This window comes from Hyla sarda, chromosome 9, assembly GCF_029499605.1.
Source record: "Hyla sarda isolate aHylSar1 chromosome 9, aHylSar1.hap1, whole genome shotgun sequence".
Taxonomy (NCBI): Eukaryota; Metazoa; Chordata; class Amphibia; order Anura; family Hylidae; genus Hyla; species Hyla sarda.
The window spans coordinates 8,456,878-8,528,966 of NC_079197.1; the positions used below are offsets into that span (position 1 = coordinate 8,456,878).

The 72,089-nt window shown below is 44.2% G+C and overlaps 1 protein-coding gene across 7 annotated transcripts; it reads right to left on the minus strand.

Annotated features, from left to right (window-relative positions):
- Positions 1 to 11,025: 11,025 nt before the first annotated feature.
- Positions 11,026 to 57,085, minus strand: SLC34A3 (solute carrier family 34 member 3). Of its 7 annotated transcripts, none has more exons than XM_056538466.1 (13): positions 57,063 to 57,085; positions 28,611 to 28,754; positions 23,367 to 23,474; positions 23,156 to 23,284; positions 22,224 to 22,367; positions 21,752 to 21,863; positions 20,288 to 20,483; positions 19,130 to 19,225; positions 17,842 to 17,959; positions 17,283 to 17,450; positions 14,461 to 14,577; positions 14,261 to 14,385; positions 11,026 to 11,762 (listed from the first exon to the last, which is right to left on the minus strand). In XM_056538466.1, exons 2-13 carry the CDS (start codon positions 28,708 to 28,710, stop codon positions 11,253 to 11,255), a joined length of 1,923 nt encoding a protein of 640 aa, XP_056394441.1. In that variant the 5' UTR covers positions 28,711 to 28,754; positions 57,063 to 57,085; the 3' UTR covers positions 11,026 to 11,252. The 7 variants fall into 7 exon arrangements, with proteins under 7 accessions (XP_056394441.1, XP_056394437.1, XP_056394440.1 ...); XM_056538462.1 differs by lacking the exon at positions 57,063 to 57,085 and adding an exon at positions 34,481 to 34,593; XM_056538465.1 differs by lacking the exon at positions 57,063 to 57,085 and adding an exon at positions 33,928 to 33,999.
- Positions 57,086 to 72,089: the final 15,004 nt, after the last annotated feature.

Sequence of the window (72,089 nt, forward strand, 5' to 3'; positions counted from 1 at the left end):
CCTCCTGTATCCCCTTATATACAGCCCTCTGCAACAGCTGGAGGCACCCTGGATGGAAACCACTGCTGTAAGAGGTTGGTTACAGATAATATGGTTCCTCAGTGTTATCCTATAAGCAGCGGTCGGGATTACATTTAATCCCCAGCGCTTTCAGGTAATCAGCGTTAGTTATGGCGGATGTGGTTATGTAATACCTGTTATCAGCTTGTAATGAAACATCCCGGTGCTTTACCAGCAGCAGATTGGCATCACCGTTATCTCGTTGTCATATAAAGGATTGCCCAATGCTTCCCGCACGGTAATGTGCTACCAGTTCAGTAGCTCCAGGCATTTGGCCTTCACTTCCAATTTCTGCTTTTTTTGGTCCCCCCCCCCCCCCCAATTTCTCAATAGACATCATTAAACGTTCCCGTCAGATCCAACAATATAAATCTATCACTCAGTACCTAATCCTGACCATGTACATCTAATTGTTATGTGTCTAGCACCTTTATTTATTTTTTTATTACACTTTTAATTTAGCTCACTAGTCTGAATTATTCTCAAAGGGAGGGGGCGTGGCCTCACTGTGCAGGTCTCCGCCCCCTCCCTCAGTATACTGTCTGCTCACATCTCCCCTAGCATTAGCAAAACTACAACTCCCAGCTTGTCCTCACTGACAGTAGCGGGACACAAGCCGACAGTGGGAGGAGCCCTGCGCTCACAGCTGTCAATCAAGGAAGTGTGTCCATGACATAGGTGATGATGCATGGACACAGCAGGACTAGTATGTATCCCAGGGGGGGCAGTTGTTTGACTGGCTTTTCCAGAATCAAATGCAAAATTTTCTAATGAAAGCAATTGCAAAACCTATTGGTTATCCATGCTTTACAACATATCAGAAGTTTTTATATCTGACAGCGCCCATTTAAATCACATGATGAATAAATCATATGACTTGTAATAAAAATAAAAACACAAAAAACTTGTGAAATAACTATGAAAAGAATTTAGCGTTTCATGGGGCTGGATGTCAGATGGAAACCGAGGCCTCCAAAATCGTCTGCTCCCCCTTGTGTGTTGTATAAAGGACGCAACAATTTGTAGCTCGCTGTTATTATTGGTGTGTATTATCCTGCATTTACACAAAGTGTCCAGTAGATGGCGGACTGCGCAAGCAAATAAACTGAGCAGCGATTAAAGTGGGAAAGGAGGAGTTTTTGTGAACATGTGCTTGTGGCCATCTTGGATTTTCTTCATTTCCAGCAGAGCAAGCAGAGAGAGAGAGAGAGAAAAGACGCAGAGGAACAGCCTGTGAGGGTCTCGGCTCAAAGAGTCTTGGAGCAGCTGAGAGGAATCTGCAATCAGCAGGTTAAACAAGATCCAGAGCTGGTAGCAGGAAAGTCTCTGTGAGCAGCGAAGAGAACTTAAAGGGGTACTCTGCCCCTAGACATCTTATCCCCTATCCAAAGCATAGGGGATAAGAGGTCAGATCGCGGGGATCCCGCTTTTCGGGATCCCACGCAATCTCGGCTGCGGCACCCCAGACATCCAGTGCACAGAGCAAACTTCATTCCGTGCTGTATGACTGACGATGCTGGGTGGCGGCTCATGACGTCATGGCCATGCCCCCTCAATGCAAGTCTATAGGAGGGGGCGTGGCCATGATGTCACGAGAGAATAATAGGACTCATAGATTTATTACAAATAATAGATTTATTGAGCGGTGCATAGCAACCAATCAGTTTGCAGATTCCATTTTTAAAAAGGCCGATGGAAAATGAAAGTTGGAGTCTGGTTTCTATGGGCAACTGCAAAATAGGCAGCTGCCTAGAGCGCACTCTGGATGGGGGCTCCGCTCTGTTCGCTGCAATAAAGTTATCCAGCATCCGAATCACCCGCCCATCAGGCAAAACCCCCACCCCACCCGTACTATAATAATAATGCGCATTTTTCAGTCTGCTGGAGGAGCACAGCGCCACCTCAAGGGCGATCACTAAGGTCAGGTCCGTCCAACATCCTGACATCGCCCGCACCTCTATACATCGGGAGGAGCCAATGGGCGGGGTCAAGGGGCGGCAAAATTTGCTTTCGCCTAGGGTGGCAAGAATCCTTGCCCGAGCCCTGCAGATACCAGCTTTCATTTTTTAAAAAGGCCCATGGGAAATAAAGCTAATTGGTTGTTATGGGCGACTGCACATCTGCACAAGGTTTGATCAATCTCCGGCACAGTGCAGACCGGCCCATCGGTACAGTGGGATCTGATACGTGGCCCCGGGCCAGCGTCTGCGTGGGCAGCTAAGACTGTAAATGAACCTTGACCTCTCCTGCAGCTGAGCTGGGGAAAGTCCAAAGGATGACGGCATGAACCCGCTGACATCTCCGCTTCGCCAGATAAAGGTACAGTGCCGGCACCACACACGTCCCGATGGAACACGGCCCATAAATCTGTCCCAAAGGTCGGCAAAAAAACCCTCTACAAATACACAATGGAAGAATTGTGCAAAAGTCTGAAAGGTTCTTTTGTAACCCAAAGTCATATATAATTATGCAAACACCTTTTCCAGGTACCTTTCCCTTAAAGTCAGTGTTTAACTAAAATTAAGAGCCTTAGAACATGACTGGGAATGTATGCCAAACCAGAGATCTCTTGGAAAGTAAAATCCCACTTACCTTCCCTCTGCTCTCGTGCAGACACCAGGGCCTCCTCTTCCTTCTGGGGGTGACGCAGGACTTATCTGCTGCGCTCTGCTTACCCTGCAAGCCGCCCATGATGACATCATCTCATAGCGCGGTGTAGAGGGTAAGCAGAGCAGAGTGCCGCATGGGGACAGTACTGGAGCAGGGATTCATGCAGCCTTATAGTAGTGCTGGGCCTGCTGGCTTGGCATGCATTCCCAGTCACGTTCTATGACTCCTAGTTGAAGTCTGATCCCCCAGATATCTAGTCATGTGACTGACCGCGCGGTTGGTGTATCACCACAGCGATGTGTCAGTGTCTTGTGACCGTACGTAGCGCGGGACCTAGAAGGAAGAACTTTTATTATTATTACAGTCATTATAGTGACAAATAAAACTTACAAAACAGATAAAGTTTTCAACCCCCAGTCCCCCCCCCCCCCAAAAAAAAGGTGAATAGATAAACAGTTAAATCTTTATACAGGGTAGAAGCTTTAGGACAGTGGTTTCCAAACTGCGGCCCTCCAGATGTTGCAAAACTACAACTCCCAGCATGCCCGGACAGCCGAAGGCTGTCCGGGCATGCTGGGAGTTGTAGTTTTGCAACATCTGGAGGGCCGCAGTTTGGAGACCACCACTATAAAGGGTGCAGAGATACAGAGATGCAGAGATTCTGTACCCCATAGGAGGACACTAGAGATGAGCGATCTTACAGTAAATTCGATTCGTCAGGAACTTCTCGGCTCGGCAGTTGATGACTTATCCTGCCTAAATTAGTTCAGCTTTCCGGTGCTCCCGTGGGCTGGAAAAGGTGGATACAGTCCTAGGAGACTCTTTTCTAGGACTGTATCCACCTTTTCCAGCCCACCGGAGCACCGGAAAGCTGAACTAATTTATGCAGGAAAAGTCATCAACTGCCGAGCCGAGAAGTTCGTGACGAATCGAATTTACTGTAAGTTCGCTCATCTCTAGAGGACACTATTGGTATAATTAAATGGTGGGCGGAGCCCTCGCACACTTTAATATATGGCACTTTTAATTGAGCGGTGTTTGGCGTGTGTATTAATATATAATCTATGAGGGGGAGGGGGGCGCCATTAGACAAAAGGTCGGCCGTGTGTACTTACCCTTCACAGTCTAAGGTGACATATTCCGAGCACTTGCTGCGCCATAATGACTACGGTCCCTGGTTATACACAACATAAAAGGTTAATAAACCAGTAATGAGTCAGCCATTATACATACCGACCTGACATGTCACCAGACCGTAATGTATGTCTGCGGGTCAGTGTAACATATTGTCCGAGACCGGTTAATATTATATTCCAGGCGTACTAATGTTTACAAACAACTGTACAGTAATACCGGACAATAATACCGTATATATATACACATCAATATATTCTTGTATATAGGAGCAGTATTATAGTAGTCATATTCTTGTATATAGGAGCAGTATTATAGTAGATATATTCTTGTACATAGGAGCAGTATTATAGTAGTTATATTCTTGTATATGGGAGGCAGTATTATAGTAGTTATATTCTTGTATATGGGAGGCAGTATTATAGTAGTTATATTCCTGTATATAGGAGGAGTATTATAGTAGTTATATTCTTGTATATAGGAGCAGTATTATAGTAGTTATATTCTTGTATATAGGAGCAGTATTATAGTAGTTATATTCTTGTATATAGGAGGAGTATTATAGTAGTTATATTCTTGTATATAGGAGCAGTATTATAGTAGTTATATTCTTGTATATAGGAGACAGTATTATAGTAGTTATATTCTTGTATATAGGAGCAGTATTATTGTAGTTATATTCTTGTATATAGGGGGCAGTATTATAGTAGTTATATTCTTGTATATAGGAGCAGTATTATAGTAGTTATATTCTTGTATATAGGAGGCAGTATTATAGTAGTTATATTCTTGTATATAGTAGTTATATTCTTGTATATAGGAGCAGTATTATAGTAGTTATATTCTTGTATATAGGGGGCCGTATTATAGTAGTTTTATTCTTGTATATAGGAGCAGTATTATAGTAGTTATATTCTTGTATATAGGAGCAGTATTACAGTAGTTATATTCTTGTATATAGGGGCAGTATTATAGTAGTTATATTCTTGTATATAGGAGTAGTATTATAGTAGTCATATTCTTTTATATAGGAGCAGTATTATAGTAGTGATATTCTTGTATATAGGAGTAGTATTATAGTAGTTATATTCTTGTATATAGGAGCAGTATTATAGTAGTTATATTCTTGTATATAGAAGGCAGTATTATAGTAGTTATATTCTTGTATATAGGAGCAGTATTATAGTAGTTATATTCTTGTATATAGGAGTAGTATTATAGTAGTTATATTCTTGTATATAGGAGCAGTATTATAGTAGTTATATTCTTGTATATAGGAGCAGTATTATAGTAGTTATATTCTTGTATATAGGAGCAGTATTATAGTAGTTATATTCTTGTATATAGGAGCAGTATTATAGTAGTTATATTCTTGTATATAGGAGCAGGATTATAGCAGTTATATTCTTGTATATAGGAGCAGTATTATAGTAGTTATATTCTTGTATATAGGAGCAGTATTATAGTAGTTATATTCCTGTATATAGGAGGCAGTATTATAGTAGTTATATTCTTGTATTTAGGAGCAGTATTATAGTAGATATATTCTTGTATATAGGAGCAGTATTATAGTAGATATATTCTTGTATATAGGAACAGTATTATAGTAGTTATATTCTTGTATATAGGAGCAGGATTATAGCAGTTATATTCTTGTATATAGGAGGCAGTATTATAGTAGTTATATTCTTGTATATAGGAGGAGTATTATAGTAGTTATATTCTTGTATATAGGGGGCCGTATTATAGTAGTTTTATTCTTGTATATAGGAGCAGTATTATAGTAGTTATATTCTTGTATATAGGAGCAGTATTACAGTAGTTATATTCTTGTATATAGGGGCAGTATTATAGTAGTTATATTCTTGTATATAGGAGGCAGTATTATAGTAGTTATATTCTTGTATATAGGAGCAGTATTATAGTAGTTATATTCTTGTATATAGGGGGCAGTATTATAGTAGTTATATTCTTGTATATAAGAGCAGTATTATAGTAGTTATATTCTTGTATATAGGAGCAGTATTATAGTAGTTATATTCTAATATATAGGAGCAGTATTATAGTAGATATATTCTTGTACATAGGGGGCAGTATTATAGTAGTTATATTCTTGTATATAGGGGACAGTATTATAGTAGTTATATTCTTGTATATAGGAGCAGTATTATAGTAGTTATATTCTTGTATATAGGGGACAGTATTATAGTAGTTATATTCTAATATATAGGAGCAGTATTATAGTAGATATATTCTTGTACATAGGGGGCAGTATTATAGTAGTTATATTCTAGTATATAGGAGCAGTATTATAGTAGTTATATTCTTGTATATAGGGGCAGTATTATAGTGATTATATTCTTGTATATAGGAGGCAGTATTATAGTAGTTATATTCTTGTATATAGGAGGCAGTATTATAGTGATTATATTCTTGTATATAGGAGCAGTATTATAGCAGTTATAGTCTTGTATATAGGAGCAGTATTATAGTAGTTATATTCTTGTTTATAGGAGCAGTATTATAGTAGTTATATTCTTGTATATAGGAGCAGTATTATAGTAGTTATATTCTTGTTTATAGGAGCAGTATTATAGTAGTTATATTCTTGTATATAAGAGGCAGTATTATAGTAGTTATATTCTTGTATATAGGAGAAGTATTATAGTAGTTATATTCTTGTATATAGGAGCAGTATTATAGTAGTTATATTCTTGTATATAGGAGGCAGTATTATAGTAGTTATATTCTTGTATATAGGAGCAGTATTATAGTAGTTATATTCTTGTATATAGGAGCAGTATTATAGTAGTTATATTCTTGTATATAAGAGGCAGTATTATAGTAGTTATATTCTTGTATATAGGAGCAGTATTATAGTAGTTATATTCTTGTATATAGGAGGCAGTATTATAGTAGTTATATTCTTGTATATAGGGGACAGTATTATAGTAGTTATATTCTTGTATATAGGAGCAGTATTATAGTAGTTATATTCTTGTATATAGGAGGCAGTATTATAGTAGTTATATTCTTGTATATAGGAGGAAGTATTATAGTAGGTATATTCTTGTATATAGGAGCAGTATTATAGTAGTTATATTCTTGTATATAGGAGGAAGTATTATAGTAGGTATATTCTTGTATATAGGAGCAGTATTATAGTAGTTATATTCTTGTATATAGGAGGCAGTATTATAGTAGTTATATTCTTGTATATAGGAGCAGTATTATAGTAGTTATATTCTTGTATACAGAAGCAGTATTATAGTAGTTATATTCTTGTTTATAGGAGCAGTATTATAGTAGTTATATTCTTGTATATAGGAGCAGTATTATAGTAGTTATATTCTTGTATATGGGAGCAGTATTATAGTAGTTATATTCTTGTTTATAGGAGCAGTATTATAGTAGTTATATTCTTGTTTATAGGAGCAGTATTATAGTAGTTATATTCTTGTATATAGGAGCAGTATTATAGTAGTTATATTCTTGTATATAGGAGGCAGTATTATAGTAGTTATATTCTTGTATATAGGGGCAGTATTATAGTAGATATATTCATGTATATAGGAGCAGTATTATAGTAGTTATATTCTTGTATATAGGAGAAGTATTATAGTAGTTATATTCTTGTATATAGGAGCAGTATTATAGTAGATATATTCATGTATATAGGAGCAGTATTATAGTAGTTATATTCTTGTATATAGGAGCAGTATTATAGTAGTTATATTCTTGTATATAGGAGCAGTATTATAGTAGTTATATTCTTGTATATAGGGGCAGTATTATAGTAGTTATATTCTTGTATATAGGATCAGTATTATAGTAGTTATATTCTTGTATATAGGAGCAGTATTATAGTAGTTATATTCTTGTGTATATAGGGGGCAGTATTATAGTAGTTATATTCTTGTATATAGGAGCAGTATTATAGTAGTTATATTCTTGTATATAGGAGGCAGTATTATAGTAGTTATATTCTTGTATATAGGAGCAGTATTATAGTAGTTATATTCTTGTATATAGGAGCAGTATTATAGTAGTTATATTCTTGTATATAGGAGCAGTATTATAGTAGTTATATTCTTGTATATAGGAGCAGTATTATAGTAGTTATATTCTTGTATATAGGGGCAGTATTATAGTAGTTAGATTCTTGTATATAGGGCAGTATTATAGTAGTTAGAGATTTTTCTTGTGTTTTCTCACTTTGTGAATTTCTTTAGAAAAATATTCCCCTTCTCCTATATACCGTATATATTACAGTATTGAATTGAGACGAGAAAGTAAAAATACCAGTTTGCTGTTTTTTTCATATATTTTTTTTTATTTTTCTGCCATAAGGGGACAATCTGCTGGTGTTGCAGAACGTGATTCTCCTGGCAGGCGATTGACCTCACAGGGGATCTGTCCGGGATCTCCATAGATGAGAATCATAGGTTTTGGTTAAAGCCGTTTATTATTGACACCATTTAACATGCATTTCCTTCCATCCTCCTATAGCGATGTTCTTCCTGATCTTCCTGGTTCCAGAAGTGCGGCGATCCCGGCCGCAGTAGGAGACACCGGAGGAGGCGCCACTATATCACCATGGATATTATGTTGGACTTCCCGGTTTATTTCTCTACCTGACACATTTTGGGTTCTTACCATAAGCTGATGTACAGGGTTAATACAAACCTTATACTGTTACATTTTACAATGAGTGACCCCTATATACTCCGTGTTAGGACCCCGTCCTGTTTAACCTCCCGTGATCCAGATGTGGACTAGAGCCTTGTATAGGGATTGGGATCCCGTGGGACCCAACCCAATACGTGCGGGCGGCCTCAATAAAATAAGTACAGTGATCCCTCAAGTTACAATATTAATTGGTTCCAGGACGACCATTGTATGTTGAAACCATTGTATGTTGAGACCAGAACTCTATGGAAACCTGGTAATTGGTTCTAAAGGCACCAAAATGTCATCCAAAAATTGGAAAAAGTGAGAATAAAAAAAAAAGTAGATAACTAATAGAGATAAAGAAAATCCTTACATATAAAAGTAAGAAAGATCTGCTGGAGCTGTAATCACTGTCTATGTCAGTGTTTCCCAAGCAGGGAGCCTCCAGCTGTTGCAAAACTACAACTCCCAGCATGCCCGGACAGCCAACGGCTGTCCGGGCATGCTGGGAGTTGTAGTTTTGCAACAGCTGGGGCCACCCTGCTTGGGAAACACTGGTCTATGTAGAGGACAGGAGCTTCTTCAGGGTCCTGTACAGTACACAGTGTCCTAAAAAGTAATGGAGTCGCCCTCACCTGGTGTCCAAAGGAGCAGATAACCCTGGTACAGGTAAAGAGTACAGAACATGTAATACCTCCCTGTACTGTAGGGGGCGCTACCAGACACCAGTCAGTGCATACACTTCAGTAATACAGGTAAAGAGTACAGAACATGTAATACCTCCCTGTACTGTAGGGGGCACTACCAGATACCAGTCAGTGCATACGCTTCAGTAATACAGGGGTTTTACCAGTGAATGCCCATTCTGATTGGTCGGTTCTTCCGGCCATTGACAGGTATCACAGATCTGGACTGTCTGTACATTGTATGTTGAGTCTGGTTTCAACTTACGATGGTCCAGAAAAGACCATTGTATGTTGAAACTATTGTATGTTGAGGCCATTGTAAGTTGAGGGATCACTGTACTCCGAGTCCGGACTCTCAGCCCCACTGACAAAGCTCCAGGCACCAGAAGATCCTCCCAGTCCCAGTCTCCTTCCCCCAGTGCGCCGCCATTTTGGGGAGCCCGGGCCTGCCCCGGAGGATCGTCATCGTCAATACCACAACACCCTCTGGCAGATCCGGTAGGTCAGCTGCAGCTGTAATACGTGGCCAGGGTCTGGCCCCAGGACAGGCACGCACATAAAGGGGTACTCTGGCCCTAAGACATCTCATCCCCTATCCAAAGGATAGGGGATAAAATGTCTGATCGTGGGGGTCCCGCCGCTGGTGACCCAGCAATCTCTCGTGCAGCACCCACCTGTATTGTGATGTCACGACTCCGCCCCCTTGTGATGTCACACCCCGCCCCCTCAATGCAAGCCTATGGGAGGGGGCGTGACACCACGATACTCTAGCCCCGTGGTCGTGAGGCTTCAAACACGGAGCCTCCAGCGCTGCGTGCAGCTAAGACAGGCGGGTGCTGCATGAGAGATTGCGGGGGTCCCCAGCGGCGGGACCCCCGGGGTCAGACATCTTATCCCCTATCCTTTGGATAGGGGATAAGATGTCTTAGGGCCGGAGTACCCCTTTAAATCTGATTCCACACTGCCACCAATGTTAATGCAAGACAAGTAACTGGTTACCCCCAGCCCCAGGGCTTCTGCAGTCAGCAGTGCATTGCTATTCATATGGAAGTAAGTGCACTGCAGAGCATTGCACCCTAGTGTCTTCTACAGACACTGGGGTGCAATGCTCTGCAAATATGTGTATACCAGGACTTTGAGTGCTCACACACACTGCTATGCACATGGGGGTAGGTACAAAGTGTCTGTCTGTACTACAGACACTAGGGTGCGATGCTCTGCAGTCTGCAGAGCACATACCCTAAGGTGCAATGCCTTTGGCTGTCCGGGCATTCCGGGAGTTGTAGTTTTGCAACATCTGGAGACAGCGAGGTTGGGAAACACTGGTCTATACATTCCCATGTTAGTGGGAGCGGGCAGGATTGGTCAAAAAATCTTTGGGAGCGGGACTGAAAAAACAGTCCCAAGCAGGGCTTTAAAGGGGTACTCCGGTGAAAACCTTTTTTCTTTTTTAAATCAACTGGTGCCAGAAAGTTAAACAGATTTGTAAATTACTTCTATTAAAAAAATCTTAATCCTTCCAGTACTTATTAGCTGCTGAATACTACAGAGGAAATTTTTTCTTTTTGGAACACAGAGCTCTCTGCTGACATCATGACCACAGTGCTCTCTGCTGACATCTCTGTCCATTTTAAGAACTGTCCAGAGTAGGATAAAATCCCCATAGAAAACATATGCTGCTCTGGACAGTTCCTAAAATGGACAGAGATGTCAGCAGAGAGCACTGTGGTCATGATGTCAGCAGAGAGCTCTGTGTTCCAAAAAGAAAAGAATTTCCTCTGTAGTATTCAGCAGCTAATAAGTACTGGAAGGATTAAGATTGTTTTTATAGAAGTAATTTACATATCTGTTTAACTTTCTGGCACCAGTTGATTTAAAAAAGAAAAAAAAAGTTTTCCACCGGAGTACCCCTTTAATGTGGGCCGGCTGCATGATACCTCGGAGCTGAGCTCATATCTCTGTACAAAAAGCAGAATTTTAACAAAATACAAAAAATATTTTTCTTTGATATAAATAATTCAGGAATTTTGAGTCCAGAGCGGTTCTGGTTAGTCCATTGAGGGGGAATGGGGGTAGTTTTTCGGACCACCCTCATAGACCTTGGGATTGTACAAAGTCTGGATTGTCGTAGCAATGAGTCTCGGGGAACGGGCCGTCCACAGGAAGGAGATCTTTGGGTTTTTCTTCGTCGTCGTCGTCATGGGAACATTTTTTACAACAGCAGCCGCACATCTTATAGAGGAGCCGGTCCCAGGGGGCCAAGGAGTGCAACCAGATGGGAAGGAAGTCCCAGTCCTTCAGGAACGGAGGGAGGATCTTGGGAAACCTCTTCTGAAGTAGGTTGATGATGATGACGGCGATGAACAACAAGAGGAGGGGACCCCCTACGGCTGCTAGGACGATCCATCCCGCCATGGACAGACCGAACACGCCCAAGGGTAGGAAGATGAAGCTGACCAGCAGGTACAGGACGGCAAACCAGCGGTACTTGGCGGTGATGTCTCCAAACTTCTTGGCCACGTGGATCGGAAGACGGAAGTAAGGAACGACGTACCAGAGCACAATGCCGGAGAGGTTGAAGAACAAGTGGATGAATGCCACCTGGAACCAAGAAGAAGACAATGAGATGGGTTATCGGCCCATGTCGGCCCATGTCGGCCCACCTAAGGGGTCGTAGAACTTGTAGTATGAGTCGATTATTAAAGGGGTACTCCACTGGAAAACATTTTCTTTTTAAATCAACTGGTGCCAGAAAGTTAAAAAAGATTTGTAAATTACTTCTATTAAAAAATCTTAACCCTTCCAGTACTTATCAGCTGCTGTATGCTAACAGGAAGTTCTTTTCTTTTTGAATTTATTTTCTGTCTGACCACAGTGCTCTCTGCTGACGCCTCTGTCCGTGTCAGGAACTGTCCAGAGTAGAAGCAAATCCCCATAGCAAACCTTTCCTGCTCTAAAATGGACAGAGGTGTCAGCAGAGGGCACTGTGGTCGGACAGAAAATAAATTCAAAAAGAAAAGAACTTCCTGTGGAGCATACAGCAGCTAATAAGTACTGGAAGGATAAAGATTTTTTAATAGAAGTAATTTACAAATCTGTTAAACTTTCTGACACCAGTTGATTAAAATAATAATAATAATATTAATAATAATAATGTTTTCCAGTGGAGTACCCCTTTAAGTGATCTAGAAATGTCTGGGTGGCCAACCCATATTTTGTACCTTGTCAGGAGTGGTTAGGTAGGGATGTGTACGGTATTTGTGTATGTACCACCTAGTATCGGTCAAAACCATAAAAATTGGTGTAGACCCTAGCGAATAACCAAGGGGGTTCATGGGAAGGATGTCATTTCCTAGAACAGTGTTTCCCAACCAGGGTGCCTCCAGCTGTTGCAAAACTACAACTCTCAGCATGCCCGGACAGCCTTTGGCTGTCCGGGCATGCTGGGAGTTGTAGTTTTGCAACAGCTGGAGGCACCCTGGTTGGGAAAAACTGTCCTTGCTAGGGGTTACGCTGCGGCCAGACATGCTGCCTACGAGCGCACCCCTGTTCTGTCCCCCAGTGCTGGCGGCATGCGGTCGCAGCGTCCGCCGGCCCGTAACTTACCTTTCCACGCTCCTGCTTCCTCTGTCTGTTGGCTCTCAGACATTTAAAAGGGCCAGTACACCCTTAATTGTTTTTTGCTAATTAGTGAAATTATAAGTGTCAGCACTTCCTCTATTGCCTTGCCGGATCTTTGTGCCATCATTGCCTTACAGAACGCATTCACTTGTGTCTTGCCTTGCCTTGTATCTGACCCCATTGCTACGTATCCTGACCTTGCTCCTGTGCTGCCTGCTTGCTGACCTCTTGCTACGTGACCTGACCTTGCTCCTGTGCCGCCAGCCCTGACCTCCTGCCTGTCCTGACTACGAGTTGTCTCATCCTTCCTGCACCACGTTTCACCTCGGCAGCCTGTGTGGACGAGTCGTATAAGGGGTAGTGACCTGGGTGCCACCTGCCGCAGCAAGTCCATCCCGCTTTGCGGCGAGCTCTATTGGATGCCAGCGGCACCTCAGACTCCGCTCCCTGGTACGGCTCACGCCATCATCCACACAGGTCCAGCGGATCCACTTCTCCACCTCCGGCCATTACAGTCCTAAGGCCAGGTTCAGACTACGGAATCTCCAGGCAGAAAATTTCCGCCCGGAGATTCCGAGTGCAGCTGAATCAGTCGGCGCTAGGACCGTGCGGACACTGCAGTCTCCAATAGACTGCAATGTGTTCCGCGCGGATTCCAGCCTGAAGAAAGAGCACCGCCTTTCTTCAGGCGGAAATTTCTAAGCAGATTTTCTAAGCGGATTTTCCGCTTCGCAAATTCCGAAGTGTGAATTTGTGAACGGAAACCCATTCACTACACCAGACATTTTAGCAAGCGGAATTTCTGACGGAAATTTTACGACTGAATTTCTGTCGGAAATTCCATAGTCTGAACCTAGCCTAAAGGTTCATGGGAAAGATGTAATATCCTAGAGCAGTGTTTCCCAACCAGGGTGCCTCTAGCTGTTGCAAAACTACAACTCCCAGCATGCCCAGACAGCCTTTGGCTGTCTGGGCATGCTGGGAGTTGTAGTTTTGCAACAGCTGGAGGCACCCTTGTTGGGAAACACTGTCCTAAAGATTCATGGGAAGGATGTAATATATCCTAGAGCAGGGTTTCCCAAACAGTATGCCTCCAGCTGTTGCAGAACTACAACTCCCATAATGTCTACCACCCAGGATAGAAGGGCATGATATTTTTGTTTGTCTCTCCATTAGCCTTGTGCCAACTTATATTGGGGCATCTGATTAGGTCCAGTCTTTCATTGTTTCGTTATCAGAAGACATGTATGGGCAGGGGCGTAGCTATAGGGGGTGCAGAGAGAGCAGTCGCACCGGGGCCCTGGTGCCCCAAAACACATCTGCCCCATAGGAGACCATTGTTATAATTGGCACATAGGGCCCTGTTGCAGATTTTGCATCGGGGCCCAGAAGCTAAAAGTTACGCCTCTTTGTATGGGTCTAATGTGTAGCGCCCCCCTTACACCTTCAGGTCAGTCAAGTATTACAAGTCATCGTACCTGCACTGATTCACTCAGGGACTCTGCTGGGCTGGCCAAGGCCGCTAACACTGCTGTTGTGGTGGTCCCAATATTAGATCCCAGGAATAAGGGGTACGCCCTGTTCATGGTTATGACGCCAACACCTGAAAAACAGGTCGGTTAGTATAAAGTGAATGTGCAAAAATGACATTACGCCCTGTATGTTCTCGGTTACTTACCCATTAAGGGCACAATGGCTGAGGTAAAGACCGAACTGCTCTGGACCACAAAGGTCATGACAGCGCCAACAAAGATCGCCAAATATCCGCTGAGCCAGCTGAACGGGAACGGAAAGTCTGCAGGAACAAAATGGTGAATGTTAATATGGAGCGCACGATTTTATGTTATGTTGTATATTCTGTATACTGTTACACGTATTTATAACATGTAATACCTAGTTACAACCAGCAGATGTCACTGTTGCTATAAAGTAGGAGAAATGTTAAAGCAATGGTCTCCAAACTACAACTCCCAGCATGGACAGCCTAAGTCACTCTAGTCCAGTGATCTTCAAGCTGTGGACCTCAGATGTTGCAAAACTACAACTCCCAGCATCCACGGGCAGCCAAAGTCACTCTACTCAAATGGTCTCCAAACCGTGAGACCTCCAGATATAGGAAAACTACAACTCCCAGCATGTACATACAGCCTAAGTTACTTTAGTGCAGTGGTCTTCATACTGTGGGACCTCCAGATTTAGCAAAACTACAACTCCCAGCATGCAGAGACCGCCTAAGTCACTCTAGTCCAGTGGTCTCTAAACTGTGGGACTTCCAGATGTTGCAAAACTACAACTCCCAGTATGCCCGGACAGCCTAAGTCCCTCTGGTGCAATAGTCTCCGACTACAACTCCCAGCATGCACGGGCAGTCAAAGTAACTCTAATCAAATGGTCTCCCAACTGTGGACCTCCAGATGTTGCAAAACTACAACTCCCAGCATGCACTGGCAACCTAAGTCACTCTGGTGCAGTGGTCTCTAAACTGTGGACCTTAAGATGTTGCAAAACTACAACTTAACTTTAAAAATGCAGGGGCTGCAAGGAATAGGGCGGAGCAGCGAGGACTCGCGAATGGTAAGTTACCAGCGGCACATCATCTTCGGTGCTCCAACCACCACTCCTCTGGTCCCGGGACCTACAGGCCATAGCAGTAGATCATGATCCCTGACCGGAGGAGCAGTGGTCAGAGCACTGAAGTGGGGACGTACACAGGCATACAGCCTCCAGCCATATACTGTTCATGGCTGAAGGCTGTATGTCTGTGTGGGCCACTGCCTACCTAATGTGGGGGCAACTATACTGCCAACCTAATGTGGGGGGAACTATGCTGCCAACCTAATGTGGGGGGAACTATGCTGCCAACCTAATGTGGGGGGAACTATGCTGCCAACCTAATGTGGGGGAAATATGCTGCCAACCTAATGTGGGGAAAATATACTGCCAACCTAATGTGGGGGAACTATACTGCCAACCTAATGTGGGGGACCTATTCTGCCAACCTAATGTGGGGAACTATACTGCCAACCTAATGTGGGGGGAACTATGCTGCCAACCTAATGTGGGGGGAACTATGCTGCCAACCTAATCTGGGGGGGTCTATGCTAACAACCTAATGTGGGGGGAACTATACTGCCAACCTAATGTGGAGGGAACTATACTGCAAACCTAATGTGGGGGAACTGTACTGCCAACCTAATGTGGGGGGGGGGGGGGAACTATGCTGCCAACCTAATATTGGGGAACTATACTGCCAACCTAATGTGGGGGAACTGTACTGCCAACCTAATATTGGGGAACTATGCTGACAACCTAATGTGGGGGAACTATACTGCCAACCTAATGTGGGGGGGGGGGGGAACTATACTGCCAACCTAATGTGTGGGGAACTATACTGCCAACCTAATGTAGGGGAACTATACTGCCAACCTAATGTGGGGAAAATATACTGCCAACCTAATGTGGGGGAACTATATTGCCAACCTAATGTGGGGGACCTATTCTGCCAACCTAATGTGGGGAACTATACTGCCAACCTAATGTGGGGGGAACTATGCTGCCAACCTAATGTGGGGGGAACTATGCTGCCAACCTAATGTGGGGGGAACTATGCTGCCAACCTAATGTGGGGGGATCTATGCTGACAACCTAATGTGGGGGGAACTATACTGCCAACCTAATGTGGGGGAACTGTACTGCCAGCCTAATGTGGGGGGAACTATGCTGCAAAACCTAATATTGGGGAACTATACTGCCAACCTAATGTGGGGGAACTGTACTGCCAACCTAATATTGGGGAACTATGCTGACAACCTAATGTGGGGGAACTATACTGCCAACCTAATGTGGGGGGGGGGGAACTATACTGCCAACCTAATGTGTGGGGAACTATACTGCCAACCTAATGTAGGGGAACTATACTGCCAACCTAATGTGGGGGAACTATACTGCACCTAATGTGGGGGAACTATACTGACAATTTAATATGGGGGAACTATGCTGCCAACCTAATATGGGGGAACTATGCTGCTGACCTAATGTGGGGGGAACTATACTGCCGGCCTAATGTGGGGGAACTATACTGACAACCTAATGTGGGGGAACTATACTACTTACTTAATGTGGGGGAACTATACTGCACACCTAATGTGGGGGAACTATACTGCACACCTAATGTGGGGGAACTATACTGCACACCTAATGTGGGGGAACTATACTGCCAACCTAAGGTGGGGGAACTATACTGCACACCTAATGTGGGGGAACTATACTGCCAACCTAAGGTGGGGGAACTATACTGCCAGCCTAATGTGGGGGAACTATACTGCCAGCCTAATTTGGGGGAACTATGCTGACAACCAATGGTGGGGGAAATATGCTGCATGCTTAAAGGGGTACTCCACTGCCCCAGCCTTTGGAATGGAGTTGTAATTTTGCAGCATTTGGAGGTCCACAGGTTAAAGACGACTGAATTAAAGAAATGATGGCGGTCACGGCGCCCACCTGCGTTTATGATCTTCTTGATGACTTGAGCGATCTGGCCCTTCAGGACAGAGTTGAGAAGTTTGACGATGAGGATGAGACACGTGCAGAGGACCAGCAGCGAGGCGGTCAGGAGGATCAGGCCCGCCGCTATGTCCGAGAGCTGGGCATGGGCAAAAATATGGACGCCTGATAAAGAAATAAAGAGCATGAAGTATCATTACTGCCACCAATCTAGTCTACACAATCTAGTCTGAATGACACAAGAGGTTTGTTACAATGTGTCAGTGCAGATAAGAAATCCCAGCCCAGAGTCCAGGACAGGAAAGTAATTTCTTCTGCAGTATAGACTGATACATTGTAACAAACTGCAGCAGTGAGTCTAGAACTACGAGTGGAAACAATGTTTCCATTTCTTGCAAAAAATGTAGAAAATGGTAAAAAATTGAAACATACAAGTAGATTGGAAAGTTCCACAATGTTCTACCATATGGTAATTGAGCTTGATTGACATAACAATGCGTGGCCCCTTTAAATTAACCCTATAATGATGACAAAACCCCAAACCCTTCCCACTTACATCTCTCCACGTTCTCTTTAATGATGAATGTATTTTCTATGAAGGTTCCGCTCGCGTTGGTAAAACAGGTGACGACGCTGCAGTTAGTCAGATTTGTGGCCGGGATGTACTCTGTCACCTGCAATATACGGGGTGTGTATAGAGTTAAACATCGGAAGAATTCTTACAGAATAAATTCGATATTTTGATCAAGGGAAGCTTTATATTAAATGAACTAAATATATATTTTTATTTATTTATTTATATAGTTATATATATTTATATATAATATAAATGTTACTTCACTTAATATAAAGCTTCCGTTGAAATTTACAAAAAGAGCTTTGATTTAGAGGTTTTCATGGAAAGCAACTTTTTTTTATGATTTGCAGTACCAGTTCTCACCACTTACTTGCCTTAGACATTAATGCAACAGCGCCCCCAGTTACAATCTATTTCACATTAAACTTTATTTTATGACTTGCAGTACCAATTTTCACCACTCATTTTACTTAGATATTAATGCAACAGCGCCCCCCCCCCAGTTGCAATCTATTTCACATTCATTCTTTCAATTGATTCATAATTTTTTTAAAATTAATTAATTTATTATCTTAGCAGCGGAACAGTATTGTTTCAGTAAATATAAAATAAACAGAAGATTTGAACGGAGGCACAATTCAATCTAGCCTAAACTACCGACAACGCATGTCGCATAAATCCAATAGAGTCCATAATCTGTAATATATATCCGGATAAATGGTGGCGCATGGAAAGAATATGGTAGATATAGAAAAAATCATAATAAAAAGAGGAGATCCTGCACTCACCGTGGCAATCTGGTATGGAATGTCTTGTCTTGGAGATCCGGAGATAGCACGGGGGGCCTCAGGCCCCCCGGATCTCCAAGACAAGACATCCCATACAAGATTGCCACAGTGAGTGCAGCATCTCCTCTTTTCATTATGATTATTATTATTATTATTATCATTATTTTATTATTATTATTATCATTATATTATTATTATTATTGTATTATTATTATATTATTATTATATTATTATTATGATATATTATTATATTATTTTTATTATTATATTATTATGATATATTATTATATTATTATTATCATTATATTATTATTATTATTAACATTATTATTATATTATTATCATTATATTATTATTATTATATTATTATTATTAACATTATTATTATATTATTATTATATTATTAACATTGTATTATTATTATTGTTTCAGTAAAGTAAGCCGTGCCTGGTGAGTGGTCACATGTCGCCCGCACTTACGTTTATCTTGTTGGTGACGCACCATCTCTTGATGAGGCTCGTATTTGCATATTCTGGATCTCCAATGGCGTTTCCAGCAATGACTGAGCTGTCTAACTGCAAGAAACAGAGAAGAACATAGTGAGATAAAAGATCAGGTGACAGCCGGGTGTCTATAGGCCAAATAGGCAGCCGCCTAGAGCGCACTCTTGATGGGGGCACCACTCTGCCTGTAGCAATAAAGTTATCCAGCATCCGAAGCACCCGCCCATCCAGCTAAACCCTGACACCCCAGTAGTAAGGAGATTACATGGGGAGGAGGTTTGTTACAGTGTGTCACCCCATTAGTAAGGAGATTACATGGGGAGGAGGTTTGTTACAGTGTGTCACCCCAGTAGTAAGGAGATTACATGAGGAGGGGGTTTGTTACAGTGTGTCACCCCAGTAGTAAGGAGATTACATGAGGAGGAGGTTTGTTACAGTGTGTCACCCCAGTAGTAAGGAGATTACATGAGGAGGAGGTTTGTTACAGTGTGTCACCCCAGTAGTAAGGAGATTTCATGAGGAGGGGGTTTGTTACAGTGTGTCACCCCAGTAGTAAGGTGATTACATTAGGAGGAGGTTTGTTACAGTGTGTCACCCCAGTAGTAACGAGATTACATGAGGAGGAGGTTTGTTACAGTGTGTCACCCCAGTAGTAAGGTGATTACATTAGGAGGAGGTTTGTTACAGTGTGTCACCCCAGTAGTAAGGAGATTACATGAGGAGTAGGTTTGTTACAGTGTGTCACCCCAGTAGTAAGGAGATTACATGAGGAGGAGCTTGTTACAGTGTGTCACCCCAGTAGTAAGGAGATTACATAAGGAAGAGGTTTGTTACAGTGTGTCACCCCAGTAGTAAGGAGATTACATGAGGAGGAGGTTTGTTACAGTGTGTCACCCCAGTAGTAAGGAGATTACATGGGGAGGAGGTATGTTACAGTGTGTCACCCCAGTAGTAAGGAGATTACATGAGGAGGAGGTATGTTACAGTGTGTCACCCCAATAGTAAGGTGGGGTGTGTCAAAGGGTGGTCACCAGTCCTGAGTATCTACAGTTTATTTTGGGGGGGGGGAGTACTTGAAGCCACCGGTCCGGCCCCATTGTTTCTGGATTGCACATTTTCGGGCTGGCGTCTTACCTTGATGATGAGATCGGTAAAGGGTCTGGTGATGACTTTAAGGATATCGGGGGCATCTCCTCCTGCATGGATGTTAAAACTCTTGATAATGGCGTTGGAGACATGGAAGAGATATCCTGACCCGAGCTCGATGGGCAGCAGAATGATGACCGTCAACCAGTTGAACATTCCATGTACCGCAGAACCACCGAACGCCCTGGAACCAGCATACGTATATGTGTTATATTGTAGACCTGGAACGTTGTCCCAAATTTTGGGTATAATCCATATCTTCCCCAACATAGACACAAGATACAGTGGTCCCTCAAGTTACAATATTAATTGGTTCCAGGACGACCATTGTATGTTGGGACCATTGTATGTTGGGACCATAACTCTATGGAAACCTAGGAATTGGTTCTGTAGCCACCAAAATGTCATCCAAAAATAGGAAAAAGTGAGGATTAAAGAAAACTTAGTAGATAACTAATATATATATATATATAGCAAATCCTTACATATAAAAGTAATAAATACTGCTGGAGCTGTAATCACTGTCCATGTAGAGGACAGGAGCTTCTTCAGGGTCCTGTACAGAACACGCAATGTCCTAAAAAAGTAACATGGAGCCGCCCTCACCTGGTGTCCAAAGGAGCAGCTAATCCTGGTACAGGTAAAAAGTGCAGAACGTGTAATACCTCCCTGTACTGTAGGGGGCGCTACCAGACACCAGTCAGTGCATACACTTCAGTAATACAGGTAAAGAGTACAGAACATGTATTACCTCCCTGTACTGTAGGGGGCGCTACCAGACACCAGTCAGTGCATGCACTTCAGTAATACAGGTAAAGAGTACAGAATATGTAATACCTCCCTGTACTGTAGGGGGCTCTACCAGACACCAGTCAGTACATACACTTCAGTAATACAGGTAAAGAGTACAGAACATGTAATACCTCCCTGTACTGTAGGTGGCGCTACCAGACATCAGTCAGTGCATACACTTCAGTAATACAGGTAAAGAGTACAGAACATGTAATACCTCCCTGTACTGTAGGGGGCGCTACAGGACACCAGTCAGTGCATACACTTCAGTAATACAGGTAAAGAGTACAGAACATGTAATACCCCCCTGTACTGTAGGGGGCACTACCGGACACCAGTCACTGCATACACTTCAGTAATACAGGTAAAGAGTACAGAACATGTAATACCTCCTTGTACTATAGGGGGCGCTACCAGACACCAGTCAGTGCATACACTTCAGAAATGCAGGGGTTTGACCAGTAAAATGCCCAATGTAATTGGTCAGATCTTCTGGCCATTGACACATTTCACAGATCTGGACTGTCTGTACATTGTATGTTGAGTCTGGTTTATAGTTACAATGGTCCAGAAAAGACCATTGTATGTTGAAACTATTGTAAGTTGAGGCCATTGTAAGTTGAGGGATCACTGTATTTCATATCCCCATATAGACTGTACCTTCTAAACTCATTACGGTCCCCGGATTGGGCCAAGGACACCAAGGTGCTGGTCACTGATGTTCCCACGTTGACCCCCATGATAATGGGAATGGAAGCTCTGACATTCAGAACTAGGAAAGATCAGGACAATATATTCAATATAATGTTCTTTAATTTTAGCTCGACCAACCTTATAGAAAGTCTGCCAAAATCCCCCCTTAAAGGGGTACTCCGCTGCATCAGCGTCCGGAACATTTTGTTCTGAATGCTGGGTGCGGGCTGCAGGGGTCGTGATGTCACAGCAACAGCCCCAGTGACATCCCGCCACGCCCCCTCAATGCAAGTCTATGGGAGGGGACGTGATGTCACAAGGGGGCGTGGTCATGACGTCTCGACCCCAGCAGCCAGCACCCATTGTTTGAAACAAAACGTTCCGAAGGCTGGGTCAGTGGAGTACCCCTATAAGACATCTTGTCACCCAAAGTCCTTACTTCCAGAGGACACCATGCTGACGATGATGGAAGACGAGGTACTTGAGCTCTGCACCAGGATGGTCAGCAGAACACCGATCACCAAGCCGGCGATGGGATTGGCAAGAACATCATTGTCACTGAAGATGTCTCCGGTGAGTTTACCTAAGAAAGAAGACAGATTGAGATCTCCGATACATTCTGAAGGTGGGGACACATCCAGGGCGGCTCCACCAATAGGCAAATTAGGCAGCCGCCTAGAGCGCCCATTCTGCCATCCACAAGAAAGTTATTTCTCCAGGTCCTGACAGATGCGAAACTGTCACCCCAGTAGTAAGGAGATTACATGAGGAGGAGGTTTGTTACAGTGTGTCACCCCAGTAGTAAGGAGATTACATGAGGAGGAGGTTTGTAACAGTGTGTCACCCCAGTAGTAAGGAGATTACATGAGGAGGAGGTTTGTTACAGTGTGTCACCCCAGTAGTAAGGAGATTACATGAGGAGGAGGTTTGTTACAGTGTGTCACCCCAGTAGTAAGGAGATTACATGAGGAGGGGGTTTGTTACAGTGTGTCACCCCAGTAGTAAGGAGATTACATGAGGAGGAGGTTTGTTACAGTGTGTCACCCCAGTAGTAAGGAGATTACATGAGGAGGAGGTTTGTTACAGTGTGTCACCCCAGTAGTAAGGAGATTACATGAGGAGGAGGTTTGTTACAGTGTGTCATCCCAGTAGTAAGGTGATTACATGAGGAGGAGGTTTGTTACAGTGTGTCACCCCAGTAGTAAGGAGATTACATGAGGAGGAGGTTTGTTACAGTGTGTCACCCCAGTAGTAAGTTGGGGCGTGTAAATGGGAGGAGTTAAGGGGCAGCAAAATTAACTTTTGCCTAGGGTGGCAAAAATCCTTTCACCAGCCCTGGACACATCATATGGGAGAACATGGCCGACTTACTTCCGACCAGCTGGAACGCAGAGCTCAGGACATCCAAGGAGCAGATGAACAGGTAGAGGAACCCGATGAGGAGGCAGGCCTTCACCACCCCAAACACGACCCGCTTCACCCGTTGCTTGGTGTTCAACTCTGAAGAATGATCAGATATATTGGAACCAGTGGTGCCAGAGGAAGAAGTGAAAACTGGTGAAAAGCCACAACAATAACCCACCTCTCCAGGACGGACCGGAAGGTTGAAGTTCTGGTAGAGCCCAAGGATCGATTTCTTCATGGACGTCTTCATGTGGAGCCAAGTTCATGGATAACATGTAGGGGGCGTCTACAGAACAACAGATATAATGTATATGGACTGAGAACAAGACTCTGGACATTGAGGTCTATTATGTCTTAGGATTGGAACGTGGCCAGTTGGCAACATTTCTATGATGAACCGTGACCCTAAGGGTCTATTCACACAGCCAAATTTCGCCTCCAATGAAAGCCCAATACAGTTCTATGGGATTCCGCACTCCCATTGACACTTCGGAATTTCCACTTGCAAAGTGTCAATGGGAGTGCGGAATCCCATAGAAGTGTATAGGGATTACATTCGAGGCGAAATTCCGCAAGCTTGTGTGGACAAATTGATAATTCGTGCCCTTCCCCCCCCCAAACCTCATTACTTCCCATGGGTAAAAGGATTTTAGAAAAATCATATTACTAAGGCAAAGGGAGAGAATAGTGATATCTGATTCCTTCTAAGTTGACTTCCTTAAAGGGTTACTCCGGGGGAAAACTATTTTTTTTCTAATCAACTGGTGCCCGAAAGATTAGTTAAAGGGGTACTCTGGTGGAAAACTTTTTTTTAAATCAACTGGTGCCAGAAAGTTAAACAGATTTGTAAATTACTGCTATTAAAAAATCTTAATCCTTCCAGTACTTATTAGCTGCTGAATACTACAGAGGAAATTATTTTCTTTTTGGAACACAGAGCTCTCTGCTGACATCATGACCACAGTGCTCTCTGCTGACATCTCTGTCCATTTTAGGAACTGTCCAGAGGAACATATGTTTTCTATGGGGATTTTCTCCTACTCTGGACAGTTCTTAAAATGGACAGAGATGTCAGCAGAGAGCACTGTGGTCATGATGTCAGCAAAGAGCTCTGTGTTCCAAAAAGAAAAGAGCTTCCTCTGCAGTATTCAGCAGCTAATAAGTACAGGAAGGATTAAGATTTTTTTTAATAGAAGTAATTTACAAATCTGTTTAACTTTCTGGCACCAGTTGATTAAAAAAACATCTTCTGCTATGGACAATTCCTGACATGGACAGAGGTGTCAGCAGAGAGCACTGTGGTCTGACTGAAAAGAACTATACAGAAATACAACTTCCTGTGGAGCATACAGCGGCTGATAAGTACTGGAAGGATTAAGATTTTTATATTGAAGTAATTTACAAATCTGTTTAACTTTATGGTACCAGATGACTTAAAAAAAAGTGTTTTCCACAGGAGTACCCCTTTAATATCATTGTGGTTTTAAGATAAAGACTGGTAACTCTATATAAGACGCCCGAGCTGTCCACCGATATGACTCGGGACTTGTCTCAATACGGTTCATCCCAGCCTCAGTATTAAAGATAATCAGATTTGTAAATTACTTCTATATAAAAATCTTAATCCTTCCAGTACTTGTCAGCTGCTGTATGCTCCAGGGGAAGTTCTTTTCTTTTTGAATTTCCTTTCTGTCTGACCGCAGTGCTCTCTGCTGACACCTCTGTCCATGTCAGGAACTGTCCAGAGTAGGAGCAAATCCCCATAGCAAACCTCTCCTGCTCTGGACAGTTCCTGACACGGACAAAGGTGTCAGCAGAGAGCACTGTGGTCAGACTGGAAAGAACTACAAAACTTCCTGTGGAGCATACAGCAGCTGATAAGTAATGGAAGGATTAAGATTTTTTTAATAGAAGTAATTTACAAATCTGTATACCTTTCTGGCACCAGTTGATTTAAAAAAACAAGTTTTCCAGTGGAGTACCCCTTTAACCAGATTTTTCACTATTAATCAAATTTTTATTTAGAGGCCGAGAAGAGATTGAAATTCTGAATCAACCTTTAAACTAATAGGAACAACCAGCGATGACCCCACTGAGGATCTGTCATGGAATCCAGGGAGTGACTGACGGCTCCGGCTGCTAATGCACGGTGTAATGTTAGCGCAGACGTACGGGGTTGTTATCTGTAATGGCCGTCATTCATTATTGATCAGCCTCTATAATTCACTCTGTGTGACGCTATCACATCTGTAATTGACTTCAATTATGATAATTGGGATATTTTAACATCTACTATCAATTCCTGGCGGCGAGCGGAGACACTGAGATAGAGATAGAGGAGACACTGAGATAGAGATAGAGGAGACACTGAGATAGAGATAGAGGAGACAATGAGATAGTGATAGAGGAGACAATGAGATAGAGGAGACAATGAGATAGAGATAGAGGAGACAATGAGATAGAGGAGACAATGAGATAGAGGAGACAATGAGATAGAGGAGACAATGAGATAGAGGAGACAATGAGATAGAGGAGACAATGAGATAGAGGAGACAATGAGATAGAGATAGAGGAGACAATGAGATAGAGGAGACAATGAGATAGAGGAGACAATGAGATAGAGGAGACAATGAGATAGAGGAGACAATGAGATAGAGGAGACAATGAGATAGAGGAGACAATGAGATAGAGGAGACAATGAGATAGAGGAGACAATGAGATAGAGGAGACAATGAGATAGAGGAGACAATGAGATAGAGGAGACAATGAGATAGAGGAGACAATGAGATAGTGATGGAGGAGACAATGAGATAGAGATAGAGGAGACAATGAGATAGAGGAGACAATGAGATAGAGATAGAGAAGACAATGAGATAGAGGAGACAATGAGATAGAGGAGACAATGAGATAGAGGAGACAATGAGATAGAGATAGAGGAGACAATGAGATAGAGGAGACAATGAGATAGAGGAGACAATGAGATAGAGGAGACAATGAGATAGAGGAGACAATGAGATAGAGGAGACAATGAGATAGAGGAGACAATGAGATAGAGGAGACAATGAGATAGAGGAGACAATGAGATAGAGGAGACAATGAGATAGTGATGGAGGAGACAATGAGATAGAGATAGAGGAGACAATGAGATAGTGATGGAGGAGACAATGAGATAGAGATAGAGGAGACAATGAGATAGTGATGGAGGAGACAATGAGATAGAGGAGACAATGAGATAGAGGAGACAATGAGATAGTGATGGAGGAGACAATGAGATAGAGATAGAGGAGACAATGAGATAGTGATGGAGGAGACAATGAGATAGAGGAGACAATGAGATAGAGGAGACAATGAGATAGAGGAGACAATGAGATAGAGGAGACAATGAGATAGAGGAGACAATGAGATAGAGGAGACAATGAGATAGAGAAGACAATGAGATAGTGATAGAGGAGACAATGAGATAGTGATAGAGGAGACACTAAGATAGAGGAGACAATGAGATAGTGATAGAGGAGACAATGAGATAGAGGAGACAATGAGATAGAGGAGACAATGAGATAGAGATAGAGGAGACACTAAGATAGAGGAGACAATGAGATAGAGATAGAGGAGACAATGAGATAGTGATGGAGGAGACAATGAGATAGAGATAGAGGAGACAATGAGATAGAGGAGACAATGAGATTGAGGAGACAATGAGATAGTGATAGAGGAGACAATGAGATAGAGGAGACAATGAGATAGAGGAGACAATGAGATAGTGATAGAGGAGACAATGAGATAGAGGAGACAATGAGATAGAGGAGACAATGAGATAGAGATAGGGGAGACAATGAGATAGTGATAGAGGAGACAATGAGATAGAGGAGACAATGAGATAGAGGAGACAATGAGATAGAGATAGAGGAGACAATGAGATAGTGATAGAGGAGACAATGAGATAGAGATAGGGGAGACAATGAGATAGTGATAGAGGAGACAATGAGATAGAGGAGACACTAAGATAGTGATAGAGGAGACAATGAGATAGAGATAGAGGAGACAATGAGATAGAGGAGACAATGAGATAGAGGAGACAATGAGATAGTGATAGAGGAGACAATGAGATAGAGGAGACAATGAGATAGTGATAGAGGAGACAATGAGATAGAGGAGACACTAAGATAGTGATAGAGGAGACAATGAGATAGAGATAGAGGAGACAATGAGATAGAGGAGACAATGAGATAGAGGAGACAATGAGATAGTGATAGAGGAGACAATGAGATAGAGGAGACAATGAGATAGTGATAGAGGAGACAATGAGATAGAGGAGACAATGAGATAGAGGAGACAATGAGATAGAGGAGACAATGAGATAGAGATAGAGGAGACAATGAGATAGAGGAGACAATGAGATAGAGGAGACAATGAGATAGAGGAGACAATGAGATAGAGATAGAGGAGACAATGAGATAGAGAAGACAATGAGATAGAGGAGACAATGAGATAGAGGAGACAATGAGATAGAGGAGACAATGAGATAGAGGAGACAATGAGATAGAGGAGACAATGAGATAGAGGAGACAATGAGATAGAGGAGACAATGAGATAGAGAAGACAATGAGATAGAGGAGACAATGAGATAGAGATAGAGGAGACAATGAGATAGAGAAGACAATGAGATAGAGGAGACAATGAGATAGAGGAGACAATGAGATAGAGGAGACAATGAGATAGAGGAGACAATGAGATAGAGGAGACAATGAGATAGAGGAGACAATGAGATAGAGAAGACAATGAGATAGAGGAGACAATGAGATAGAGGAGACAATGAGATAGAGGAGACAATGAGATAGAGGAGACAATGAGATAGAGGAGACAATGAGATAGTGATAGAGGAGACAATGAGATAGAGGAGACAATGAGATAGAGGAGACAATGAGATAGAGATAGAGGAGACAATGAGATAGAGGAGATGGTCTTCAATAAGACTAGAACCAGGCATGAAATAAACAAGAACATATACATATATGATCCGGTCTTTTTTGGCTATACTTTAGTGATGTCGCTAGTCACTGCAAAGGGGAACTCCAGAGCAGAATTCCAAATGGAGCCTTCATTTAGGTTCATTCTGCCAACTCACCCTAATACCCCATGAAGCCATTAACAATTCTTATGGGAAACCTCCCCCAACCTCAGGCTAGGATTCAGCTTTCAGCCCCAAACCCTTATATCAAAACACCTTGGTAAAAACAAAGTGGCCTAATGGCATCATTCTTAGCACCCAAAACCTAAGCATGTGACCCAATAGTTCCTCACTAGCTCTGGTGTCACCTTTCTGTGTTTGCTAATGTTGGGGTCACTAGGACAGGAGGACCTCAGAGATTAGCACCAATATAAGCTGAATAATGGGACCACCTCAATGGCTCATAGGTCTTACCAATGGGAAGATCATCCAATGGGATCTTTACAGGAGGGTCGTCGATGGGCTTCTTCATATCGGACAGAGGCATCTGTGGGTTGTTGCTGGTGAATGGCATGTTGGTAGTTTTGCTCTCAGACTCTTGACAAGCCTGGTGTTACTCTACAGATGAAAGGAAAAAGTCACATAAAATGGGGGATTCACAATATACTGTCACAGTATCTTTTAGCTTGTACTTTTAGCCTACATGGAATAGACTTCACCATCCTCTGCCCTTTTGATGATGGAACCATGTGGTAACATGAGACAGACTTCACCCTCCTTTGCCCTATTGATGATGGAACCATGGAGTGACATGGGTAGACCTATCCCATGTCACCCCATGGCTCCATCATGAATAGGGCTGAGAAGGGTGAGGTGGTGAGGTCTATCCCATGTCACCCAATGGTTCCATCATCAATAGGGCCAAGGAGGGTGAAGACTGTCTCATGTTACCACATGGTCCCATCATCAATAGGGCCAAGGAGGGTGAAGGTTGTCTCATATCACCCCATGGTCCCATCATGAATAGGGCTGAGAAGGGGGAGGTGGTGAGGTCTATCCCATATCACTCCATGGTTCTATAATCAATAGGGCTGAGAAGGGTGAGGTCTATCCCATGTCACCCAATGGTTCCATCATGAATAGGGCTGAGAAGGGTGAGGTCTATCCCATATCACCCCATGGTTCTGTAATCAATAGGGCTGAGAAGGGTGAGGTCTATCCCATGTCACCCAATGGTTCCATCATGAATAGGGCCAAGGAGGGTGAAGTCTGTCTCATGTTACCACATGGTTCTATCATCAATAGGGCCAAGGAGGGTGAAGTCTATGTTAACTCACCCTTCTCAGCCCTATTCATGATGGAATCATGGAGTGACATGGGATAGACATTACCCTCCACAGTTCGATTATTGATGTAACCATGTAATAGACCTCCCCCTCCTCCGCCCTATTGATGACGAAATCATGGGGTAACATGGGATAGACCTCCTCCTCATCCCTATTGATAATGGAACCATTCTGTGACATGGGACAGACCCCACCCTCCTCGGCCCCATCTCTCTGCAGGACTTTTCACCTTTTCAAGTGCCCCAATATGGCACCCAGAGAAGTAGTTGTGTCCATAGACCTCAAGTCCATTGCCTTGGTGGGTGAGGAGCCTATAGGGCTTGATGGACCCACAATGTGGAATCGAGTGGAATTTTTTGGGCCACATTTCCTTAAATCAGAACTGACCACGTGGCCCTTGGTACAGGATCAGACAGGATCCGCCATCACTGACTGTCGAGGGCAGAACCCCTTTAAGAGTGCTGATCCTCCGGACCTCGGCACATCATAGATAACGTTATCTCGCAGGTTTTTTTTAGCGATTGCCTCTTCTGCAAATATTTCCCCAGTATCCTATAAACTGTGTATCTTTAACTTGTACTTTACGTTGTTTCTGTACATGACGTTTTTTTCGCTCGTACAAAGTGCAGGGGGAGGAAATTCTAAGAAGGTTGTAATTATTTATTTATGGCTGTTTTTTTCCCCTGTGAATACAATACTTCTATATGGTTTACTACGTGCATTCTGCTTTATGGCGCAATTACCCCAGGAGATGGTGGGTGACAGACTAATAATAGAAAGAGCTGCAGCACAGAGTGTTTCAGGAAGGGATGATAGTATGTACAGGGCTGTTTCTCAACCTGGGTTGCCTCCAGCTGTTGCAAAACTACGACTCCCAGCATGCCCGGACAGCCAACGGCTGTCCGGGCATGCTGGGAGTTGTAGTTTTGCAACAGCTGGAGGCACCCCGGTTGGGAAACGCTGACATGAACAATGTCGTGATGTGTGAGCAGGGAGGTGGTGAAAGGTAGGAAGCCACAGCAGCACAGAGCATTTCAGGGGACGACCGCGTAACTTTCTAATGGACTTTGTATATATTCCTGTGTACACAGCTGCTGGTTCGTTACAGTGCGTCATTGCAGACAATTGTAAACTTCACAGGTATTATAGTGTGCTACTTACCCTGATACATTGTAACGAACCACAGCTTAGGAACACATTAAAGGGGTACTCCACTTGGAAAACGTTTTCTTTTAAATCAACTGGTGGCGGAAAGTTAAACAGATTTGCAAATGACTTCTATTAAAAAAAAAAATCCCAATCCTTCCAGTACTTATCAGCTGCTGTATAATACACAGGAAGCTCTTTGCTTTTTGAATTTCCTTTCTGTCTGACCACAAGTGCTCTCTGCTGACACCTCTGTCCATGTCAGGAACTGTCCAGAGCAGGAAAGGTTTGATATGGGGATTTTCTCCTGGTCTGGACAGTTCCCGACATGGACAGAGGTGTCAGCAGAGAGCACTTGTGGTCAGACAGAAAGGAAATTGAGAAAGAAAAGAACTTCCTGTATATTATACAGAAGCTGATAAGTACTGGAAGGATTGGGATTTTTTTTTTTTTTTTATAGAAGTCATTTACAAATCCGTTTAACTTGCTGGTACCAGTTGATTTAAAAGAAAATGTTTTCCAGTGGAGGACCCCTTTAAGACTGCGCAGTCCCCTGTACGTTAAAGAGTATTGTTGATAATTGTTGGACCGATGACTTTAGTAAATATGTTTCAATTTCTATCAAGTTTCTAGATCTCTGCCGGCTGTCAGTGAATGACAATATGTTTTCTAACAAAGGGCGTAAACCTGCGGAAAAAAACTCTAAAATTTGTTATAATATAGAAGGTTTATCCTTTCCTGATGGTTTGTTACAATGGATATTAATGGGCACCTGATTTCAGGGGTGGCCCTCTCGGCAGAGAGAGCTTGGCAGAGTTGTACCCCTTACCATCCTTATTGTGTTTGAGGTGTTTGCCCGTTTCCCTTTTATTGTGCTGCGAACAGGGGTCCCTAATACTGAACCTAAAGTTTCAATCTTCCAGCCCCGGAGCCCCGGCATCAGCATAGCTTAAGGGAATACCAGAGGACTCAGGGGCAAAGTTGCAGTTCTGCCATAAGGAATTTATATTAGGAGGGGGTAGCGGTGATGTTAGTGCGGCTCTAACCTCGTGTACAGCCAGAGGAACCTGTGCTGAGAAAGCAGTAGGCATGACCGGCCCATGTGGGACTGAAAGCAAGGGAGAGACTCCAGTGCATGGACAGAGGGGACAGAGTATATAAAACCGAAATTGTGGTAGAGTTCCCCTATGTGTTCTGGCGAGGGTTCAGCATCTAAAAATTGTGTGGTATAGAGGGGGATCAGTGAGTGGGCCTGGGCACCATCACAACGTATACGTTAAAACTGCAACTTCTGTGATATCCTGAAAAGCTTCTCTTATTTTTGGCGTAATCGGCAGGATCACAGAACATGTTTCAGTCACCAGTGACCAGTACCTCTGTAACTATCCCTGTGAACGCAGCTATGGTCAGTGTTGACAGGCAGAAGGAAAGAGTACAGACAGCTGCGCCATTCTATCAAGTTCCCGTTGTCCATCTTCCTTTCCCCATCTCCCTGCTCTCACATCATGACACTGTTCATGTCAGTGGTTCCCAACCAGGGTGCCTCCGGCTGTTGCAAAACTACAACTTCCAGCATGCCCGGACAGCCAACGGCTGTCCGGGCATGCTGGGAGTTGTAGTTCTGCAACAGCTGGACGCACCCTGGTTAGGAAACACTGGGAAACAGTGTCATGATGTGTGAGCAGGGAGACGGGGCACCAGCAGCACAGAGTATTTCAGGGGACGGCCGTGCTGGTGATTAGGTTTGGAGAAAGAGGGACTTAGGTTGCGCGTGCATGCTGGGAGTTTTAGTTTTGCAACATCTGGAGGTCCCACAGTTTGGACACCACTTGACTAGAGTGACTTTTAGGCTGTCCGTGCATGCTGGGAATTCCTAGAGCGCCATAGAGGGTCAGAAGAAGTTCTGCTTCTGTGGTCTAACAATTTTACCTCAAAGTCTGTGGGATATGGTAACCAATGGACCCCCGGATGGGTCTACAGCTATGGCCGATGCCGAGAGGATTATCATGGACCATCTGTGGTCAAGAAGGTCAAGCGATTCTTCATCACAGCCAGTGAAACAATAAGGTTGGGCGCCAATGTGCAAGAGGCAACCGACTGTCAAGAAGAGGACAGTTAGTGCCAATATGGCTGTTTAGGGGACATGGCCTGTTCTTGTTACCATGACTACTCTGGTTGAAGCCACCTCAACCTTTCAAGATGGAAGAGAGACCCTCACACAATAGTGGAGGGAACAACTGGTTTACCCAGTTGCCGCTGCTGGGGGATTGGCCAACCTGGCATCTAGTTGGGCATCTTTACTGGTGATGGAATGAAACAAGAAGACCCCACTGTTAAGGGGCACCGAATGCTCCTGGAGGAACAGACTGTCTGACATTACATACAAAAGATAGCTGAGCACTACAGAAGTCATGGGATGGGCATGGGGGGGGCACCTTCAGGATCAAGGCCTGAGAAAGGTCGTTGTGTAGCGGCCATCAGGACCAACAGAGGAGTAATCCCCCTACAAAGTGACTGGGGTACCCCTGTGAGTGGCATATAGGCCACGCAACCCTCTCAGAGACCCCCAGTGGCACGGCGGGGCAGGCGACGTAGCCTACGGTCACTTCGATGCTGAGTTAAAATAGTTGACCAGTTGCCCATAGCAACCAATCAGATCGCTTCTTTCATTTTTGAAAAGGCCTCTGAAAAAATGAAAGCAGCCATCTGATTGGTTGCTACGGGCAACTGGGCAACTTTTCCTCAGCCCAGTTCTTGATGAATCTCCCCCTATATTGTTGTCCGACCTGTGGCAAAAACTACAACTCCCACCATGCCCCTGACATCGCTGAGGGCGTTCATGAAGGGTATCATAGCTTTGGGGCAGCCGCCGGTTGGAGAAGACTGGCCTAGAGCATCTGATCATAGATATGGAGGCATCATCTCATGTCTATGTACCACGTCTATGCTCCATCCTATACCGCCAATAGTTGTACATACATAGATACGGTATGATAGCCTAGGGAGGAGAACAGCAGCTGCCAGACACCTCTGGTAATGCTTGTGTGGTGGCCCAGTCTCAGTCAAGTCAGTCCAAGTCAATCTGTCTCAAGTCAGCGTGGCCCTGCATCAAATTGTCCAAATCCACCATCAGTCCCAGCAAGCCCTGTGGTCTCTGAAGTCACTAGTCACCTTCTTGGGCCTAGCCAAGCTGTATAGACTGTTACATCTATCTGACTCAGTAAAGCTGCCATTGTTCCGTAACTTGGCGTTGGAGTCATTATTTGCCCCCGTGCCTAGCCCAGGATCCAGCGATATACCTTCGGGTGATGTAGAGGATAAACCTTGCCCTGGCGTCACGAATACAAGGGGTAAATTCCATCTGCCCCTAAGGTAATTCCCTCTGCCCTCATCACACCCTCTACCACACTTGTCTTAGAAGGTACCTAAAAAATGGCAACCCACCCCCCTAAATGGGTGGTCTCAAACTGTAGCCCTCCAGATGTTGCAAAACTTCAACTCCCAGCATGCCCGGACAGCCAACGGCTGTCCGGGCATGCTGGGAGTTGAAGTTTTGCAATATCTGGAGGGCCACAGTTTGAGACCACTGCCCTACATTAAAAAATGGACGAGGGTCCCGCAGCCCCCCCCCCCACGCCGTAGATGTAAAAAGATTTCAGACTATCCTTCTGGAGAGCAAATTCGTAAATTTGATATATTTAGTATAATATAATAATTTAATATAATATTTTATAAATATAAATATTTAAAAAAATAATAAAAAAAAATCCAAAAATATTTTGAAAGACCATAGTAAGGTTCACCCCAAAAACAACACGACCCGCCAGGGTGCGGAGAGGCCCCCGAACTTACCAGAGAGCAGGATCTTCTTCTGGCCCAAATGCAAAGGAGCAGACCCGCGCCTCCCGTATATAACCTCAAGGAGCGGGGTCAAAGTTTTCTGCCCCGTCAGCAGGTTGTGTCTTTTTTCTATGGCTCCCGTTATTAATGTTTACTTACTTAATCTAATGGCACCCGATGTTTTTTCGGCCTGGCGGGTGGCGCTGTCCTCATTTGCTGGGGAGGTATATTGTCCTGTTTACGGCGCGGCCCGTGTCGCATCCAAGAAAGATTACGGCGTCTCATCTTACACTTTTATAATAATTCGGGATTTTATAACGTATTTACTAACTTATACGGGTTTGGTAGGGGCCAATAGACTCTCTGCAGGTCCCAGGAATACCATGTCAGAACTCGGTCAGGGTGCCCCTTTATTTAAAAAAAAAAAATAAATAAATTTAATTCGATTTTTTTCAAGAAATCGTTTAACATAGGCAATAAAAAAAGTGCAAAAATTAAAGGGGAACTCCAGCCAAAATGAACTTATCCCCAAGTAGCTGATCGTGAGGCTTCGGACTGCTGGGATGAGTTCATTTTGGCTGGAGTTCTCCTTTAGGGTACGTTCACACGTACGCAGATTTCACGCGCAGGATTTGATGCTGCAGATTTCAATGTAAACGAAATGACTGAGCGCAGCTTCTAATCGGCAGTTACAAATCCTGCGCATCAAATCCGCACAGGATCCTGTACATGTTTAGCTTTCTGGCACCAGTTTATTTATTTAAAAAAAAATGTTCCGGCTCCGAACAGTTCCTGACACGGAGAGAGGTGTCAGTAGAGAGCACTTTGGTCAGACTGGAAAGAACTACACAACTTCCTGTGGAGCATACAGCAGCTGATAAGTAATGGAAGGATTAAGATTTTTACATAGAAGTTATTTACAAATCTGTTTTACTTTCTGGCACCAGTTGATTTAAAAAAAAAAATGGTTTCCGGCAGAGTACTCCTTTAATCTTACCTATTTGTTTGCTATTTATCTCCTCTTTATGTGTCCTCCCTACAATTCCTGAGCGTTTTGGTTCATGAATATAATGCAAGGACTACAGTACGGACTGACACTGGCGTAAAATTATAGAAGAGAGAAATAGGGGAATGTAACCATTTATTTTACCATTTAAAGGGGTACTCCGGTGGAAAACTTTTTTTTTTCTTAATCAACTGGTGCCAGAAAGTTACACAGATTTGTAAATTACTTCTATTAAAAAATCTTAATCCTTCCAGTACTTATTAGCTGCTGAATACTACAGAGGAAATTCTTTTCTTTTTGGAACACAGAGCTCTCTGCTGACATCACGAGCACAGTGCTCTCTGCTGACAACTTTGTCCATTTTAAGAACTGTCCAGAGTAGGAGAAAATCCCCATAGCAAACATATGCTGTTCTGGACAGTTCCTAAAATGGGCAGAGATGTCAGCAGAGAGCACTGTGCTCGTGATGTCAGCAGAGAGCACTGTGTTCCAAAAAGAAAATAATTTCCTTTGTAATATTCAGCAGCTAATAAGTACTGGAAGGATTAAGATTTTTTAATAGAAGTAATTTACAAATCTGTTTAACTTTCTGGCACCAGTTGATTAAAAAAAATAAAAATAAAACAAGTTTTCCATCGGAGTACCCCTTTAAACCCACTTTTGATACCATTCACTGGATAGAAACCACAGGACTCGTTCATACTAAGCTTGCACAGTGTTTCCCAACCAGGGTGCCTCCGGCTGTTGCTGAACTACAACCCCCAGCATGCCCGGACTGCCTTTGGGTTAAATGGGAATACCCAGGGACAAGCCATATTCGATGTTCTAATCCCAAGATTTAACTGTAAGAAACTGCGCCAAAGTTATAAAATCAGAAAGTGCCGCGAGGAATGGCGGAATCCATCCCCCCCTCCCCCTTAGTATTATGCATCATTGCTTTATTATGAGATTTGCTGAGGGCTGTTGTGTCGGGCAGAAGACACGGATACGGAGTGTGCGCCGCGCGGCTTTCTTAAGTACTAAACCCATTAAGGATTATCGTCCCAGTACAAAATGCGCGGCTCGCTCCCCGGGAGATGTTTATGAATTTCTTACGGAGTTAATGTATCCAATAAAATATTCTTTTACAAGATCTTCAGCTTCCTTGTAGAAAGAACAAATTAACTTTTGTGACACTAGACGAGTACAGGGAAATTCCGATAATCCAGTATCATGATAGGTGCTGGATTATCAGATTTTTCTCCTGGTTGTCAGTGGTATATACAATCTATAGCTCCTGGTGGTCTGTGGTATATACAGTCTATAGCTCCTGGTGGTAAGTGGTATATACAATCTATAGCTCCTGGTTGTTACGCCGAGCGCTCCGGGTCCCCGCTCCTCCCCGGAGCGCTCGCTTCACTCTCCCCGCGGCAGCGCTCCGGTCACGTCCTCTGACCCGGGGCGCTGCGATTCCGCTGCCAGCCGGGATGCGATTCGCGATGCGGGTAGCGCCCGCTCGCGATGCGCACCCCGGCTCCCCTACCTGACTCGCTCTCCGTCTGTTCTGTCCCGGCGCGCGCGGCCCCGCTCCCTAGGGCGCGCGCGCGCCGGGTCTCTGCGATTTAAAGGGCCACTGCGCCGCTGATTGGCGCAGTGGTTCCAATCAGTGTGTTCACCTGTGCACTTCCCTATATCACCTCACTTCCCCTGCACTCCCTTGCCGGATCTTGTTGCCTTAGTGCCAGTGAAAGCGTTCCTTGTGTGTTCCTTGCCTGTGTTTCCAGACCTTCTGCCGTTGCCCCTGACTACGATCCTTGCTGCCTGCCCCGACCTTCTGCTACGTCCGACCTTGCTTTTGCCTACTCCCTTGTACCGCGCCTATCTTCAGCAGCCAGAGAGGTGAGCCGTTGCTAGTGGATACGACCTGGTCACTACCGCCGCAGCAAGACCATCCCGCTTTGCGGCGGGCTCTGGTGAAAACCAGTAGTGGCTTAGAACCGGTCCACTAGCACGGTCCACGCCAATCCCTCTCTGGCACAGAGGATCCACTACCTGCCAGCCGGCATCGTGACAGTAGATCCGGCCATGGATCCCGCTGAAGTTCCTCTGCCAGTTGTCGCTGACCTCACCACGGTGGTCGCCCAGCAGTCACAACAGATAGCGCAACAAGGCCAACAGCTGTCTCAACTGACCGTTATGCTACAACAGTTACTACCACAGCTTCAGCAGTCATCTCCTCCGCCAGCTCCTGCACCTCCTCCGCAGCGAGTGGCCGCTCCTGGGATACGCTTATCCTTGCCGGATAAATTTGATGGGGACTCTAAGTTTTGCCGTGGCTTTCTTTCCCAATGTTCCCTGCATCTGGAGATGATGTCGGACCTGTTTCCCACTGAAAGGTCTAAGGTGGCTTTCGTAGTCAGCCTTCTGTCCGGAAAAGCCCTGTCATGGGCCACACCGCTCTGGGACCGCAATGACCCCGTCACTGCCTCTGTACACTCCTTCTTCTCGGAAATCCGAAGTGTCTTTGAGGAACCTGCCCGAGCCTCTTCTGCTGAGACTGCCCTGTTGAACCTGGTCCAGGGTAATTCTTCCGTTGGCGAGTATGCCGTACAATTCCGTACTCTTGCTTCAGAATTGTCCTGGAATAATGAGGCCCTCTGCGCGACCTTCAAAAAAGGCCTATCCAGCAACATTAAAGATGTTCTGGCCGCACGAGAAATTCCTGCTAATCTACATGAACTTATTCACCTAGCCACTCGCATTGACATGCGTTTTTCCGAAAGGCGTCAGGAACTCCGCCAAGATATGGACTCTGTTCGCACGAGGCGTTTCTTCTCCTCGGCTCCTCTCTCCTCTGGTCCCCTGCAATCTGTTCCTGTGCCTCCCGCCGTGGAGGCTATGCAGGTCGACCGGTCTCGCCTGACACCTCAAGAGAGGACACGACGCCGTATGGAGAACCTCTGCCTGTACTGTGCTAGTACCGAACACTTCCTGAGAGATTGTCCTATCCGTCCTCCCCGCCTGGAAAGACGTACGCTGACTCCGCACAAAGATGAGACAGTCCTTGATGTCTACTCTGCTTCTCCACGTCTTACTGTGCCTGTGCGGATGTCTGCCTCTGCCTTCTCCTTCTCTACAGTGGCCTTCTTGGACTCTGGATCTGCAGGAAATTTTATTTTGGCCTCTCTCGTCAACAGGTTCAACATCCCGGTGACCAGTCTCGCCAGACCCCTCTACATCAATTGTGTAAATAATGAAAGATTGGACTGTACCATACGTTTCCGCACGGAGCCCCTTCTTATGAGCATCGGATCTCATCATGAGAGGATTGAACTTTTGGTCCTCCCCAATTGCACCTCGGAAATTCTCCTTGGACTTCCCTGGCTTCAACTTCATTCCCCTACCCTGGATTGGTCCACTGGGGAGATCAAGAGTTGGGGGTCCTCTTGTTCCAAGAACTGTCTAAAACCGGTTCCCAGTAACCCTTGCCGTAACTCTGTGGTTCCTCCAGTAACCGGTCTCCCTAAGGCCTATATGGACTTCGCGGATGTTTTCTGCAAAAAACAAGCTGAGACTCTACCTCCTCACAGGCCTTATGATTGCCCTATCGACCTCCTCCCGGGCACTACTCCACCCCGGGGCAGAATTTATCCTCTCTCTGCCCCAGAGACTCTTGCCATGTCCGAATACGTCCAGGAGAATCTAAAAAAGGGCTTTATTCGTAAATCCTCCTCTCCTGCCGGAGCCGGATTTTTCTTTGTGTCCAAAAAAGATGGCTCCCTACGTCCATGCATTGACTACCGCGGTCTTAATAAAATCACGGTTAAGAACCGCTACCCCTTACCCCTCATCTCTGAACTCTTTGATCGCCTCCAAGGTGCCCACATCTTCACTAAATTGGACTTAAGAGGCGCCTATAACCTCATCCGCATCAGAGAGGGGGACGAGTGGAAAACGGCATTTAACACCAGAGATGGACACTTTGAGTATCTAGTCATGCCCTTTGGACTGTGCAACGCCCCTGCCGTCTTCCAAGACTTTGTCAATGAAATTTTTCGTGATCTGTTATACTCCTGTGTTGTTGTATATCTGGACGATATCCTAATTTTTTCTGCCAATCTAGAAGAACACCGCCAGCATGTCCGTATGGTTCTTCAGAGACTTCGTGACAACCAACTCTATGCCAAAATTGAGAAATGTCTGTTTGAATGCCAATCTCTTCCTTTTCTAGGATATTTGGTCTCTGGCCAGGGACTACAGATGGATCCAGACAAACTCTCTGCCGTCTTAGATTGGCCACGCCCCTCCGGACTCCGTGCTATCCAACGCTTTTTGGGGTTCGCCAATTATTACAGGCAATTTATTCCACATTTTTCTACCGTTGTGGCTCCTATCGTGGCTTTAACCAAAAAAAATGCTGATCCCAAGTCCTGGCCCCCTCAAGCAGAAGACGCCTTTAAACGACTCAAGTCTGCCTTTTCTTCGGCTCCCGTCCTCTCCAGACCTGACCCTTCCAAACCCTTCCTATTGGAGGTTGATGCCTCCTCAGTGGGAGCTGGAGCTGTTCTTCTACAAAAAAATTCTTCCGGGCATGCTGTCACTTGTGGTTTTTTCTCTAGGACCTTCTCTCCAGCGGAGAGGAACTACTCCATCGGGGATCGAGAGCTTCTAGCCATTAAATTAGCACTTGAGGAATGGAGGCATCTGCTGGAGGGATCAAGTTCTCCTGTTATTATCTACACCGACCACAAGAACCTCTCCTACCTCCAGTCTGCCCAACGGCTGAATCCTCGCCAGGCCCGGTGGTCTCTGTTTTTTGCCCGATTTAATTTTGAGATTCACTTTCGTCCTGCCGATAAGAACATTAGGGCCGATGCTCTCTCTCGTTCCTCGGATGCCTCAGAAGTTGAACTCTCTCCGCAACACATCATTCCACCTGACTGCCTGATCTCCACTTCTCCTGCCTCCATCAGGCAGACTCCTCCAGGAAAGACCTTTGTTTCTCCTCGCCAACGCCTCGGAATCCTCAAATGGGGTCACTCCTCCCATCTCGCAGGTCATGCGGGTATCAAGAAATCTGTGCAACTCATCTCCCGCTTCTATTGGTGGCCGACTCTGGAGACGGATGTTGTGGACTTTGTGCGAGCCTGCACTATCTGTGCCCGGGATAAGACTCCTCGCCAGAAGCCCGCTGGTTTTCTTCATCCCCTGCCTGTCCCCGAACAGCCTTGGTCTCTGATTGGTATGGATTTTATTACTGATTTACCCCCTTCCCGTGGCAACACTGTTATTTGGGTGGTCGTTGATCGATTCTCCAAAATGGCACATTTCATCCCTCTTCCTGGTCTTCCTTCTGCGCCTCAGTTGGCTAAACAATTTTTTGTACACATTTTTCGTCTTCACGGGTTGCCTACGCAGATTGTCTCGGATAGAGGCGTCCAATTCGTGTCTAAATTCTGGAGGGCTCTCTGTAAACAACTCAAGATTAAATTAAATTTTTCTTCTGCATATCATCCCCAGTCCAATGGACAAGTAGAAAGGATTAACCAGATCTTGGGTGATTATTTGCGACATTTTGTTTCCTCCCGCCAGGATGACTGGGCAGATCTCCTCCCATGGGCCGAATTCTCGTATAACTTCAGGGTCTCTGAGTCTTCCTCCAAATCCCCATTTTTCGTGGTGTACGGCCGTCACCCTCTTCCCCCCCTCCCTACTCCCTTGCCCTCTGGTCTGCCCGCTGTGGATGAAATTTCTCGTGACCTTTCCATCATATGGAGAGAGACCCAAAATTCTCTCTTACAGGCTTCATCACGCATGAAGAAGTTCGCGGATAAGAAAAGAAGAGCTCCCCCCGTTTTTTCCCCTGGAGACAAGGTATGGCTCTCCGCTAAATATGTCCGCTTCCGTGTCCCTAGCTACAAGTTGGGACCACGCTATCTTGGTCCTTTCAAAATTTTGTGTCAAATTAATCCTGTCTCTTATAAACTTCTTCTTCCTCCCTCTCTTCGTATCCCTAATGCCTTTCACGTCTCTCTTCTCAAACCACTCATCCTCAACCGTTTTTCTCCCAAATCTGTTCCTCCCACTCCTGTTTCCGGCTCCTCGGACATCTTCTCGGTCAAAGAAATTTTAGCTGCCAAAAAGGTCAGAGGGAAAAATTTTTTTTTAGTGGACTGGGAGGGTTGTGGTCCTGAAGAGAGATCCTGGGAACCTGAGGACAACATCCTAGACAAAAGTCTGCTCCTCAGGTTCTCAGGCTCTAAGAAGAGGGGGAGACCCAAGGGGGGGGGTACTGTTACGCCGAGCGCTCCGGGTCCCCGCTCCTCCCCGGAGCGCTCGCTTCACTCTCCCCGCGGCAGCGCTCCGGTCACGTCCTCTGACCCGGGGCGCTGCGATTCCGCTGCCAGCCGGGATGCGATTCGCGATGCGGGTAGCGCCCGCTCGCGATGCGCACCCCGGCTCCCCTACCTGACTCGCTCTCCGTCTGTTCTGTCCCGGCGCGCGCGGCCCCGCTCCCTAGGGCGCGCGCGCGCCGGGTCTCTGCGATTTAAAGGGCCACTGCGCCGCTGATTGGCGCAGTGGTTCCAATCAGTGTGTTCACCTGTGCACTTCCCTATATCACCTCACTTCCCCTGCACTCCCTTGCCGGATCTTGTTGCCTTAGTGCCAGTGAAAGCGTTCCTTGTGTGTTCCTTGCCTGTGTTTCCAGACCTTCTGCCGTTGCCCCTGACTACGATCCTTGCTGCCTGCCCCGACCTTCTGCTACGTCCGACCTTGCTTTTGCCTACTCCCTTGTACCGCGCCTATCTTCAGCAGCCAGAGAGGTGAGCCGTTGCTAGTGGATACGACCTGGTCACTACCGCCGCAGCAAGACCATCCCGCTTTGCGGCGGGCTCTGGTGAAAACCAGTAGTGGCTTAGAACCGGTCCACTAGCACGGTCCACGCCAATCCCTCTCTGGCACAGAGGATCCACTACCTGCCAGCCGGCATCGTGACACTGGTGGTCTGTGGTATATACAGTCTATAGCTCCTGATGATCAGTGGTATATACAGTCTATAGCTCCTGGTGGTCTGTGGTATATACAATCTATAGCTCCTGGTGGTCTGTGGTATATACAGTCTATAGCTCCTGGTGGTAAGTGGTATATACAGTCTATAGCTCCTGGTGGTCTGTGGTATATACAGTCTATAGCTTCTGGTTGTAAGTGGTATATACAGTCTATAGCTTCTGGTGGTCTGTGGTATATACAGTCTATAGCTCCTGATGATCAGTGGTATATACAGTCTATAGCTCCTGGTGGTCTGTGGTATATAGAGTCTATAGCTTCTGGTGGTCTGTGGTATATACAATCTATAGCTCCTGGCCGTCTGTGGTATATACAGTCTATAGCTCCTGATGATCAGTGGTATATACAGTCTATAGCTCCTGGTGGTCTGTGGTATATACAGTCTATAGCTTCTGGTGGTCTGTGGTATATACAGTCTATAGCTCCTGATGATCAGTGGTATATACAGTCTATAGCTCGTGGTGGTCTGTGGTATATACAGTCTATAGCTCCTGGTGGTCAGTGGTATATACAGTCTATAGCTCCTGGTGGTCTGTGGTATATACAGTCTATAGCTTCTGGTGGTCTGTGGTATATACAGTCTATAGCTCCTCGTGATCTGTGGTATATATAGTCTATAGCTCCTGGTGGTCTGTGGTATATACAGTCTATAGCTTCTGGTGGTAAGTGGTATATACAGTCTATAGCTCCTGATGATCAGTGGTATATACAGTCTATAGCTCCTGGTGGTCTGTGGTATATACAGTATATAGCTTCTGGTGGTCTGTGGTATATACAGTCTATAGCTCCTGATGATCAGTGGTATATACAGTATATAACTCCTGGTGGTCAGTGGTATATACAGTCTATAGCTCCTGGTGGTCTGTGGTATATACAAACTATATCTCCTGATGATCAGTGGTATATACAGTCTATAGCTCCTGGTGGTCTGTGGTATATACAGTCTATAGCTTCTGGTGGTAAGTGGTATATAGAGTCTATACCTCCTGGCCGTCTGTGGTATATACAGTCTATAGCTCCTGATGATCAGTGGTATATACAGTCTATAGCTCCTGGTGGTCTGTGGTATATACAGTCTATAGCTTCTGGTGGTCTGTGGTATATACAGTCTATAGCTCCTGATGATCAGTGGTATATACAGTCTATAGCTCCTGGTGGTCTGTGGTATATACAGTCTATAGCTCCTGATGATCAGTGGTATATACAGTCTATAGCTCGTGGTGGTCTGTGGTATATACAGTCTATAGCTCCTGATGATCAGTGGTATATACAATCTATAGCTCCTGGTGGTCAGTGGTATATACAGTCTATAGCTCCTGGTGGTCTGTGGTATATAGAGTCTATAGCTCCTGATGATCAGTGGTATATACAATCTATAGCTCCTGGTGGTCAGTGGTGTATACAATTTACAGTGGTGCAAAAAAGTATTTAGTCAGCCACCAATTGTACAAGTTCTCCCCCTTATAAAGATGAGGCTGTAATTATCATCATAGGTTATAACCTCAACTATGAGACAGAATGAGAAAAAATCCATAAAATCACATTGTCAGATTATTAAAGAATTTATTTGTAAATTATGGTGGAAAATAAGTATTTGGTCAATAAGAAAAGTTCATCTCAATACTTTGTTATATCCCCTTTGTTGGTAATGACAGAGGTCACATGTTTTCTGTCTTCATAAGGTTCTCACACACTGTTGCTGGTATTTTGGCCCATTCCTCCATGCAGATCTCCTCTAGAGCAGTGATGTTTTGGGGCTGTCGCTGGGCAACACAGACTTTCAACTCCCATCAAAGGTTTTTTATGGGGTTGAGATGTGGAGACTGGCGAGGCCACTCCAGGACCTTGAAATGCTTCTTACAAAGCCACTCTTTCATTGCCCGGGCGGTGTGTTTGGGATCATTCTCATGCTGAAAGACCCAGCCACGTTTCATCTTCAATGCCCTGATGGAAGGAGGTTTTCACTCAAAATATCATGATAAATGGCCCCATTCATTCTTTCCTTTACATGGATCAGTCATCCTGGTCCCTTAGCAGAAAAACAGCCCCAAAGCATGATGTTTGCACCCCCATGCTTCACAGGAGGTATGGTGTTCTTTGGATGCAACGCAGCATTCTTTCTCCTCCAAACACGACGAGTTGAGTTTTTATCAAAAAGTTCTACTTTAGTGTCATCTAACCATATAACATTCTATCAATACTCTTCTGGATCATCAAAATGCTCTCTAGCAAACTTCAGACGGGCCCGGACATGTACTGGCTTAAGCAGGGGGACATGTCTGGCACTGCATGATTTGAGTCCCTGGCGGTGTAGTTTGTTACTGATGGAAGCCTTTGTTACTTTGGTCCATTGTGATCATTGTGACACCACAGGGTGAGCCCCAGATCGAGGGAGATGATCAGTGGTCTTGTATGTCTTCCATTTTCTAATAATTGCTCCCACAGTTGATTTCTTCACACCAAGCTGTTTGCCTGTTGCAGATTCAGTCTTCCCAGCCTGGTGCAGGTCTACAATTTTTTTTTCTGGTGTCCTCCGACAGCTCTTTGGTCTTGGCCATAGTGGTGTTTGGAGTGTGACTGTTTGAGGTTGTGGACAGGTGTCTTTTATACTGATCACAAGTTCAAACAGGAGCCATTAATACAGGTAACGAGTGGAGGACAGAGGAGACTCTTAAAGAAGAAGTTACAGGTCTGTGAGAGACAGAAATCTTACTTGTTTGTAGGTGACCAAATACTTATTTTCCACCATAATTTGCAAATAAATTCTTTAAAAATCAGACAATGAGATTTTATGGATTTTTTCTCATTCTGTCTCTCATAGTTGAGGTTATAACCTATGATGATAATTACAGCCTCATCTTTATAAGGGGGAGAACTTGAGTCTACGATTCTACAATTAAGCCTCACAGTGGGTGAAACGCGTCAGACCATTCTTCTGTATGTGAACTGCTTTATAAATAAAGACAAGCCTGTTTTATCTCCTACCTTGAGTGCCGGACGAAATTCTTTGGAGTAAGTGGGAGAACTTGAACAATTTGTGGCTGACTAAATATTTTTTGGCCCTACTGTATAGCTCCTGGTGGTCAGGTTTATGTACAATCTATAGCTCCTGGTGGTCAGGGGTATGTACAATCTATAGCTCCTGGTGGTCAGGGGTATGTACAATCTATAGCTCCTGGTGGTTAGGGGTATGTACAATCTATAGCTCCTGGTGGTCAGGGGTATGTACAATCTATAGCTCCTGGTGGTCAGGGGTATGTACAATCTATAGCTCCTGGTGGTCAGGGGTATGTACAATCTATAGCTCCTGGTGGTCAGGGTTATGTACAATCTATAGCTCCTGGTTTGTCAGGGGTATGTACAAACTATAGCTCCTGGTGGTCAGGGTTATGTACAATCTATAGCTCCTGGTGGTCAGGGGTATGTACAATCTATAGCTCCTGGTGGTCAGGGGTATGTACAATCTATATCTCCTGGTGGTCAGGGGTATGTACAATCTATAGCTCCTGGTGGTCAGGGTTATGTACAATCTATAGCTCCTGGTGGTCAGGGGTATGTACAATCTATAGCTCCTGGTGGTCAGGGGTATGTACAATCTATAGCTCCTGGTGGTCAGGGGTATGTACAATCTATAGCTCCTGGTGGTCAGGGGTATGTACAATCTATAGCTCCTGGTGGTCAGGGGTATGTACACTTTCACAGTCGGGCAGTAAGCTGCTATAGGTTCTGTGATGGGGGCCCATAGTAGAGGGGAGACGGGTCAGGACAGGGATCATCACTTATGGATCGCTCCTTCATAGACTTTACTCTCTGCAGCACACCCAGCTCTGTACATGTCCTGAACGTCCCATGACTCCCCGTTCCTTGTCTCGGCAGTGCCTCCAGGTGTCTCCAGGGGGCAGCGATCACCTGGTTACACATTTACAAACCTGTTTAGGCTGGAATTAGATGAGCGCCTGTCACGATTAACCCTTCACCCAATGAGAGGTGCAGATAGAAATCAGTGAATAACCCAGACAACTGCTCCGCTCCCTGTATTGTCCGGCCGCACAGAGGTTACTATGGGACGTACCATGCGTGTAAAGCCTGGAACATGTGGTGTGTCATCTGTCACTCTTATGGGGGCACTGTGGGTGTCATCTGTCACTCTTATGGGGGCACTGTGGGTGTCATCTGTCACTCTTATGGGGCACTGTGGGTGTCATATGTCACTCTTATGGGGCACTGTGGGTGTCATCTGTCACTCTTATGGGGGCACTGTGGGGGTCATCTGTCACTCTTATGGGGGCACTGTGGGTGTCATCTGTCACTCTTATGGGGCACTGTGGGTGTCATCTGTCACTTTTATGGGGCACTGTGGGTGTCATCTGTCACTCTTATGGGGCACTGTGGGTGTCATTCTTATGGGGGCACTGTGGCTGTCACTCTTATGGGGGCACTGTGGGTGTCATCTGTCACTCTTATGGGGGCACTGTGGGTGTCATCTGTCACTCTTATGGGGGCACTGTGGCTGTCACTCTTATGGGGCACTGTGGGTGTCATTCTTATGGGGCACTGTGGCTGTCACTCTTATGGGGCACTGTGGGTGTCACTCTTATGGGGCACTGTGGCTGTCACTCTTATAGAGCACTGTGGCTGTCACTCTTATGGGGCACTGTGGCTGTCACTCTTATGGGGCACTGTGGGTGTCACTCTTATGGGGGCACTGTGGGTGTCACTCTTATAGGGCACTATGGGTGTCACTCTTATGGGGCACTGTGGGTGTCACTCTTATGGGGCACTGTGGCTGTCACTCTTATGGGGGCACTGTGGGTGTCACTCTTATAGGGCACTGTGGGTGTCACTCTTATGGGGCACTGTGGGTGTCACTCTTATAGGGCACTGTGGGTGTCACTTTTATGGGGCACTGTGGGTATCATTCTTAAGGGGCACTGTGGGTGTCACTCTTATGGGGCACTGTGGGTGTCACTCTTATGGGGCACTGTGGGTGTCACTTTTATGGGGCACTGTGGGTGTCACTCTTATGGGGCACTGTGGGTGTCACTCTTATGGGGCACTGTGGGTGTCACTCTTATGGGGCACTGTGGCTGTCACTCTTATGGGGCACTGCGGGTGTCACTCTTATGGGGCACTTTGGCTGTCACTTTTATGGGGCACTGTGGCTGTCACTTTTATGGGGCACTGTGGGTGTCACTCTTATGGGGCACTGTGGGTGTCACTCTTATGGGGTACTGCGGGTGTCACTCTTATGGGGCACTGTGGCTGTCACTTTTATGGGGCACTGTGGGTGTCACTCTTATGGGGCACTGTGGGTGTCACTCTTATGGGGTACTGTGGGTGTCACTCTTATGGGGGCACTGCGGGTGTCACTCTTATGGGGCACTGTGGCTGTCACTTTTATGGGGCACTGCGGGTGTCACTCTTATGGGGCACTGTGGGTGTCACTCTTATGGGGCACTGTGGGTGTCACTTTTATGGGGTACTGTGGCTGTCACTCTTATGGGGGCAGTGTGGCTGTCACTCTTATGGGGCAATGTGGCTGTCACTCTTATGGGGCACTGTGGCTGTCACTTTTATGGGGCACTGCGGGTGTCACTCTTATGGGGCACTGTGGGTGTCACTCTTATGGGGCACTGTGGCTGTCACTCTTATGGGGCACTGTGGCTGTCACTTTTATGGGGCACTGTGGCTGTCACTTTTATGGGGCACTGTGGGTGTCACTCTTATGGGGCACTGTGGGTGTCACTCTTATGGGGTACTGTGGGTGTCACTCTTATGGGGCCACTGCGGGTGTCACTTTTATGGGGCACTGTGGCTGTCACTCTTATGGGGGCACTGTGGGTGTTCACATCTGTGTTCCTATTTCCATCATAGGAAGAGATCAGCAATGACGGCAGAGCAGGATCACATGACACATAAGATCGATCACATGACCCAGCGCTGGTCACTGACTATAACGCCCTATATCCGTTTTTTATCATTTTATTAGAAAATAACTCTTTCAGCATTTCTATCAGTCTGTGGCGCCTCCAGCGTAGGTGTGAACTGTACCTATGAGATTGTTTTGGTGACAGGAGTGTTACATCACCAGGGGGCGCCTCTGACCCATCCTTTAGTCACCAGGGGGCGCCTCTGACCCATCCTTTAGTCACCAGGGGGCGCCTCTGACCCATCCTTTAGTCACCAGGGGGCGCCTCTGACCCATCCTTTAGTCACCAGAAGACGCAGATCAGACACTTATCCCCCCAATGCAGTGGTCTCCAAACTGTGGACCTCCAGATGTCACAAAACTACAATTCCCAGCATGCCCGGAGAGCCAACGACTGTCTGGGCATGCTATGAGATGTAGTTTTGCAACATCTGGAGGGCCACTGTTTGGAGACCACTGGACTAAAAGTTCAAGATACATTGTAGTAAACCTTCAGCTGTGAGAAGTGTTAGTCACTCACTGACAGCAAGTAGAGGTCTTACAAATGAAAGTTCTTGTTTATTAGTATTATATTTCAGGGGCCGTCTGATCATCCAGAATATTTGTATACTGGGCACATATCCCCTACTATACTGACCGCTGATATTACCGCCCCCTGTGTTCTGGATGTGTGTGGCTCATCTGAGGGGAGGGGGGGGGGTCTCCTGGGGGTCATCATCCGTGGGTCTTTTGTGGTCATCATTAAGGGCCTCTTGGGGTTATCATCAAACTCATTATCTGATGGTCTCTTGAGGTCATCGTCTGGTGGTCTTTTAGGGTCATTATTGGGAGGTATCTTGTCTTCATCATCGGGGTCTCTTGGATTCATCATCAGGGGGCCTCTTGGGATCATTATTGGGAAGTCTCTTGAGGTCATCATCGGGGTGGACTTTTGGGGTCATCATCGGGGTGGCCTTTTGGGGTCATTATATGGGTAGCCTCTTGGGGGTCATCATTGGGGGGCCTCTTGGGGTCATCACGTTGGGTCTCTTGGGGTCTTCACTGATGGGTCTCTTGGGGTCATCATCAAGGGGTCTCATGGGATCATCATCGGGGGGGCCTCTTGGGGTCATCATCAAGGGGTCTCATGGGATCATCATCGGGGGGGCCTCTTGGGGTCATCATCAAGGGGTCTCATGGGGTCATCATCAGGGGACCTTTTGGGGTCATTATTGGGGTGGCCTCTTGGGGGTCATCATTGGGGGGCCTCTTGGGGTCATCACGTTGGGTCTCTTGGGGTCTTCACTCATGAACTCATTATTTGGTGGTCTCTTGAGGTCATCGTCTGGTGGTCTTTTAAGGTCATTATTGGGAGGTATCTAAGGGTCATCATCGGGGGTCTCTTGGGGTCATCATCAGGGGTCTTTTGGGGTCATCATCAGGGGGCCTCTTGGGATCATTATTGGGAGATCTCTTAAGGTCATCATCGGGGTGGCCTTTTGGGGTCATTATTGGGGTGGCCTCTTGGGGTCATCACGTTGGGTCTCTTGGGGTCTTCATTGATGGGTCTCATGGGGTCATTATTGGGAGGTCTCTTGGGGTCATCATCTGGGGGTCTCTTGGGGTTATCAAGGGGTCTCTTGGGTTCATCATCATGGGGCCTCTTGGGATCATTATTGGGAGGTCTCTTGGGGTCATCATCAGGGGGTCTCATAGGGTAATCATCGGGGTGGTCTCTTGGGGGTCATCATTGGGGGGCCTCTTGGGGTCATCACGTTGGGTCTCTTGGGGTCTTCACTGATAGGTCTCTTAGGGTCATCATCAAGGAGTCTTATGGGGTCATCATCGGGGTGGCCTCTTGGGGTCATCATCAAGGGGTCTCATGGGGTCATCATCAGGGGACCTCTTGGGATCATTATTGGGAGGTCTCTTGGGGTCCTCACGGTAAAGAAGGCGTGTTGCCCCTTTAGACTAAACCTTTTCTTCTCCAGACGGAGGGAGTGCCCCCTCGTCCTTTGGGGGGGTTTAACCTGGAACAGTTTTTCTCCATATTTTTTGTATGGGCCATTTATATACTTATATACGTTTATCATATCCCCCCTTAAACGTCTCTTCTCAAGACTAAACAATTGTAACTCCTTTAATCGCTCCTCATAGCTAAGATGATCCATGCCCCATATTAGTTTAGTCGCGCGTCTCTGCACCCTTTCCAACTCCGCAGTGTCCCCTTTATGGACAGGTGCCCAAAACTGAACAGCATACCTTGATCTAATGCTTCTCAGCAACATTTATTAAACTAACAGTTCGTTATTGTACTTTATGATCATGAAGTGTAAGCCCACTAGTCACGTCACAGCCACCTGTAAGTAGCAGGTCCCTAACGTCCCTAGCAGAAAATGGCGCTGCCTCGAGCAGCGACCACCACCGCCGCAACAACAGTACCCACAGAGGGAACAGCCCACTGGCAGAGCAGCCCCAAACCAGACCCTAGGCCGCGCCCTCCCACAGACACGGCGCTGCGGCAGCAATGGACGCCGTACAGCGCAGCACTAATGTGAACAGGTGTTTACACTGATCTGTCACCATCTGCAGCTCCAGAGAACAAACTTCTGCTCATTCTGTGACAGGTTTCACCTTCTTTCTGTTGTCTTCTATACAGGAGATTACACATGTTTACATAAACGCACATATTGACCCGCACGCCTGTGCCCACCACATACAAAACCTGGGGGCTTGTCATGGTGCCAGCTATTCAGATACTATATAGGAGGTGTTTGATTATATTATATGGGCACTGTATGGTAGTATTATATGGGCACTGTACGGTAGTATTATATGGGTGCTGTATGGTAGTATTATATGGGTGCTGTATGGTAGTATTATATGGGAGTTGTATGGTAATATTATATGGGCACTATATGGTAGGATTATATAGGGGCTGTATGGTAGTATTTTATGGGTTCTGTATGGTAATATATGGGTGCTGTATGGTAGTATTATATGGACACTGTATGGTAGTATTATATGAGTGCTGTCTGATAGTAGAGCGTAGAGATAGAATGCCTCTCTTATGTAATATTACATGGGCACTGTATGGTAGTATTATATGTGCAGTGTAAGGCCCTTTTATGTAGATGCTGTGATATTATTGTATGCTCTATGTGCGCCGCTATTAGTAGACACTGTCTGGCAGCATTATTTATTATGGAGGAGCCATAAGTCAGTATTATGTAGTCCCTGCATGCCACTGTAATGTGAGCACTCTACGAAAGTATTATGTGATAGTGACACCATATAGCAGTGTAATGTGAGCACTTTACAGCTGTATTATGTGGACAACATACAGCACAATATTATGTGGACACCATATAGCACAATATTATGTGGACACATACAGCACAATATTATGTGGACAACATACAGCACAATATTATGTGGACACCATACAGCACAATATTATGTGGACACCATACAGCACAATATTATGTGGACAACATACAGCACAATATTATGTGGACACATACAGCACAATATTATGTGGACACATACAGCACAATATTATGTGGACAACATACAGCACAATATTATGTGGACAACATACAGCACAATATTATGTGGACACATACAGCACAATATTATGTGGACACCATACAGCACAATATTATGTGGACACATACAGCACAATATTATGTGGACACATACAGCACAATATTATGTGGACACCATATAGCACAATATTATGTGGACACATACAGCACAATATTATGTGGACACCATACAGCACAATATTATGTGGACACCATACAGCACAATATTATGTGGACACCATACAGCACAATATTATGTGGACACCATACAGCACAATATTATGTGGACACCATACAGCACAATATTATGTGGACAACATACAGCACAATATTATGTGGACAACATACAGCACAATATTATGTGGACACCATATAGCACAATATTATGTGGACACATACAGCACAATATTATGTGGACACCATACAGCACAATATTATGTGGACACCATATAGCACAATATTATGTGGACACCATATAGCACAATGTTATGTGGACACCATATAGCACAATATTATGTGGACACATACAGCACAATATTATGTGGACACCATACAGCACAATATTATGTGGACACATATAGCACAATATTATGTGGACACCATATAGCACAATATTATGTGGACACCATACAGAAAAATATTATGTGGACACCATACAGCACAATATTATGTGGACACATATAGCACAATATTATGTGGACAACATACAGCACAATATTATGTGGACACATACAGCACAATATTATGTGGACACATACAGCACAATATTATGTGGACACCATACAGCACAATATTATGTGGACACCATACAGAAAAATATTATGTGGACACCATATAGCACAATATTATGTGGACACCATACAGCACAATATTATGTGGACACCATATAGCACAATATTATGTGGACAACATACAGCACAATATTATGTGGACACCATACAGCACAATATTATGTGGACACCATACAGCACAATATTATGTGGACACCATATAGCACAATATTATGTGGACACCATACAGCACAATATTATGTGGACACCATATAGCACAATATTATGTGGAAACATACAGCACAATATTATGTGGACACCATATAGCACAATATTATGTGGACACCATATAGCACAATATTATGTGGACACATACAGCACAATATTATGTGGACACATACAGCACAATATTATGTGGACAACATACAGCACAATATTATGTGGACACATACAGCACAATATTATGTGGACAACATACAGCACAATATTATGTGGACACCATACAGCACAATATTATGTGGACACCATACAGCACAATATTATGTGGACACCATACAGCACAATATTATGTGGACACATACAGCACAATATTATGTGGACACCATACAGCACAATATTATGTGGACACATACAGCACAATATTATGTGGACACATATAGCACAATATTATGTGGACACATACAGCACAATATTATGTGGACACCATACAGCACAATATTATGTGGACACATACAGCACAATATTATGTGGACACATACAGCACAATATTATGTGGACACCATACAGAACAATATTATGTGGACACCATACAGCACAATATTATGTGGACACATACAGCACAATATTATGTGGACACCATATAGCACAATATTATGTGGACACATACAGCACAATATTATGTGGACACCATATAGCACAATATTATGTGGACACATACAGCACAATATTATGTGGACACCATATAGCACAATATTATGTGGACACATACAGCACAATATTATGTGGACACATACAGCACAATATTATGTGGACACATATAGCACAATATTATGTGGACACATATAGCACAATATTATGTGGACACATACAGCACAATATTATGTGGACACCATATAGCACAATATTATGTGGACACATACAGCACAATATTATGTGGACACCATACAGCACAATATTATGTGGACAACATACAGCACAATATTATGTGGACACATACAGCACAATATTATGTGGACACCATATAGCACAATATTATGTGGACACCATACAGCACAATATTATGTGGACACCATATAGCACAATATTATGTGGAAACATACAGCACAATATTATGTGGACACCATACAGCAAAATATTATGTGGACACCATATAGCACAATATTATGTGGACACCATACAGCAAAATATTATGTGGACACCATACAGCACAATGTTATGTGGACACCATACAGCACAATATTATGTGGACACCATATAGCACAATATTATGTGGACACCATACAGCACAATATTATGTGGACACCATACAGCACAATATTATGTGGACACCATATAGCACAATATTATGTGGACACATACAGCACAATATTATGTGGACACATACAGCACAATATTATGTGGACACCATACAGCACAATATTATGTGGACACCATACAGCACAATATTATGTGGACACCATACAGCACAATATTATGTGGACACCATACAGCACAATATTATGTGGACACCATATAGCACAATATTATGTGGACACCATACAGCACAATATTATGTGGACACCATATAGCACAATATTATGTGGACACCATATAGCACAATGTTATGTGGACACCATATAGCACAATATTATGTGGACACATATAGCACAATATTATGTGGACACATATAGCACAATATTATGTGGACACCATACAGCACAATATTATGTGGACACATATAGCACAATATTATGTGGACACCATACAGCACAATGTTATGTGGACACCATACAGCACAATATTATGTGGACACATATAGCACAATATTATGTGGACACCATATAGCACAATATTATGTGGACACCATATAGCACAATATTATGTGGACACCATATAGCACAATATTATGTGGACACCATACAGCACAATATTATGTGGACACCATACAGCACAATATTATGTGGACAACATACAGCACAATATTATGTGGACACATACAGCACAATATTATGTGGACACCATACAGAAAAATATTATGTGGACACCATATAGCACTGTTATTTACCAACACATAAGCAAAAATGAACACAAATCAAAGAACATTCCTTCCCATTGCTGCCGATTTATGTGGATTTTGACCTCTGACTCTCTAGCCGCTCAGATCGGGGGACATCTTTCTGTCAGATCGGGGGACATCTTTCTGTCAGATCGGGGGGACATCTTCCTGTCAGATCTGGGGGAGATCTTCCCTGTCAGATTGGGGGGAGATCTTCCCTGTCAGATCGGGGGACTTCTTTCTGTCAGATCGGGGGACTTCTTTCTGTCAGATCGGGGGACATCTTCCTGTCAGATCGGGGGACATCTTCCTGTCAGATCGGTGGACATCTTTCTGTCAGATCGGGGGACATCTTTCTGTCAGATCGGGGGACATCTTCCTGTCAGATCGGGGGACATCTTCCTGTCAGATCGGGGGGACATCTTCCCGTCAGATAAGGGGACATCTCCCTGTCAGATCAGAAACATCTTCCTGTAAGATCGGGGGACATCTTCCCTGTAAGATCAAAAACATCTTTCCTGTCAGATCAGAAACATCTTCTTTTCAGGTCGTTGGACATCTCCCTGTCAGATCGGGGGGACATCTTCCCGTCAGGTCAGGGGACATCTACCTGTCAGATCAGAAACATCTCCCTGTCAGATCAGAAATATCTTCCTGTAAGATCGGGGGACATCTTCCCTGTCAGATCAAAAACATCTTTCCTGTCAGATCAGAAACATCTTCTTGTCAAATCATGGGACATCTCCCTGTTAGACCAGAGACATCTTCCTGTCAGATTGGGGGACATCTTCCCTTCAGATCGGGGGGACATCTTCCTGTCAGATCGGGGGACATCTTCCTGTCAGATCGGGGGACATCTTCCTGTCAGATCGGGGGACATCTTCCTGTCAGATCGGGGGACATCTTCATGTCAGATCGGGGGACATCTTCCTGTCAGATCGGGGGACATCTTCATGTCAGATTGGGGGACATCTTCCTGTCAGAGCGGGGGACATCTTCCTGTCAGAGCGGGGGACATCTTCATGTCAGATCGGGGGACATCTTCATGTCAGATCGGGGGACATCTTCCTGTCAGAGCGGGGGACATCTTCCTGTCAGATCGGGGGACATTATTCCCTGTCAGATCGGGGGACATTATTCCCTGTCAGATCGGGGGACATCTTCCTGTCAGAGCAGGGGACATCTTCCTGTCAGAGCGGGGGACATCTTCATGTCAGATCGGGGGACATCTTCCTGTCAGATCGGGGGACATCTTCATGTCAGATCGGGGGACATCTTCCTGTCAGAGCGGGGGACATCTTCCTGTCAGAGCGGGGGACATCTTCATGTCAGATCGGGGGACATCTTCATGTCAGATCGGGGGACATCTTCCTGTCAGAGCGGGGGACATCTTCCTGTCAGATCGGGGGACATTATTCCCTGTCAGATCGGGGGACATTATTCCCTGTCAGATCGGGGGACATCTTCCTGTCAGAGCAGGGGACATCTTCCTGTCAGAGCGGGGGACATCTTCATGTCAGAGCGGGGGACATCTTCCTCTCATATAGGGGGACATCTTCCTGTCATATAGGGGGACATCTTCCTGTCAGATAGGGGGACATCTTTCTGTCATATAGGGGGACATCTTCCTGTCAGATCGGGGGACATCTTCCTGTCATATAGGGGGACATCTTCCTGTCAGATCGGGGGACATCTTCCTGTCATATAGGGGGACATCTTCCTGTCAGATCGGGGGACATCTTCCTGTCAGATCGGGGGACATCTTCCCGCACACCCCCAGTTTTACTCACTATAAACCAATTTAAGAAAATGTAGAAAAATCCCTTGAAGATTATTCCATGACGTTGTCATCCGCCCTGAGGAGAATGTGACCCCGGGAGAGGCAGGAACCAGGATCAAACAGGACGGACGGTCCCTGGAATGTCTCACGTCAAAACTATTATTAACAATATTCAAACACCTCAAAGGAAAGAAAAAACAGCGTCAAATAACCCAAACAGAGCGAGAAAAATGAGTCCACACCTCACAGATCTCCAGGGACGGCTCCTCCGTCTATAACAGTGGTCACAAACTGTGGCCCCCCAGATGTTGCAAAACTACAATTCCCAGCATGCCCGGACAGCCAACGGCTGTCCGGGCATGCTGGGAGTTGTAGTTTTGCAACATCTGGAGGGCCACAGTTTGAGACCACTGTATTATGAGTCACTATGGGGGAGATTTATCAAAGGAAAAGTTGCTGAGTTGCCCATAGCAACCAATCAGATCGCTTCTTTCATTTTGAAAAGGTCTCTGAATAATGAAAGTAATGATCTGATTGGTTGCTATGGGCAACTGGACAACTTTTCCTATGGACAGGTTTTGATAAATCTCCCCCTATGTGACCCCAATTCTGGCTGCTAGAGGGTTAAGTCCAGGTGCCGGGACCTCCGCGGTGCCCCCGGTGCCTCGTCTTGTGATCTGCCTCTAGAATTCCTAATTTCTCACTTCAGAAGAAAACTTCATTTCCTGGAAAATTCATTATTCACCGAATTTGTCAAATACAAAATGATCCCGCGAGGAGGAAGCCGCCCGCCAGATGTCCGCAGCCGCGAAACAATGCTGAGCCTAATGTATACAGCACAATACCGCACTGTTCTGCTGCATCCCAACCACTAACACCGCAAACCCTCCAAATCCCCAACATCTCTCACTGTCAGGGGCCGGAGGAATTATACACCTGAAACTGTTCAGCACTCCTACTCCCATCATGGACTGTCTATTGGGTGTAGTTATACATAGGAGCAGTATTGTAGTAGTTATATTCTTGTATATAGGGGCAGTATTATAGTAGCTATATTCTTGTATATAGGAGGCAGTATTATAGTAGTTATATTCTTGTATATAGGAGGTAGTATTATAGTAGTTATATTCTTGTATATAGGAGGCAGTATTACAGTAGTTATATTCTTGTATATAGGAGGCAGTATTATAGTAGTTATATTCTTGTATATAGGAGCAGTATTATAGTAGTTATATTCTTGTATATAGGAGGCAGTATTATAGTAGTTATATTCTTGTATATAGGAGGCAGTATTATAGTAGTTATATTCTTGTATATAGGAGCAGTATTATAGTAGTTTTATTCTTGTATATAGGAACAGTATTATAGTAGTTATATTCTTGTATATAGGAGCAGTATTATAGTAGTTATATTCTTGTATATAGGAGCAGTATTATAGTAGTTATATTCTTGTATATAGGAGCAGTATTATAGTAGTTATATTCTTGTATATAGGAGGCAGTATTATAGTAGTTATATTCTTGTATATAGGGGGCAGTATTATAGTAGTTATATTCTTGTATATAGGAGCAGTATTATAGTAGTTATATTCTTGTATATAGGAGCAGTATTATAGTAGTTATATTCCTGTATATAGGAGCAGTATTATAGTAGTTATATTCTTGTATATAGGAGGCAGTATTATAGTAGTTATATTCTTGTATATAGGAGGCAGTATTATAGTAGTTATATTCTTGTATATAGGAGGCAGTATTATAGTAGTTATATTCTTGTATATAGGAACAGTATTATAGTAGTTATATTCTTGTATATAGGAGCAGTATTATAGTAGTTATATTCTTGTATATAGGAACAGTATTATAGTAGTTATATTCTTGTATATAGGAGCAGTATTATAGTAGTTATATTCTTGTATATAGGAGCAGTATTATAGTAGTTATATTCTTGTATATAGGAGCAGTATTATAGTAGTTATATTCTTGTATATAGGAGCAGTATCATAGTAGTTATATTCTTGTATATATAGGAGGCAGTATTATAGTAGTTATATTCTTGTATATAGGAGCAGTATTATAATAGTTATTTTCTTGTATATAGGAGCAGTATTATAGTAGTTATATTCTTGTATATAGGAGCAGTATTATAGTAGTTATATTCTTGTATATAGGAGCAGTATTATAGTAGTTATATTCTTGTATATAGGAGCAGTATTATAGTAGTTATTTTCTTGTATATAGGAGCAGTATTATAGTAGTTATATTCTTGTATATAGGAGCAGTATTATAGTAGTTATATTCTTGTATATAGGAGGCAGTATTATAGTAGTTATATTCTTGTATATACGAGCAGTATTATAGTAGTTATATTCTTGTATATAGGAGCAGTATTATAGTAGTTATATTCTTGTATATAGGAGGCAGTATTATAGTAGTTATATTCTTGTATGTAGGAGCAGATTAGGAGCATAGTTGTCCCCCGGATTAGGCAGCATAGTTGTCCCCCAGATTAGGCAGCATAGTTGTCCACCAGATTAGGCAGCATAGTTTTCCCCCAGATTAGCAGCATAGTTGTCCCCCAGATTAGTAGAATAGTTGTCCCCCAGATTAGGCAGCATAGTTGTCCCCCACATTAGGCAGCATAATTTTACCCCAGATTAGCATAGTTGTCCCCCAGATTAGGAGCATAGTTGTCCCCCAGAATAGGAGCATAGTTGTCCCCCAGATTAAGAGCATAGTTGGCCCCTAGATTAGGCAGCTCAACCGCACCCCCCCCCCCTCACACACACACACAAACAGAGACAGGCACTTATAAATACACATATAAACACACACAGACACACACACGGACACATATATACACAGACACACAGACACATATATACACAGACACATATATACACAGACAACACACATGGACACATATACACACGGACACATATATACACAGACAACACACGGACACATATATACACAGACAACACACGGACACATATACACACAGACACATATATACACAGACAACACACAGACACATATATACACAGACACATATATACACAGACACATATATACACAGACACATATATACAGACAACACACAGACGCATATATATACAGACACACACACATATACACACAGACACATATACACACAGACACATATATACACAGACACACACACACATATACACACAGACACATATACACACAGACACATATATATACACAGACAACACACAGACACATATATATACACAGACACATATATACACAGACACATATATACACAGACACACACACACATATACACACAGACACATATACACACAGACACATATATATACACAGACAACACACAGACACATATATATACACAGACACATATATATACACAGACAACACACAGACACATATATATACACAGACAACACACAGACACATATATATACACAGACAACACACAGACACATATACACACAGACAACACACAGACACATATATATACACAGACACCACACAGACACATATATATACACAGACACCACACAGACACATATATATACACAGACAACACACAGACACATATATATACACAGACAACACACAGACACATATATATACACAGACAACACACAGACACATATACACACAGACAACACACAGACACATATATATACACAGACACCACACAGACACATATATATACACAGACACCACACAGACACATATATATACACAGACAACACACAGACACATATACACACAGACACATATATATACAGACAACACACAGACACATATATATATACACAGACAACACACAGACACATATATATACACAGACACCACACAGACACATATATACACAGACAACACACAGACACATATACACACAGACACATATATATATACAGACAACACACAGACACATATATATACACAGACAACACACAGACACATATATATACACAGACAACACACAGACACATATACGCACAGACACATATATATACAGACAACACACAGACACATATATATACACAGACAACACACAGACACATATATATACACAGACAACACACAGACACATATACACACAGACACATATATATACAGACACACACACATATACACACAGACACATATACACACAGACACATATATACACAGACACATATATACACAGACACATATATATACACAGACACCACACAGACACATATATACACAGACAACACACAGACACATATATACACAGACAACACAGAAACACTCACCCGGGCGGAGTTTAGAGCTGAGGGGAGGGGGAGGGGGCGGAGGAGACAGGATACACGGCCCCTCCTCTGCCTTCAGAGGTTGTAAGACTGCACGGCAGAGAGAAGGCGGGGGGAGGGGAGAGAGTGCACAGACTGGTGCAGACTGGGGCATTGTACAGCTGACAGACAGCGCGGGCCGGTCAGAGCCAATCAAAGGGCCGTATGTGGCCCTGGGGCCGCACAATGCCCAGGTCTGGTCTAGGGGTTCACATACTTTTTTCCACCTGCACTGTGGATGTTTACATGATGTGCTCAATAAAAACATGGTAACATTTAGTTCTTTGTGTGTTATTAGTTTAATTAGACTGTGATTGTCTGTTGTGTCTTAGATGGAGATCAGATCCCATTTTATGACCAAATTGTGCAGCAATCCATATAATCCCAAAGGGTTCACATAGTTTTTCTCGCTGTGTATACTGGACTTTTCCTGGGTAAGGAGCCCATTTCCCAATCCTGGACACTTTGTTGTGTTCATTCTTGGGTTGTACAGTAAGAGGAGATTACTTTACAACTTTCCTTTGTTACTAAACAACTCCTGGATCTACTTTCCTTCTGCGATACTTTCTAGATAAAGGATCTCACGCCTACGTCTCCAACCCCCCATGAACATTTACTTTTTCACATATGTTGTTAATGCCTATTACAGTGTTTCCCAACCAGGTTGCGTCCAACTGTTTGCAAAACTACAACTCCCAGCATGCCTGGACAGCCGTTGGCTTTCCGGGCATGCTGGGAGTTGTAGTCTTGCAGCAGCTGGCGACACACTGGTTGGGAAACGCCAGGATGAAGGTAAAAATATTGATTTACATCAGGGTTTTCCAACCAGGGTGCCTCCGACTGTTTGCAAAACTATAACTCCCAGCATGCCCGGACAGCTGTTTGCTGTCCGGGCATGCTGGGAGTTATAGTTTTGCAGCAGCTTGGGGCACCCTGGTTGGGAAACAATGGGATTAAGGTACAAAATATTGATGTAGATCAGTATTTTCTAACACGGGTGCCTCCTGCTGTTTCAAAACTACAACTCCCAGCATGCCCGGACAGCCGTTGGCTTTCCGGGCATGCTGGGAGTTGTAGTCTTGCAGCAGCTGGGGACACACTGGTTGGGAAACGCCAGGATGAAGGTAAAAATATTGCTATTGATTAGTGCTTTCCAACAAGGGTGCCTCCTGCTGTTTCAAAACTACAACTCCCAGCATGCTCGGACAGCCGTTGGCTTTCCGGGCATGCTGGGAGTTGTAGTTCCGCAGCAGCTGGGGACACACTGGTTGGGAAACGACAGGATGAAGGTAAAAATATTGATATTGATTAGTGCTTTCCAACAAGGGTGCCTCCTGCTGTTTCAAAACTACAACTCCCAGCATGCTCGGACAGCCGCTGGCTTTCCGGGCATGCTGGGAGTTGTAGTTCTGCAGCAGCTGGGGACACACTGGTTGGGAAACACTAGGATAAAGGTAAAAAATATTAATTTACATCAGGGTTTTCCAACCAGGGTGCCTCCAACTGTTTGCAAAACTACAACTCCCAGCATGCCCGGACAGCCGTCGGCTGTCCGGGCATGCTGGGAGTTATAGTTTTGCAGCAGCTTGGGGCACCCTGGTTGGGAAACAATGGGATTAAGGTACAAAATATTGATGTAGATCAGTATTTTCTAACCAGGGTGCCTCCAGCTGTTTCAAAACTACAACTCCCAGTATGCCTGGACAGCCATTGGCTGTCTGGGCATGCTGGGAGTTGTAGTTTTGCAACAGCTTGAGGCACCCTGGTTTGGAAACACTGGTCTATTAGGTGGGATGGGATCTCTACTTTGTATATGGTAATTCAGATATCCCGATAAACCTACGCTGTACAGAGTCCCCGCTATGTGAGCGCCCCCTGTGGAGTATAAGTATAGTGCGGTGTAATTATATGTGCACGGAAAGTTTGCATTGTGGACGGAAAAGCTTTTAAATGTGGCGAAGGAGCGACAGGTGGCAGAACAGAACCCAGCGGGCGAGCTGCGCACATTGCAAAAACCGCATCATAATGATCATGGGGAAATTATAATGTATTAAGATGTCCTGCTCGCCGGATGAATAGCGGTCGGCGGACGCCATTGTATAGGTGACATTTATAGAATTGGAGTTTATTCCTGGCGGTAGAAATGTTTCCCTTTTTATAGAATCATAATATTTTCCTGCCGGTTGTGGCTGCACGAAGATTTGTGTTTGTCCCTGTTGGGCCGGGAACTATTTTGGGACTCACGTTGCATGGGGGGGGGGGGCTTCTGGGTAATTGGGGAAACTAGAAGACGCAGCAGTCGCAACTGCATCTGGGCCCCAAGGCTTTGGGGTTTACAGGTCCCCTGACCATTGCCCCCTGCAGGCCGCCATCTTGGCTGCAGACCAGAATTCTTGGCTTTCAAGTTCATGTTAAATCCCTGGACACTAAAATTTAGGGACTATAATTTACCTTCATCTTCCTACTGGACACCAGGGACTATAATTAACCTTCATCTTCCCTCCTACTGGACACCAGGGAATATACTTACTCTCATCCCCCTCGTACTGGACACCAGGGAATATACTTACTCTCATCCCCCTCGTACTGGACACCAGGGAATATACTTACTCTCATCCCCCTCCTACCTGACACCAGGGAATATACTTACACTCATCCCCCTTGTACTGGACACCAGGGAATATACTTACTCTCATCCCCCTCATACTGGACACCAGGGAATATACTTACTCTCATCCCCCTTGTACTGGACACCAGGGAATATACTTACTCTCATCCCCCTCGTACTGGACACCAGGGAATATACTTACTCTCATCCCCCTCGTACTGGACACCAGGGAGTATACTTACTCTCATCCCCCTCGTACTGGACACCAGGGAGTATACTTACTCTCATCCCCCTCGTACTGGACACCAGGGAATATACTTACTCTCATCCCCCTCGTACTGGACACCAGGGAATATATTTACTCTCATCCCCCTCGTACTGGACACCAGGGAATATACTTACTCTCATCCCCCTCGTACTGGACACCAGGGAATATACTTACTCTCATCCCCCTCGTACTGGACACCAGGGAATATACTTACTCTCATCCCCCTCGTACTGGACACCAGGGAATATACTTACTCTCATCCCCCTCGTACTGGACACCAGGGAATATACTTACTCTCATCCCCCTCGTACTGGACACCAGGGAATATACTTACTCTCATCCCCCTCGTACTGGACACCAGGGTATATACTTACTCTCATCCCCCTCGTACTGGACACCAGGGAGTATACTTACTCTCATCCCCCTCGTACTGGACACCAGGGAATATACTTACTCTCATCCCCCTCGTACTGGACACCAGGGAATATACTTACTCTCATCCCCCCTCCTACTGGACACCAGGGAATATACTTACTCTCATCCCCCTCGTACTGGACACCAGGGAATATATTTACTCTCATCCCCCTCGTACTGGACACCAGGGAATATACTTACTCTCATCCCCCTCGTACTGGACACCAGGGAATATACTTACTCTCATCCCCCTCGTACTGGACACCAGGGAATATACTTACTCTCATCCCCCCTCCTACTGGACACCAGGGAATATACTTACTCTCATCCCCCTCGTACTGGACACCAGGGAATATATTTACTCTCATCCCCCTCGTACTGGACACCAGGGAATATACTTACTCTCATCCCCCTCGTACTGGACACCAGGGAATATACTTACTCTCATCCCCCCTCCTACTGGACACCAGGGAATATACTTACTCTCATCCCCCCTCGTACTGGACACCAGGGAATATACTTACTCTCATCCCCCTCGTACTGGACACCAGGGAATATACTTACTCTCATCCCCCTCGTACTGGACACCAGGGAATATACTTACTCTCATCCCCCTCGTACTGGACACCAGGGATGTTTATTTACCCTCATATCCAAGTACCTGGGGTAAATTCGTGTAAGAGATGACCGATCCCGGGGACGTGATGGAGGAAATTACACGAATACATAAGAAGATGTGATAGTGATGAGGAGTGATGGCTCCAGACAGTGTCACTAACACACACATAGGGGGCAGCACAAACCACACAAAGGGACCGCTACATAACTGCTACTGAATGCTGGGAGTTGTTGTCCATAAGACGATAGATAGATATGAGATAGATAGATAGATAGATATGAGATAGATAGATATGAGATAGATAGATAGATATGAGATAGATAGATATGAGATATATAGATAGGAGATAGATAGATAGATATGAGATAGATAGATAGATAGATATGAGATAGATAGATATGAGATAAATAGATAGATATGAGAGATAGATATGAGATAGATAGATATGAGATAGATAGATATGAGATAGATAGATAGATTAGATAGATAGATTAGATAGATATGAGATAGATAGATAGATTAGATAGATAGATAGATATGAGATAGATAGATTAGATAGATACAGCACAAGGAAAGGTAGAGCAGCATGTCCCACAATAGTATGATGGTGGTGCAAGCAGCGAGTGGAGCCCCGGTCAAGGCAATTCAGACATCTAGGAAGGATGCCGCAGCACACGGAAGGTTCAAAAGTATAAACAGTGGTTTATTCCATGATAACACAAGTTAGCGATAGATTAGATAGATAGATATGAGATAGATAGATATGAGATAGATAGATATGAGATAGATAGATATGAGATAGATATGAGATAGATAGATAGATATGAGATAGATAGATATGAGATAGATAGATATGAGATAGATACTAGATATGAGATAGATAGATACGAGATAGATAGATAGATAGATATGAGATAGATAGATATGAGATAGATAGATAGATAGATATGAGATAGATAGATATGAGATAGATAGATATGAGATAGATAGATATGAGATAGATAGATATGAGATAGATAGATATGAGATAGATAGATATGAGATAGATAGATATGAGATAGATACTAGATATGAGATAGATAGATACGAGATAGATAGATAGATATGAGATAGATGAGATAGATAGATATGAGATAGATAGATATGAGATAGATAGATATGAGATAGATAGATATGAGATAGATAGATATGAGATAGATACTAGATATGAGATAGATAGATAGATAGATAGATAGATAGATATGAGATAGATGAGATAGATAGATATGAGATAGATAGATATGAGATAGATAGATATGAGATAGATAGATATGAGATAGATAGATATGAGATAGATAGATATGAGATAGATAGATATGAGATAGATAGATATGAGATAGATACTAGATATGAGATAGATAGATACGAGATAGATAGATAGATATGAGATAGATGAGATAGATAGATATGAGATAGATAGATATGAGATAGATAGATATGAGATAGATAGATATGAGATAGATAGATATGAGATAGATACTAGATATGAGATAGATAGATAGATAGATAGATAGATATGAGATAGATGAGATAGATAGATATGAGATAGATAGATATGAGATAGATAGATATGAGATAGATAGATATGAGATAGATAGATAGATATGAGATAGATAGATATGAGATAGATAGATGAAGCCTCTGTCAGGTTTGGGGCAATAAACAGATCTTTTGCCCCAGGTGAGGAGATGCGCTCACAGCTCAGCCTGTAATAATGTTTCCTGACAGCAGGAGTCCTTTCCCAGTGGCGCCCCCTGCAGTATAGGAGTTGTTGCTGTATCCATGATGTACGATTAATTGTACAGACAGGAGATATGAAGTGTATAATGGAGAAGCGTCTCATGTTTTACATGCATCAGCCGTCACCAATGAAGAGAACATCAGGTCCCCTAATGGGAACCTCACTTACCACATCTCATAAACAAAGACTTGTTTGTAATGTCCCAATAAAAAAAAACTTCTGCCGCTGTGATCATCGGGGGCCCCACAGCTCCCATCATAATGATCAGCAATCCGGGGGGATCATCAATCTTCTTCTGTACGACAAATGACATTAACCCGCTGCCTCCTGCATAATGAGAACAGCGAGCGGCGCCATCCTGCAACATGAGCCATCCCTACTGAACGCCGCGGATAATGTGGAGACGGAAAGAGCATTAAACCTTATATATATATATATATATATATATATATATATATATATATCTCAACATATGTGTATATGGATGTATATCAGTATCAGTGTAGATAGACATATATATATATATATATATATGTATGTCTATCAGTCTATGTATATATATATATATATATATATATATATATATCCATGAGTGTATGAGTGTATGTATATATGTATGAGTGTATGTATATATGTATGAGTGTATGTATATATGTATGAGTGTATATATGTTTGTATGTATGTATGTATGTATGTATATATGTATGTATGAGTGTATATATGTTTGTATGTATGTATGTATATATGTATGAGTGTATGTATATATGTATGAGTGTATGTATATATGTATGAGTGTATATATGTTTGTATGTATGTATGTATATATGTATGAGTGTATGTATGTATGTATGAGTGTATGTATATATGTTTGTATGTATGTATGTATGTATGAGTGTATGTATATATGTTTGTATGTATATATGTATGAGTGTATGTATATATGTATGAGTGTATATATGTATGAGTGTATGTATGTATGTATGAGTGTATGTATATATGTTTGTATGTATATATGTATGAGTGTATGTATATATGTATGAGTGTATATATGTATGAGTGTATGTATATATGTATGAGTGTATGTATATATGTATGAGTGTATATATGTTTGTATGTACCCGGACATCATTGGTTCCTCACTTTGTCACCAGATCTTGACAATATTATAAACCTACCAGACACTATGCCCCCTGTATATAACCATGCCATACACTGTGCCTCCTAAACATAACCCTGGCACTCACTCTACCCCCTGAATATAACCCTGCCACACACTGTATCCCCTGTATGTATCTCTTCCACACACAGCACCCCTAAATCTAACCCTGCCACACACTTCCCCTCTGAATATAACCCTGCCACACACTGTACCCCCTGAATATAACCCTGCCACACATTGTACCCCCTGAATATAACCCTGCCACACACTGTACCCACTGAATATAACCCTGCCACACACTTCCCCTCTGAATATAACCCTGCCACACACTGTACCCCCTGAAAATAACCCTGCTACACTCTGTACCCACTGAATATAACCCTGCCACACACTGTACCTACTGAATATAACCCTGCCACACACTTCCCCTCTGAATATAACCCTGCCAGACACTTTACCCACTGAATATAACCCTGCCACACACTGTACCCACTGAATATAACCCTGCCACACACTGTACCCACTGAAAATAACCCTGCCACACATTGTACCCCCTGAATATAACCCTGCCAGACACTGTACCCCCGGAATATAACCCGGCCACACACTGTACCCATTGAATATAACCTTGCCACACACTGTACCCACTGAATATAACCCTGCCACACACTGTACCCACTGAATATAACCTTGCCACACACTGTACCCCCTGAATATAACCCTGCCACACACTGTACCCACTTAATATAACCCTGCCACACACTGTACCCCCTGAATATAACCCTGCCAGACACTGTACCTCCCTGAATATAACCTGGCCACACACTGTACCCACTGAATATAACCTTGCCACACACTGTACCCACTGAATATAACCCTGCCACACACTGTACCCACTGAATATAAACTTGCCACACACTGTACCCCCTGAATATAACCCTGCCACACACCGTACCCACTGAATATAACCCTGCCACACACTGTACCCACTGAATATAACCCTGCCACACACTGTACCCACTGAATATAACCCTACCACACACTGTTCCCCCTGAATATAACCCTGCCACACACTGTACTCCCTGAATATAATCCTACTATACACTGTACCCGCTGATTATTACCCTGCCACACACTGTACCCCCTGAATATAACCCTGCCACACACTGTACCCCCTGGATATAACCTTGCCACACACTGTACCCCCTGAATATAACCCTGCCACACACTGTACCCCCTGAATATAACCCTGCCACACACTGTACCCCCTGAATATAACCTTGCCACACACTGTACCCCCTGAATATAACCCTGCCACACACTGTACCCCCTGAATATAACCTTGCCACACACTGTACCCCCTGAATATAACCCTGCCACACACTGTACCCCCTGAATATAACCCTGCCACACACTGTACCCCCTGAATATAACCCTGCCACACACTGTACTCCCTGAATATAATCCTACTATACACTGTACCATTGATTATTACTCTGCCACACACTGTACCACCTGAATATAACCATGCCACACACTGTACCCCCTGAATATAACACTGCCACACACGGTACCCCCTGAATATAACCCTGCCACACACTGTACCCACTGAATATAACACTGCCACACACTGTACCCCCGGAATATAACCCTGCCACACACTGTACCCCTGAATATAACCCTGCCACACACTGTACCCCTGAATATAACCCTGCTACACTCTGTACCCACTGAATATAACCCTGCCGCACATTGTACCCCCTGAATATAACCCTGCCACACACTGTACCCCCTGAATATAACACTGCCACACACTGTACCCCTGAATATAACCCTACCACACACTGTACCCCCTGAATATAACCCTGCCACACACTGTACCCCTGAATATAACACTGCCACACACTGTACCCCTGAATATAACCCTACCACACACTGTACCCCCTGAATATATCTCTGCTACTCACTGTACCCCCTGAATATAACCCTGCCACACACTGTACCCCCTGAAAATAACCCTGCCACACACTTTGCCCTGAATATAGTACTGCCACCCTTGTACTGTCTGCCTCCATATATGTATGTATGTTCCAGGGATGTCCTAATACCAACAATCTCCACAGCACAAGAGTAAAGCAGGGGAGCCCAGACAGTTAAATCTTGCTTTACCATAATGGTACCGGAAGTCCCATGCAAGTCTATGGGACTTCAGTACAGCTCCAGATGTGTTACTCTTGGGCTGCGGAGATTGTCCGGGAGTTTTAAACATCCTGTCTGGCAGACAGGTGCAGAGAATAGTTAGTGCGGGTGCAGAGTGGGTATGGGGCAGGCAGGGGAGAGAAGATTTATTGGGGGCTTAGAGAAGGAGTGCAGTGGGCAGAGAGAGGGCTTAACAGCGCTGCTGCAGTGAGGAGTGCAGGAAGGACGAGCAGCCTATCACTGCTGGGGCTTCATGAGAATGGGAAAGCTTGGTGGCACGCAGTATGCTGCAGACACTCCATTACTTCTGTACAACCAAAAGCTGTGTTTCCCAACCAGTGTGCCTCCGGCTGTTGCAGAACTACAACTCTCAGCATGCCGTTGGCTGTCCGGGCAAGCTGGGAGTTGTAGTTTAGCAGCAGCTGAAGGCACACTTGATTGCGTTTAGGGAAAGAAACCAGCATCTTATATATACCAGTCTGATTCTGCTGACAGGGCACATGTTTTGTACTCGTGGCACGGGAGCTGAGCGGAGACATGTGCCATGTTAACCCACTTGGCATCGGTCACCTTGGCGGGGTTCTGTGTATTTTCTGCTTAGTTGAAAGCCCAGTCTTCCATAACCAAAGCTTTGTCATTGTACAGTAAACGTTCCTGCAGATCCCCAAATGCAATACCTAAAAAATAAAAAATAAATCTGGTTTACATCCCCGGGCTGAAAACCTGTGCAGACTTAAGAGCTGAGGGTTTGTAACAGTATCGTCTAGTCTGGACAATGCCCTATGAACCAAGTCTGGATTGCGACAACAATCAAGTTTGTTCCACAAATGTAATTAAAGGGGTGTTCCAGTATAAGCATTAACTATAATATGGTTTAAGGCCCCAGAAAAAGTAGACAAAAACCCCTCCAAAAATACTTACATAGCCCTGGTCCCCCGCAGATCCCGATCAGCTCCGTCCAGTCCCAAAACTGCTTCTTCCTACTTGTGATGTGGTTTGTTGCAGGACCTGCCGGCTCAGCCAATCCCTGTCTAAGACAGGACACCACTGCTACCCGTGATTGGCTGAGCCGGCAGGTCTTGAACCAAATGCTCATCTTGGAGGAAGGAAAACAGAAGATCAGGGGAGCGGATGGAGGTGAGCTGGAGCTGCCAGGGACTAGGGATAGGTAAGTATGGGATTTTTTTCTATTTTCTTCTGGAGCCCAGCACCATGTTTTTTTATGCTAATGCTGAAATACCCCTTTAATGGGTGCCGATAATTTTTACAAACTTCTGAAATGTCAGATACTTTGATTGGTGGGGGTCCAGGTAGGGAAACCCCTATTTATCGGTAATATAAAGGGACAGAAGAGTTTTGCTGATCATATGGGCTATGCTTCCTCATAGATGGACCAATATGCGATACATAGATGAGAGACATGTGACGTCTTCTCTGTAGTCTTCTTCAGGTACACCTTCCCTCCGCAGAGTCTGATGCCTGGACATTATTGGCTCTCACTTTGTCAGTAGATCCTCTGCATGAAGACAAAGATTATTATAATCCTGGCACACACTGTACCCCCTAATATATCCTTGCCATACACTGTACCCCTGAATATAACCCTGCCACATACTGTACCCCTGAATATAACCCTGCCACACACTGTACCCCCTGAATATAACCCTGCCACACACTGTACCCCCTGAATATAACCCTGCCACACACTGTACCCCCTGAATATATCCCTGCCACACACTGTACCCCCTGAATATAACCCTGCCACACACTGTACCCCTGAATATAACCCTGCCACACACTGTACCCCCTGAATATATCTCTGCCACACACTGTACCCCCTAATATATCCTTGCCATACACTGTACCCCCTGAATACAACCCTGCCACACACTATACCTACTGAATATAAC

Excerpts from the sequence above, each read along its gene's own strand:
- SLC34A3 (XM_056538466.1), bottom strand. The coding sequence starts at position 28,710 with ATGCCATTCACCAGCAACAACCCACAGATGCCTCTGTCCGATATGAAG. Across the intron at positions 23,285-23,366 it reads TTCCGGTCCGTCCTGGAGAG|AGTTGAACACCAAGCAACGG; the intron begins GTGGGTTATTGT and ends ATCATTCTTCAG. Across the intron at positions 22,368-23,155 it reads TGCGTTCCAGCTGGTCGGAA|GTAAACTCACCGGAGACATC; the intron begins GTAAGTCGGCCA and ends CTTCTTTCTTAG.